We start from the raw sequence: 72,089 nt of genomic DNA, 5'->3' as shown, positions 1-72,089 counted from the left end.
TCAGTCAATATTGGGCTCAACAATGAGTTAGAACACAAATCTAACAAATTGTTCATTCACCTTTAGATTGAGTTAAACTAAAGTAAAAGATATTAATGTTCAGTCCTCTTAGAGCAGTTAATGGACACCAGCAGAATGGCCTCTGACAGTTCTAAATGAGACATCAACAATTTACAACAGAAGTGTTTACAGTGGAAAAATGGCCCAATTTTAGGACAAAGCACCATGGAGTCTAATGCGCTTTGCATTCAATAACCCATTGCTTGGTTGCAATATAAGCCTTACCTACTTTACCCAAAGAGTGGTGAGAATGTGGAACTTGCTACTAAAGGCCTGCTACCCGACCTGAACCCAACGGGACCCGAAGACATGTGTTGGGTTCGGGTCGCTCTTCCGGGTCCGGCTTTCGGGCCCGTATCAGGTCGGGCCGGGTCCGGATCGGGTCGGGTCCGGTTCGGACACACACAGTAAGTATTACATTTTGCTCTGCTGGGAAGTTGAGTTTAGTAAAGTTGTCAAAAGTTGAAAAGCCTACCTGATCTGACAGTCCAGGACATCAAGAAGGGAAACTGAGTCTGCGCAGTGAGCGAGTGAGCGTCTCTATGACATCATCATGCTCATGCTATAGCTTCCTGAAGATTCGGAAATGGGAGGTAGATAAAGTGAAAATTCCGGTGGTTGGGTCGGGCTCGGTTTGGCTTTGGCGCGGGAAAAAAATGGAGGGACTCGGGCTGGGTCGAGCTCGGGTCCGATGTGGTTCTGTTGGGTTCGGGTCAGGTTTTTTTTCCCCGACCTGAGCAGGCCTTTACTTGCTACCACAGGGAGTGGTTGAAGTGAATAGTATAGGTGCATTTAAGAGGAAGCTGGACAAGCATATAAGGGAAGAAGGAAAGATGGGAGGAGGCTTGAGTGGAGCATAAACGCCAGCATTGGCTGGTTGGGCCGAATGGCCTGTTTCTATGTCATATATCCTATGCAATCCTATGTATATTTCTTGATAGTACATTTTAGTTACAGATTGCAAAGTTTACTCACAACTGCACAAGTGTGATATTTCAATTTTTATGCCCTTTCTATCTTGCTAGTTCTTAATTCTTAAAGGTACCACTTTGATGTCAATGAATACAAAGTTCAGGGGAATGATTTGTTACATGCCAATTAGGAGCTGAATTGATATTCAGACTTACAGGTGAAAGGGCAGTATTTCAAAATGACACCCCAAGTCCAATTATGACTTGAGTTCTAATAAGTTTAATTAAATGTCACAATTTGCTGTGTACTAATTGATCATTACAGTCAGCTGAACTGATGCCCAAGTTGATTGTTTTTCTGTTTTAAAACAAGTCTCCTATTTCTTTAAATATAAACATTCAGAAAAGTTATGTAATTAACTCCAGCAAAATTGGCTAGCTTTTAAAGTATGATTTCAGTATGCACTAATCTCAAACAATTGCAAATTGCTTCATCATCAAATCCATGCAGCTACTATAAAGTTAACTTTCAATGGAATCCAGTGAACGTTTAACACCAAATATCAATAACTGAATTAGACTTTTGTTTCCAGGCAAATAATGTTAACAATGATGTAGAGCTGCTCTGGAATTTCCTCGGAGAAACTTTTGTTCCACTGGTTTGAATTGTGGTGGAAATTCCGTTTTCAAATTATATTATTATCTTACTAATGCCCCCACCCCCAAAACTTATCCATTTTCTATCTTGTTACATGCAGAGAGAAAATAAGTGATTTTGGTCTCCACAGGCCCAGTCTGCTCAGATTAGTAACACACTTGCTTCTACTGCTGTTATAACAGATTATCACCTGAGATCTTAGTTTTGGATGAAGGGTTCAAACCAGGGGTTAAAAACTGAGCACAATAAAATCCTTGTGTGATTCATCTCACTGCAACATGATCAATAATGTCTTCTTTTATAGAACATCTGTTTTATTACAAATAACTGATTTGTGATTTTGCTTTGCATGAATTTTACTTTCTGTTTGTATCCTTCAGGCCACTTCACTTCTGTTCCTCGTAGTTGAGGAGATTCTCCTGTGGCTTTTTTTTTTGCCCATTTGAATACAAAGAGAGTTTGAGGGTTTCCAAGCAAATATAATTCTAACAGGACATAATGAATTCCCCTGCATTTACAGCTTGCTTTACAATATTATTGTTTTACAATATTAGTGATAGGCCAATAATTTGCCACCATTTTAGAAAAAACACAGTTTTCAAATATTACTTATTGTAAAGCATGACCGTGTTAGTATATGGCTGTCTTTAACAACAGACACACATGCTTCTGTATCATCTGTCATGACCCTTCTATCACAGAAACAGAACGCAGTGTTAAGGAAAGGAGAAGGTGGATCCTGTTGGATGGTTCCCCGAGCAGACCATCAAAGTCATTTGGCGGAATGCCTCATCACCAGAACTTTCAAACAAGCACCAAGATGTAGCTTGGCTGGTGGTGAGAAGGGCCCTCCCCGTCAGATCCTTCATGCACACCCGAAGTCTCGCCCTCTCCGCACAATGCCCCCGCGGTGGCTGTGGTGGGGAAGAGACGGTTGCCCACCTCCTCCTGGAATGTGTCTTTGCAAAGCAGGTGTGGAAAGAGATGCAGTGGTTTTTGTCGAGGTTCATCCCAAGCAGCTCTGTAACACAGGAGTCTGTGCTCTACGGGCTGTTCCCAGGGACGCACACCGAGACAAACATCAACTGCTGCTGGAGGACTATCAATTCGGTGAAAGACGCCCTTTGGTCTGCCCGAAACTTGCTGGTCTTCCAGCGCAAAGCGTTGTCCACCACCGAATGTTGCAGACTGGCACATTCCAAGGTCCAGGACTACGTGCTGAGGGACGCAATAAAGCTTGGGGCAGCCGCAGCAAAGGCTCAATGGGGAAAGACTACAGTGTAAGGTCCCCCCACCAAGCTGAACTGAGGGGCTGGATCCATGGGAAACCCCTCGAACTGTATCGGAGAAATTTTGTGTGCTGTAAATGTAAAAATGTATATGGCATGACAATGAAATGGAAGGGTTGTGAGGCAACTCATGATTGTATAGAAGGTAACTGATCACCTTTGCACTGTTTGTATTTTTTGACTTGATGCTGTTTTAAACTGTTTGGGAATGTAATTTTTACAGATTTTTATGAATAAAGTATATTTTGGAAATAAAAAAAAAGTTAAGGGTCCAGAAGGGCGGCACAGTGGCGCAGTGGTTAGCACCGCAGCCTCACAGCTCCAGGGACCCGGGTTCGATTCTGGGTACTGCCTGTGCGGAGTTTGCAAGTTCTCCCTGTGTCTGCGTGGGTTTCCTCCGGGTGCTCCGGTTTCCTCCCACATGCCAAAGACTTGCAGGTTGATAGGTTAATTGGCCATTATAAATTGCCCCTAGTATAGATAGGTGGTAGGGAAATATATAGGGACAGGTTAAAAAAAAAAGGTGGGGATGTGGTAGGAATATGGGATTAGTGTAGGATTAGTATAAATGGGTGGCTGATGGTCGGCACAGACTCGGTGGGCCGAAGGGCCTGTTTCAGTGCTGTATCTCTAAACTAAACTAAACTAAACTAAAAGTAAGACTTCTAAAATGCAGCCTCCAGCCATCTAGACAAGGGAACAAATATTTCAACCACAATGACATTTAATTCATTGAAAAAAGAAACATAAACACAAAAAAACAGTGTAAACAAAAGCAAAGGAAGGAAATGCAACTCAAATTGGAGGCATTTTAGAATGTGTAGATATTAGAGACACCTCTGCCTCAAGATCCCGATAGCATCCTGAATCTATAGGAACTTTGCTTACTGTTAAAAAGTTGAATGAATACATTATTTTCTCATATGTCAATCACAGTAAACTGGGAGACATCTTCGAAGAACAGTCTGAAGACAATCTGTGGGCCCGAATTTTTAGGTCATTAGTTTTCAATGCAGATAATCACATATTAGCCTTCGCTGAAACTCAAACTTTACAACAAGAGTTTTTATTTTTGCAGCTAGTTGCTGTGAGGCAAATCTAAATATACTGCATTTGATTCTGTTAATAATTTCATTCCAGACTATTTGCACTGTACAGTTAACATAAGGTACTGAGTACTGAAATTTATTAAATAAAAATGAATGTGATCTTGGCCAAACTCATCTGTTCTTAAGCCCTGGGATTGAATGTCTGATTGATTCTGTTGTTTGCTGAGCTTTGCACAGCAGTCGATTGCACACTCAATCAACTTCTTAAAAGATTACTTATGTATGGAATGAAATCCTATTAATAGACGGTTAATTCCTATTGACAGCAATTTCAATGTACCAAAAGAAACTTTATTTTACTTTCATGATTATCATTATCAATTGACCTTATTTTTCTCACTCAGATTTGGCTGATAACAATACACTGCTTACATTTTCATGTAGGGAGATATAGGGAGACTTTTACAAATATACTGTCAGATCTCCTATTGCAGTTTTCATGGTGAGTCAGGGGTTGCACTATTGCAATAGGATGTGGGAATGGGGTAGGAACATAGGAACAGGGGTAGACCATTCAGCCCATCGAGCCTGCTCCGCCATTCAATACAATCATGGCTGATCATCCACTTCAATACTTTTTTCCCACACTATCCCCATATCCCTTTATGTCATTGGGTAAAGGTACACATGGCCACTGAAAGGATTTGGAAATAAATTGGAGAGATTTGTTCGGAGACAGGGTAGCTAGTGATTTTTGATTGGTTCCTATAAAAATAAATAAATAAAGTTTGCAGTTTGTACCAGCTCCAGATAGGTGAATGAAATGAAAGGAAAAGAATGTACAGCAGAGTAAGGATGTTTTGGCTTTGGAGATGATACAAGTTTAGTTTTCTTCATTCATTCATTCACAGGACGTGGACAACACTGGCAAGACCATCATTTATTGTCCATCCCTAATTGCCCTTGAGATGATGGTGCTGAGCTGCTTCCTTGAATACAATTGAATGGTTTGCTGGACCATTTCAGAGGACAGTTAAGAATCAACCACATTGTTGTGGGTTTGCAATCACTTATAGCCCACACTGGGTAAGAACTGCATATTTCCTCCCCTAAAGGACATTGATGAACCTGTTGGGTTTTTATTTTTTTTTAAAAAAGCTTTATGGTCACCACTACTGAAACTGGCTTTTTATTCCATGTTTATTTAATTAGTTGATTTTAAATTCCCTGGCTATCACAGTGGGATTTGAACTTATATCACCAGATCATTAGTCCAGCCCTCAGAACTAATAGTCCAGTAGCATAACCACTGTGCTACCATAACCCTACTAGAGATATTTTAGCTACAAGGAGATGCTACGGATATTGAGAATGTTTGCATTTGCGAGAGAAAGACCAGGGAAATGTTGTTGAAATGTTTAAGATCCTAAGACATATACAAACTGATCCCGAGTCATATGTTTGGTACAGACCTTCAAGCTCAAAAAAGGACAGGCAGCTTAGATTTAATTACATCTGAATCAGAAGATGGTGGTTTCAAGTCCCAGTCCAGAAACTTGAGCACGTAAACCAGACTGACACTTCTGTGAGGGAGTGCTGCACTGTCAGAGTTGCTGTCTTTTGGATGAGATGTTAAACTATGCCCTGTCTGTGCTTTCAGGTAGATGTAAAACATCCCATGGCACTATTTAGAAGAGCAGGGCAGTTCTTCTTGGTGCCCTGCCCAACATCCTTTATCATTCAATCAACAGGTGATCTGGTCATTACCTTTTGGGATCTTGCTGTGTGTAAATTGGCTGCCTATATTACAACAGTGACTAAGCTACAAAATGTTTGGTTAGTCTAGCTAGGAGAGATTACTGAATCCTCAGCAAGTTTTTAAGCAATAACTAGTTTATTACATATTAAGGAACTATATACAGCTTTACATAAGTATGTCTAACTCCATTGATGCCATGCTACTTCTCCTTCTTCAAGTCTCCCTCTCACATCATCATATTGGCAGATATTACTCATATTGTCCCAAATATTAACCCTTTCAAACTCTTATACTACAAAAGCACTTCATTGGCTGTAAAACGCTTTGGGACATTCTGAGGTTGTGAAAGGCACCATATAAGTGCAAGTCTTTCTTTTTTCACTATGGGTGAGGCAAGAATAGAATGGATGGAATGAAGGGAGGCACTTGGATTGTTCTCCATGAGTACCTCACAGTGGCATCAGAGAATTGGGGAACCCTGGACAATGCCATGTCATTGCTGCTTCAATAACTCACTCGCCAGTAACCACTTTTGGAAAGTATATTTCACCTTTAAGGGCTGCAGGCTGTCTTTATGTGGCAGCTGCCTCACCATTATTCCCATCCACCCAATAGGCAGGCTTCTTATAAGGGGTGTGATTAGTACTTTGAATATTTTAATGAGGCTCAACCATGAAAGTTGATCAACATCATCAGGTGGGGGGAGCGAAAGGCTCCCACTCACTAATCGCTACACAGTTAAATCAAACCCATGGTGCTACATAGATAAAATAAATAATTAGCACTTCCAAGTTTTATATCATAGGATAAATGGCACAGCCAGTCCATGCCAGCCTCCTTGAGCTTCCTCCCATCTTTCCTCATCTAAATCTATCATTGGAACCCTCTATTCCCTTCTCCCTCTTATGCTCGTCTAACTCTCCTTAAATGCATCTATACTATTGGCTTCAACCACTCCCTGTGGTAGTGAGTTCCATATTCTCACCACTCTTTGGGTAAAGAAGTTTCTTCTGAATTCCCTATTGGATTTCTTGGTGACTATTTTATATTGATGGTCTTTAGTTATGCTCCTACCCACAAATGGAAACAATCTCTGTATATCCACTCTATCAAAACCTTTCATAATTTTAAAGACCTCTATTAGGTCACCCCTCTTCTCAGGGATAACCCGCAGGTGTGACCACTTAAACTTTTTTGGCTTTCAATCTGGAGCAATGTTGGAGCAGGTAACTCTTATTATTAATTATTCTATTATTCTGTGGGATTATAGAAACCAAGAGACAAATTCTCTAACAGGAGCCTTAACTGTTCAAGTGAGAATGATTAATGTTTCCATAACACAGAAAGAAAATCCACTTCAGTAATACATGAAAATGTTAGAAACAGCCACATAAAGCAAAAGGTTTGTGTTTGCATCAAATACTGCTGCGGTCGGGAGGGAGGTGGGCTAGAAGTCCAGAGTAGAGGAGGCTGTAACCTTTCTTGTGGGACCTCGTGCTCCTCTTGGCCCACAAAGGAAAGATCTTCACTTATTTGGTCCTATAGACGTGATATGATCCCGATTAGCATTTATGCACAAGGCCTAAGTCTGGTGGGGGCCTTGTCCTCTGCTAAAACCCACAGCATTAATATCGGAGAATGGCAGAAGCGGATTGGGAAATGGAGCTTCTCTACTTTAACTGTTCGCCTGTTCTGTTCCCGAGTTAAAATTCCCCATCCATTTATTTGTTTAAAAGCAGGAGGAATATCTGTACTCTCGAGAAAGCTTTAAAGCAAAAGTGATTAAACCCTCTTTTTAGTTTAACAGAAAGATAGAATTCTGGCTGATTGGAAGTGAGTAGTGCGATTATAATTTAATTAAATTACAGCCTTTACTTTCTATTGTAATATTTTATAAATTGTCTTGGCATTTCTAAGCAATCAGGATAACAATTTGTTGAGTTCAACAGAGATGCCTGGGAAGTGTGCTGTTCACCAGAGTCTTCAGTTGTCACTGGATTCTAGTGTTGGAAAAAATGTTTTTAGAAAGTTTGGGCCTGATATTAATAGGGAGGCAGGGAGGGTGCAGGCGAGGCCAATATATGTCAAAGAACTCAGCAAGGGCGGGGAGGTAGAGGGCCTGGCAATCTTAACAGCAGGATCTCATTAGCATATTACAGGGTCACCTCTCATCCAGCAGCCAGTTGTATGGCTGGGGGGCAAGAAGGAACACTAGCAATTGGGAGGGTCGGGGGGAGACTGGAGATCGGGAGAGCTGGGGCAGCTCGAAGGCTTCCTTGAGGGCCTCCAAGGATTCTGGAGATCAGGAGGGCTGGGAGATTTGAGATTGAGGCAGGGGAAATCCAAATCTTCCTTGAGGGGTCTTGGGGGAAGCATTCCTCCTCCTCCAGGTCCACAAGGAGTGTTAAAGTCGCCACTGACTTTGCGAACCATCAACCCCCGCCTCAGGTCAGCTGCCAGGAATTCCACAGATCGGGCGTATAATTAAATTTAAGTTGTAGCATCAATGATGTAATCTGGCTGCGACTTTTGCCACCTCTTGCCTTTTGGAGGAGTCTTGTCCAAGGCTTGATTTCTGCACTTTCAAATTTAGGCAGGAATGGTGTTGGGTTGCCTAATTCTGATATTTTAACACCCCCCTCCCCACCTCATTCCGGGGGTGATTGGGGGTGGGTGATTGGGGCATCTGCTAAAATCTAGGCTGTTATTACTTGAATGCATATTTCAATTACAAAATCTTTGGTCTGGATTTTCCACTCAGTGGTGCTGTTTTTTTCCAGCATAATTCAGCCAAAATAGGCGTAACCGGTGCAAATGTTTGTGGCATTTTGAGCATAACTTGCATTTAGTGCAACTCGTTTTAAAAATATTGTGCTCGAAGCAGGCCTGCCTACAAAACTGACAGAGTAAATGAACCACCATTGGGAGTTTCTACCAACTGAGCTCGTTTGCAAGCCTTTGAAGAGGATCTAAAAATTAAACTAGATATTTTGTGTGCAAGGATGCTAACAGGTACATTTTGGAAGCTTTTGATTGCATTTTTAAAAATTTACTAAGGAACTGACTGCTGTATCCCAGCATAACTAGAAAATAGTTTTGTCTATTTTTTTAGAAGTCATTTTCAGTCATTTGAAATCAGGTTAGTCGCAGGTGGTGGATTGACACTGTGATTGGAACTGCTTATTTTGGTGATAAACCCATATTCAGCTGTATTAATCAAACTGCACCATGTTAACCAGTTTATATTTTTAAAGGACAATTTTTTCTTTAGATTACGTTTTAAAATGCTGCCTAATTGTGCTGGCTCATGGCAGATTTTGTGTTTGGTGATATGCAAATCCGTTTGAGTGGAAACCCAAAGGATTTTCAAAAATGGTTGCAATTTTGGATCCATTTTGTAGCCTTTTCAGCGATTGCGCCCAAAGAAGAAACTTTACCCCATTGTTTTTAAAGTGAGATTTTATGAACATATGAACATATAGTTGAAGCCCATACCCATCCCGCCCAATACACTGTAGATTGATTTCTGGCCCATAATCCGCCCCAATACGAAGAAAATAAATGGCCACCCTATTTCCGCCACCCACTTACATTTATTATCTGACTTTCCACCCCCACCCCCCACCCAACCCCCAACCGACAACTACAAAAGTGCAGAGGTCATCCCTGCCCCCTCCCCACACTAGAAATGCAGAGTTGACCCCCCCACTTCACTAAAGATCCTAAGAACCACCCCCCTTCCCCATCTCAGTGGCACCAGCGTTCCCTGGACAGGGAAGTGAAGAACTTGAACACTGACCGTGGCACAGAAGATAGCAGGCAGCCAGCAAGATTGGAGGGTATGGTATGTAATTGTATGCCTTTCCTTTATTTAAATATTTAATGTTGGGTCCCGTTGCCGTATGGCAGTAAGGTAACCACGGAGCCTCGCCTCTGTCGGGAAGATTGGGCTTGGCAATTTCGGCATCGGGCTCCATGGTGGGCTGCTACCGGTGTGATCTTCTGGCCCCGCCCCCTGCCACAGAGCCTAACATCAGGAGCTCAACAAAATTCAGCCCAACAATGTGTACAGCAAGTTCCCACAAACAGCAATGAGATATATGACCAGAAAATCTGGTTTTGATGATGTTGTTTGAGTGATGATTGTTCAGCAGGACACCAGAAAAACTCTCTGTTTTTCTTCCAAAAAAACCCATGAGATATTTTACATGCACCACAGGCTGGTGGGCCTCGCTTTAACATCTCATTTGATTAATGGCAACTCGAATGCAGCACTCCCTCAGTACTGCAGTGAACTGTCAGCCTAGGTCATAAAATAAGTTCTCAAGTGGGCCTTGAACTCAATAATTTCTGACTCCAGGACAAGAGGGCTGCCACTAAGGCAAGTTGATACATGGTAATGCATAGTTGTCAAAAAAATTAAAAATACATTAAGTTATGTTAAAAATACATTAACATGTTAAAAGAAACATTAAAATGTGGCTTTGATATCTTGAAGTGAATTAAGAGCTAAATGATAGTTCATCAATAACTGCACAATATGTTTATCGCGTTCTCCCCACATACAACAATATGCCGCAGAGACCTATATATACTGGACAAAACAGGAATTGTGTGAACAGCAGGAGGGAGAAAGGACCAGGAAGGAGTGAAAGCATAGACAAATAGTAATGCCTTACAGAGCCTTTTGACTAGGAACTAACAAGGCAGGGGCGTCATGGGACGAGCTCCAAAGTGTTGGGTTACAGTGCTGAAGGCATGGCAGCTCATGACAGCGTAGAGAAAGCAAGTGAAGAGGAGTAAGTCAGTGTCAGAGGAGCTGAATTGTGCAAAGGAACATACAGATGGACCAGCTGACTGTGGTAAGATGGGATAAGGTTATGGAGAGAGCTAGAGATAAGGACAAAGATCTAAAATTGATTCACTGGGGCACAGGGAGCCAGTGGAGCTTGACATGTGATTGAGGCATAGGACTTGGTGTGGGGTGGGACATGGCCTGTTGCATTCTGGATAGGATGTAGTTCGTGGAAGATGGATTGGGAATGCTGGCAAGGCAGCCATGAAACATTCTGGTTCTGGAGGTGATAAAGCTGCACTGAACTTCTTTCCACTGGATAAACTGTGGCAAGGTCTTTTTAATTTAAGTCAGTTTAGGTTGGATAACTAAAAGCCAAGATCACAGTAAAAACTCTCAATAGAAAAGAGAAACCTGATCTCTCACTGATCATGCACATGGGAAGAAAGCAATTGTAGTTTTGCAAATATTCCATTGGTTGAGGTATGAACGAATCAAAATGTATTGGAAGTGCCAGTGACCATTTTCATTCTAATTTGTAGCAAAGTCAATAATTTTCATTTCAGAAAGGTCAGGCCAGTTTTTTTTTGAAAAGGCTGCATAAATTAAAAAATAATTAAATTAGTTCATCTGCTTTGCCCAGATAACCGGTCTCAATGTTATAGAGCCATAGAGACCTCTGCTGGTGGTTGTTAGTCCTTACCCATCTTTGATTATGTTACAGTTAGCTGGATTAACATCTTGTAATACTTCACCAATGTTGTAAACAGATGTGTAACACGATATCCTGTAAAGCAGCGGTTTATGTAAACCATCAAATGACTTATGGCGGCTGCAGCAGGAGTGCTTTATTTGGTTTAGCCACCTGCTCCCTGATGATGTTTATACAGTATTTGGAATGGTATTTATTTAACCTAGAGACTTCACTATTGTGTGCTTAACCTGTCAGCTAAAACATATAAATGTGTTTGGTTAAAAAACACCTGTTGTGTTTGTAAAGAATAACTGATGATAAGTACTGTGAGAGGTCAAAATCACAGATCAAAACAGTCCGGTTGTCATATTATAAGAAGGATATAGAGTCACTGGAGAAGGTGCAGAAAAGATTTACAAGGATAGTAACAGAAATATGAGGATATACCTATGAGGAAAGGATAAATAGGCTGGGTCTCTTCTCTAGAAATGGAGAACTTTAAAATTATGAAAGATTTTGATACAGGTGACATAGCAAGAGTTTTTTCGCTTGTGGGGTAGTGCAATACTAGAGCCATCAATATAAGAGAGTCACCAAGGAATCAAATAGGGATTTCAGTAGAAACCTATTTACCTAGTGAGTGGCAAGAATATGGAACTTGCTACCGTAGGGAGTGATCAACCTTCAAATATGCCGTAGGATACTAAAGTACAAAAGTTTAATGTGGTGAAAGTACTTCCTGTGCTTCTTAATGGAGGCTTTAATCCATTCAAAATAGCAGATAAGGGATTTTCACATGCATTCATGAAATAGGTTGTTGTTAGAAAGATTCCTTAAATAAATTTGCAACCTAACATCTTACCATTCGATGTGACCATAAATATTTTTCGTGGAAGGGAAAACAATTGTGTTCCATTGCTGTTGTGTGAATTTGCATAATATGAAAATTATTTTATTGCAAAGGTACTGCAGTTCACAGCATATAAAGTAGGAGCAAGCTAACTGTTTCTTTGGCCTTTAGTTCAAATCAATGCACATCCCATTCAAATTGCTATTTTCTATTCCAGCTGCATGTCTAAGTGAAACCTAGAGCTCAGCTCCAAACTTCCCTTTAGCAACTGATTCTCAAAGAATTTATAGACAAGAGGTCCTATTCAAAAACAGCAACTTGCATTTACGTAGCATCTTTAATGTAACAGAAAATCCCAAGGGACTTCACAGGAGTGATTACCAAATAAAATTTGACACCATTCCGGTAAACATGGGTTTGTTTACTCTTTACCATCCTGACAAGTCTCAAACTAGAATAGAATTACACTCCACCATCATATAAAAATATATTTTTCAGAAGTACCTAGTGACAAACAAATTATTTTTATTGGGTGTTATCAGCATTTGAAACTATCTTGATTTTAATCAACCTGTGCTTTGTCCTGTGAGTTTAAAAAATCTCCCTTCCTCACCTGCATGCTAACATGCACCCTCTGCAGGAGTCACAGGGGAGAAATCACAACAGGAACAGTGACTAGTCTAATGACCAACAACCAGTGGCATACTTCTGAGTTCCAGTCTTTATGAATTGCAAACACAACAGCCAGTTTGCGCACAGCAAAGTCTCACAAACACCAAAGGGATAAATGATTAGATGATTTTGTTTTGGTGCTGTTGGTTGAGAATGAAAGTTAACCAGGACACTCAAATAACTCTTTGACCAAAAGTGCCATGGAATTGTTTACATCCATCTGAGTAGGTGGGGCAAAAACAAGAAATGCTGGATTCACTCAGCAGGTCTGGCAGCATCTGTGGAAAGAGATTCTCTTTCCACAGATGCTGCCAGACCTGCTGAGTGAATCCAGCATTTCTTGTTTTTGTTTCAGATTTCCAGCATCCACAGTATTTTGCTTTTATATGAGTAGGTGGGGCCTTGGTCTAACATCCCATTTTAAAAAAACAACTTTCTGGCAGTGTAGCACTCTCTCAGTACTTTGCTGAAGTGTGGATATAGATTATACATTCAAGTCCATAGTGGGGTTCAAACAGAACCTTCTTCCTTAAAAGGTTATCAGCTAAACCAAAATGGCATTTAGTATCCCAACGGTTGGTCTGGCTAAGAGCACTACTGTCTGAGGTAGTAGTTGTGCTTCATCCTTTTGTGCAGCTGGTCGTTGTGATCTGAAATGCACTGCCTGATGGAGGAGGTAGATTCAGTAGTAACTTTCAAAAGAGAGTTGAACAAATACTTTAAGGGAAATAAATTTAAAGGGCTTTGGAAAAAGAGGAGTAGGACTAATTGTATAACTCTACCAAAGAGCTAGCACAGGCACAATTGGTCAAACCACCTCCTTTTGTGCTATATAATTCTATGATTCTAAGTCGGCACCTCTGATAGTTCTGCACTGTCTCTGGAGTGGGGCTGCAACCCTTGAACTCCTGACTCAAGAGTTCTACCACTGAGCCACAGCTGATGCCAGATGTGTAACACAAGATGGTGTCTTTCTAAACCAAAATTAGTAGGTATGAATCCAAATGAGATTTGTTAAAACCCACAACTAGAGTATTGTGTTTGGACACTATGCTTTGAGAAGGCGATGAAGGCTTCAGAGAGGGTGCAGAAAAGATATACGAGAATTTGTAAAATTATAATTTCATGGGCTGCGGGTGTTACTGGCAAGGCCAGCATTTGTTACTTATCCCTAATTGCCCTTGAGAAGGTGGTGGTGAGCTTCCTTCTTGAAGCGCTGCAGTCCATCTGGTGTGGATACACCCAGATTGCTGTAAGGGAGGGCGTTCCAGGATTTTAATCCACCAACAGTGAAGGAACGGTGATGTAGTTCCAAGTCAGGATGGTGTGTGACTTGGAGGAAAACTTGCAGGTGATGGTGTTCCCATGCTTCTGCTGCCCTTGTCCTTCTAGGTGAAAGAGATCGCGGGTTTGGCAGGTGCTGTTGAAGGAGGCGTGGCGCGTTGCTGCAGTGCATCTTGTGATGGTCCACACTGCTGCCACTGTGCATTGGTGGTGGAGGGAGTAAACGTTGAAGGTTAACATCAGTGCAGTACGGAGAGAATGCTGCACTTTTGGAAGTGCTGCCTTTTGGAAGAAACGTTAAAACAAGGCTCCAATTTGTTTAAATGAAAGCAAAGTACTCTGGATGCTGGAAATCTGAAGTAAAAACAGAAAGTGCTGGAAATACTCAGCAGGTCTGGCAGCATCTGTGGAAAAAGAAGTACAGTTAATGTTTCAGGTCAGTGACCTTTCATCAGAACTGGCAAAGGTTAGAAATGTAATAGGTTTTAAACAAAAAAAGCAGGGGTGGGAAAAAAGAGAACAAAAGGGAAGGTGTGTGATTGGACAGAGGGCCAGAGAAATTAACTGACAAGGAGGTCATGGCTCAAAGGCAAAGAGAGTGTGCTATGGTGTGGTGAAAGACAAAGCATAAAGGCATTCTCATAATTTCTCCATCTCTGACGCATCTGCTCCTATGATGCAACCTTCCACAACAGCGCTTCAGGTGTGTCTTCCTTTTCCTCAACTGAGGATTTCCCCCCACTGTGGTTGACAGGGCCCTCAACCGTATCCGACCCATTTCCTGCACATCTACCCTCACCCCTTCCCCTCCCTCCCAGAACCGTGACAGGTGTCCCCTTGTCCTCACTTTCCACCCCACCAACCTACACATCCAAAGGATCATCCTCTGCCATTTCCGCCACCTCCAGCATGATGTGACCACCAAACGCATCTCCCCATACCTTCCCTGTCAGCATTCTGAAGGGATCATTCCCTCCGCGACACCCTGGTCCACTCTCAACATCTCGTCCCCCTTCCCAGGGCACCTTCCCATGCAATCGCAGGAGGTGTTATACCTGCCCTTTTACCTCCTCTCTCCTCACTATCCAAGGCCCCAATCATTCCTTTCAGGTGAAGCAGCGATTTACTTGTACTTCTTTCAATTTAGTAAATGTGGTCTCCTCTACATTGGGGAGACGAAACGCAGATTGGGTGACTGCTTTGCGGAACACCTCCGCTCAGTACGAAAACATGATCCCTAGCATCCGATCACTTGCCATTCCAACACCCCCCCCTGCTCGTATGCCCATATCTCTGTCCTGGGCCTGCTGCAGTGTTCCAATGAAAAACAGCGCAAGCTCGAGGAACAGCAGCTCATTTTCCAATTAGGCATGCCTTCCAATCAGCCTTCCGGACTGAACATTGAGTTCAATAATTTCAGAGCATGACTGGCCCTTTTTTATTTTATCTTATTTTGTTTCTTTTTTTTTTTACCATGTACCTGCCCACTTTTATTTTCATGTTTGTGCTTTTGACTAGGACTGTTCATTCTTCTTCTTCTTCTTCGGCCTCCTTGTCTCGGGAGACAATGGGTAAGCGCCTGAAGGTGGTCAGTGGTTTGTGGAGCAGCGCCTGGAGTGGCTATAAAGGCCAATTCTAGAGTGACAGAGTCTTCCACAGGTGCTGCAGAAAAAATTGGTTGTCGGGGCTGTTACACAGTTGGCTCTCCCCTTGCGCTTCTGTCTTTTTTCCTGCCAACTGCTAAGTCTCTTCGACTCGCCACACTAGCCCCGCCTTTATGGCTACCCGCCAGCTCTGGCGATCGCTGGCAACTGACTCCCACGACTTGTGATCAATGTTACAGGACTTCATGTCGCGTTTGCAGACGTCTTTAAAGCGGAGACATGGACGGTCGGTAGGTCTGATACCAGTGGCGAGCTCGCTGTACAATGTGTCCTTGGGGATCCTGCCATCTTCCATGCGGCTCACATGGCCAAGCCATCTCAAGCGCTGCTGACTCAGTAGTGTGTATAAGCTGGGGATGTTGGCCACCTCGAGGACTACTGTGTTGGAGATGCGGTCATGCCACCTGATGCCAAGGATTCTCCGGAGGCAGCGAAGATGGAATGAATTGAGACGTCGCTCTTGGCTGACATACGTTGTCCAGGCCTCGCTGCCGTAGAGCAAGGTACTGAGGACACAGGCTTGATACAATCGGACTTTTGTGTTCCGTGTCAGTGTGCCATTTTCCCACACTCTCTTGGCCAGTCTGGACATAGCAGTGGAAGCCTTTCACATGCGCTTGCTGATTTCTGCATCTAGAGACAGGTTACTGGTGATAGTTGAGCCTAGATAGGTGAACTCTTGAACCACTTCCAGAGCGTGGTCGCCGATATTGATGGATGGAGCATTTCTGATGTCCTGTCCCATGTTGTTCGTTTTCTTGAGGCTGATGGTTAGGCCAAATTTGTTGCAGGCAGCTGCAAACCTGTCGATGAGACTCTGCAGACACTCTTCAGTGTGAGATGTTAATGCAGCATTGTCAGCAAAGAGCAGTTCCCTGATGAGGACTTTCCGTACTTTGGTCTTCGCTCTTAGGCGGGCAAGGTTGAACAACCTGCCACCTGATCTTGTATGGAGGAAAATTCCTTCTTCTGAAGACTTGAACGCATGTGAGAGCAGCAGGGAGAAGAAGATCCCAAACAGTGTAGGTGTGAGAACACATCCCTGTTTCACGCCACTCAGGATAGGAAAGGGGTCTGATGAGGCGCCGCTATGCTGAATTGTGCCTTTCATATTGTCATGGAATGAGGTGGACATCCAATCTTTTCTAGTAGGCTGAAGAGACCACGTCCGCTGATGAGGTCAAAGGCTTTGGTGAGATCAATGAAAGCAACATCGAGGGGCATCTGTTGTTCGCGGCATTTCTCCTGTAGCTGACGAAGGGAGAACAGCATGTCAATGGTCGATCTCTCTGCTCGAAAGCCACACTGTGCCTCAGGGTAGACACGCTCGGCCAGCTTCTGGAGCTTGTTTAAAGCGACTCGAGCGAAGACTTCCCCCACTATGCTGAGCAGGGAGATTCCACGGTAGTTGTTGCCGTCACCGCGGTCACCTTTGTTTTTATAGAGGGTGATGATATTGGCATCGCGCGTGTCCTGTGGTACTGCTCCCTCGTCCCAGCACAGGCAAAGCAGTTTGTAGAGTGCCGAGAGTATGGCAGGCTTAGCACTCTTGATTATTTCAGGGGTAATGCTGTCCTTCCCAGGGGTTTTTCCGCTGGCTAGAGAATCAATGGCATCACTGAGTTCCGATTTTTTTTGGCTATACGTCCAGCTCATCCATGACTGGCAGAGACTGGGCTGCATTGAGGGCCGTCTCAGTGACAACATTCTCCCTGGATTACAGTTCTAGGTAGTGCTCAACCCAGCGGTCCATTTGCTTGCATTGGTCAGTGATTGTGTCCCCTGATCTAGATTTGGCCCAAAAGCTCTCTTAATGCCATCATACATTCCTCTGATGTTTCCGGTACACCTATTCAGTATCTATGCTCCAACACTCTGCTCCCCACCTGAAGATAAAGACCAGTTCTACGAGAAACTCCATAATACCATTAGTAGCATCCCCAATACCGAACATCTGTTCCTGCTGGGGGACTTTAATGCCAGGGTTGGGGCCGACCATGACTCATCGCTCTCCTGCCTTGGGCGCTATGGTATTGGAAGGATGAATGAGAATGGACAGAGACTGCTTGAGTTGTGTACCTATCATAACCTCTGCATCACCAACTCGTTCTTTCACACTAAACCCTGTCACCAGGTTTCTTGGAGACACCCAAGATCACGTCGTTGGCACCAGCTGGACCTCATCGTCACAAGGCGAGCCTCCTTAAACTGTGTTCAAATCACACGCAGCTTCCACAGTGCGGACTGTGACACCGACCACTCCCTGGTGTGCAGCAAGGTTAGACTCAAACCAAAGAAGCTGCATCACTCCAAGCAGAAGGGCCACCCGCGCATCAACACGAGCAGAATTTCTTATCCACGGCTGTTACAAAAATGTCTAAATTCACTTGAAAAAGCCCTTCAAAACACTCCCACAGGGGATGCAGAGACCAAGTGGGCCCACATCAGAGACGCCATCTATGAGTCAGCCATGACCACCTATGGCAAACGTGTGAAGCGGAATGCAGACTGGTTTCAATCTCATTTTGAAGAGCTGGAACCTGTCATAGCCGTTAAGCGCATTGCACTGCTGAACTACAAAAAAGCCCCCAGCGAGTTAACATCTGTAGCACTTAAAACAGCCAGAAGCGCTGCGCAAAGAACAGCCAGGCGCTGCTCAAATGACTACTGGCAACGCCTATGCAGTCATATTCAACTGTTCATTATTCTGTCATTAACAGTCACTCTGCCTTAATGCTTTGTCTTTCACCACACCATTATAACCCTCTCTTTGTCTTTGCCCCATGATCTTCTTGTCAGTTAATTTCTCCGGCCTTCTGTCCAATCACACATCTTCCCTTTTGTTCTCTTTTCTCTCCACCCTCACTTTATTTGCTTAAAACCTATTACATTTCTAACATTTGCCAGTTCTGATGAAAGGTCATTGACTGAAATGCTAACTCTGCTTCTCTCTCCACAGATGCTGCCAGACTTGCTGAGTATTTCCAGCATTTTTTCTTTTTTATTTCAGATTTCCAGAGACCAGCATGCCTCAGTGCGTGCCTGCGCACGCGCAGATTGCCGGGCCGGTGGGAGGCGGGGCATCGGCCGCGGGGCAGGCTGGGTAGTTGCTTGTCCTTGCTCGAGCTGCGGGCGCGGGTCTGATTGTGAGGAGAAAAAACTCGGGATGTTCGCAGCCCGGATCCACGCTATGCTCCGGCCCTGTACCTTGCACCTGGCCCGGGCAGCTCTGGCCAGGGGCTACGCTGAAGTGGCACCGTCGTCTTCCTCGGCTGTTAAGATGTCTTTTACATTCGTCTCTCCCACCGAGGTAAGGCCGAGGCCTGACCCTGGCCTTAGCGCCGGGGACCCAGCCAGGGAAATCCAAGGCTTCTGTGAGGGAATGCACAGAGTATGAACTTTCCTTTATTTGCCTGTTTTTATAGTTTCCGATTATTACTGGGTTCGGATGGTTTTCTTCCCGAGGGAGGCAAGTTGCAATGCATTCTCACCCATGATATTTCCAGCAGAGGTAGGTCAGCTCGGTTAAACATGGCAAAAAGAATTGTAATTGTAAAGGCCTCTGTCAGGTCACCTCTTGGCTAAAGAACAGAGCCCAGCCTGTTTACCCTTTCCCCATTAGTATATCCTCTCTGTTCTGGTATCCTTGTGATTTATTTTTAGATATAGCTTTTCATGTATTGGGGTATTTCTGCTTTTGCTTAATTGCATCAGGTACTTTTTTTGTGCTGCATTCATTTGAAGCCTCGATACCGTGTACTTCCAAGTGTACACCACAGAAAATAGGCCATGCTCCACACGGGGCTCTCCTCAGGCTACTTTACCCTTATCACTAGGGCCCTACCAAGTTCACAGTCAAATTTTACAAACTTTATGGTCATGACATTTTAAGAATAGTGAATTTCATTATTTCACACAATTGAATTTCACGATGTCACAAACTATGAAAATGATCTATTTAAAACAAGAAAGTAAAGACAAGGGAGGTTTCTGGTTTCAAATGGCATTTTTTGTATACTCAAATGATTGTAAAAAGCTGACTATAAACAGGTCACGTTCTTTACTCACTGAAGTCGGTACGCCACCATCAGCATGTAGAATTTGGCTTTCAAATTCTTTGACTTGTGCTGCAGTAATGGTTGTGGCCATTTTTGATTTGCTAATTCTGGCATTCTCACTTGTCTGCTAATACTTGAGACTGCTTCTCTCAAAATTACACTAGAAGCCCTCCCTTATCTACCAATCAGCAAGTTGGGCTTTGTCAATCACTAAAACGTGTGAAGTTTGCAACATGCCCAGCAATCAGCAACTTCAGGCCATTACCTCTTGAGGCGTAACAAAGTTTTTCCCTGCATCCCTCCCTATATCTCCTGTCCAAAACTTGAAATCTGTGTCCCTTAGACCTTGCTCTTATCAAAACCTGCCATAATCTTATACACCTCTATAAAATCTCTCCGGGGCGGCGCAGTGGTTAGCACCGCAGCCTCACAGCTCCAGTGACCCGGGTTCAATTCTGGGTACTGCCTGTGTGGAGTTTGCAAGTTCTCCCTGTGTCTGCGTGGATTTCCTCCGGGTGCTCCGGTTTCCTCCCACAAACCAAAAGACTTGCAGGTTGGTAGGTAGATTGGCCATTATAAATTGCCACTAGTATAGGTAGGTGGTAGGGAAATATAGGGACAGGTGGGGATGTTTGGTAGGAATATGGGATTAGTGTTGGATTAGAATAATTGGGTGGTTGATGGTCGGCACAGACTCGGTGGGCCGAAGGGCCTGTTTCAATGCTGTATCTCTAAACCTCCTTTGCTCCAAGGAGAACAACCCCGTCTGGTTCACTAATGTCTGTTAGGGAAGGAAATCTGCTGTCCTTAACTGGTCTGGCCTACATGTGATTCCAGACCCACAATAATGTTGTTGACTCTTAACTGCCCTCTGAAATGGCCTAGCAAGCCACTCTGTTTTCAAGGGCAATTGGGGATGGGCAACAAATGCTGATCTTGCCAGCTATGCTAATATCCCTTGAAAGAAAAAAAAGCAGCTTCTCCAACCTACCCTTGTCGCTAAAATCCCTCATTCCTGGAACCATTCTGGTAAATCTCATTTGCACCCTCTCAAAGACCCTTACATCCTTCCTAAAGCATGGTGACCAGAAGTGGATGCAATATTCTAGTTGTGGCCTAATCAGAGCTTTATAAAAGTTCAGCATAACATCCCTTTCGTATTCAGTACCTCTATTTATGGAGCTGGACAACAGTGCAGAGCTGTTGGAGGAGCCTGGTGTGGTCAACCATACCAAAGTGCTACAGGCAGGTCAAGAAGGATGAGGAGGGAAAGTTTACCTTTGTCGCTGTTACATAGGATATCATTTGTGACTTTGATAAATCATTAATGTAAATTGTGAACAATGCCGGTTCCAGCACCAATCCCTCTGGAACACCACTTCATACCTTTTGCTAGTCTGAGTAGCTATCTTTAACCCACTCTTTTGTTTTGTAGCCAGCATTCTGCTTCCAGTCAGAGGATGGGTCTAGTGGAGGTGGAAGTGGGAATAGCAGAATCATTACCAATAGCTGCTGTCTGGAAAAAAATGGGGGCTGGGTTATGATCTGAAATTGTTGAATGCAGTTGTTGAGTCCAGCAGACTGTAAAGTGCTTAATTGAAAGATGAGGTGCTGTTCCTTGACTTTATGTTGAGCTTCATTGAAACTTTGTAGGAGGCAGAGGTTGGAGTAGAGTGGCGAATTAAAATGACAAGTGACCAGAAACTGATGGATACCAATGCCCCTCCAGATCCTTCTTTACTTTCACTTTTCTTTAACTCCATTTCTTCTAATCTCACCCCTTGCCACCTTTTCACTATCCCCTCTCTGACCCCAAATGATTAGTCCTCAGCAAAGGCGTCAGCTTCGTCCCCTTACGCCCCCATCTTAATGAATTTTGAGCATGGCACGATGCTCTGCTCTTTCTTTGCCTCCATGCCCACCTTTGGAAAGGTGTCTTCCCCCTGTACAGTGGACCCTTTCCCTCATCTTTATGATTCTCATTTCACCTGCAGCACTCTGGCCTCTATCCTCCTGTAGATATTTTCATTGGGAACGGCTGGCATGTCATCAGCCATCTAAATTTCTTGCTCCCTCACTCACTCTAACCTACCTCCCTCTGAACTTGCAGTGCTCCGTTCTCACAGGTCCAACTCCAGCATCGTTATTAAACCTGCTGCTGTTGTCTGGCGAATTGACTTCTACCTTGTGGAGTCTGAACACCAACTCTCTGACACTTCTTCCTACCTCCCCTGGACCATGACCCCACCACCGAACAGCAAGCCATTGTTTCCAAGACTGTCACTGACCTCATCTCTGGAGATCGTCCCTTCACGACCTCCAATCTCATAGTCCCCTAACCCTGCACAACCTGCTTCTACCTCTTTCCCAAGATCCACAAATGGAATTGTCTAGGAGACCCATTGTTTCAGCCTGTTTTTGCCCCATGGAGCTCATTTCTTCCTATCTCGATCATATGTTTCCTCTCCTTGTCCTACACCTACGCCACTTTAACAGTTTCCTGGCCCTAACCATCTCCTTTTCACCATGGATGTCCAACCCCTCTACACCTCCATCCCTCACCAGACAGCCTGAGGGTGCTCTGCTTCTTTCTTAGGAGAGGCCTAACTAGTCCACATTTACCATCCTCCTCCTCTGTCTGGCTGAACTTGTGTTCTCATGAATAGCTTCTCCTTTGACTCTTCTCATTTCCTCCAAGTAAAAGGAGTGACTATCGGAACCCATATGTTTCCTTGATATGCCTGCCTTTTTGTGGAATTATGTAGAACATTCTTTGTTTCAGTCCTACACAGGTTCCCCCTGACCTCTTTTTTGTTTCCCCAGTACGTTGATAACTCTGGTACCGTTTCCTGCTCTTGCTCCGAACTGGGTAGGTTCATCAACTTTTCTTCCAGTTTCCACCCTTTCGTCGTCTTCATGTGGTCCATCTCCCATTCCTCAACTTCACAGCCTATCCCCAGAAATGGAGGCAATCGACCAATATCCACTCGAAGACCACTAACTCCCACATTTACTTTGATTACACTTTCTCCCATCCTGCTTCCTGTAAGGAAACTTCCATTCTCCCAGTTTCTTGATCTTCGTTGAATCTGTTCTGACAGTCACCTTCTACACAAGTGCTTCTGATATGTCTTTTTCCTCAACTGAGATTCCCCTACACAATGGTTGACAGGGCCCTTGACACTTTCCATTCTGTTTCCCATACTTCTGCTCTCATCCCTTCCCCTCCCTCCTGGAACTATGATAGGGTTCCCCTTCTCTTCACCTTCCACCCCACCAGTCTCCACATTCAACGGATCATCCTCTACTTTTCAGATCAAATGCTGGTGGACCTGCTGTTTTTTCCAGTACTTAGTTTTTACTCAGTATGTACTTAAATCATACGCCCACACCGAGATTAAGGAATTAAAACTATAACCACCTCCTGCATGTCTGTTGGCTTTGCTTGTTAAAAAGACTGAGTATAGTGACTTTTGGCACAAAATTCACTTATGCAAATGGCTGCCAGCATCAGAATACCATTTCTTTCTTTTGGGCCTCCTTATCTCGAGAGACAATGGATATGCGCCTGGAGGTGGTCAGTGGTTTGTGAAGCAGCGCCTGGAGTGGCTATAAAGGCCAATTCTGGAGTGACAGGCTCTTCCACAGGTGCTGCAGAGAAATTTGTTTGTCGGGGCTGTTGCACAGTTGGCTCTCCCCTTGCGCCTCTGTCTTTTTTCCTGCCAACTACTAAGTCTCTTCGACTCGCCACAATTTAGCCCTGTCTTTATGGCTGCCCGCCAGCTCTGGCGAATGCTGGCAACTGACTCCCACGACTTGTGATCAATGTCACACGATTTCATGTCGCGTTTGCAGACGTCTTTATTGCGGAGACATGGACGGCCGGTGGGTCTGATACCAGTGGCGAGCTCGCTGTACAATGTGTCTTTGGGGATCCTGCCATCTTCCATGCGGCTCACATGGCCAAGCCATCTCAAGCGCCGCTGACTCAGTAGTGTGTATAAGCTGGGGGTGTTGGCCGCTTCAAGGACTTCTGTGTTGGAGATATAGTCCTGCCACCTGATGCCAAGTATTCTCCGAAGGCAGCGAAGATGGAATGAATTGAGGCGTCGCTCTTGGCTGGCATACGTTGTCCAGGCCTCGCTGTCGTAGAGCAAGGTACTGAGGACACAGGCCTGATACACTCGGACTTTTGTGTTCCGTGTCAGTGCGCCATTTTCCCACACTCTCTTGGCCAGTCTGGACATAGCAGTGGAAGCCTTACCCATGCGCTTGTTGATTTCTGCATCTAGAGACAGGTTACTGGTGATAGTTGAGCCTAGGTAGGTGAACTCTTGAACCACTTCCAGAGTGTGGTTGCCAATATTGATGGATGGAGCATTTCTGACGTCCTGCCCCATGATGTTCGTTTTCTTGAGGCTGATGGTTAGGCCAAATTCATTGCAGGCAGACGCAAACCTGTCGATGAGACTCTGCAGGCACTCTTCAGTGTGAGATGTTAAAGCAGCATCGTCAGCAAAGAGGAGTTCTCTGATGAGGACTTTCCGTACTTTGGACTTCGCTCTTAGACGGGCAAGGTTGAACAACTGCCCCCTGATCTCGTGTGGAGGAAAATTCCTTCTTCAGAGGATTTGAACGCATGTGAAAGCAGCAGGGAGAAGAAAATCCCAAAAAGTGTGGTTGCGAGAACACAGCCCTGTTTCACACCACTCAGGATAGGAAAGGGCACTGATGAGGAGCCACCATGTTGAATTGTGCCTTTCATATTGTCATGGAATGAGGTGATGATACTTAGTAGCTTTGGTGGGCATCCGATCTTTTCTAGTAGTCTGAAGAGACCACGTCTGCTGACGAGGTCAAAGGCTTTGGTGAGATCAATGAAAGCAATGTAGAGGGGCATCTGTTGTTCACGGCATTTCTCCTGTATCTGACGAAGGGAGAACAGCATGTCAATGGTCGATCTCTCTGCACGAAAGCCACACTGTGCCTCAGGGTAGATGCGCTCGGCCAGCTTCTGGAGCCTGTTCCGAGCGACTCGAGCAAAGACTTTCCCCACTATGCTGAGCAGGGAGATTCCACAGTAGTTGTTGCAGTCACCGCGGTCACCTTTGTTTTTATAGAGGGTGATGATGTTGGCATCGCGCATGTCCTGGGGTACTGCTCCCTCGTCCCAGCACAGGCATAGCAGTTCATGTAGTGCTGAGAGTATAGCAGGCTTGGCACTCTTGATTATTTCAGGGGTAATGCTGTCCTTCCCAGGGGCTTTTCCGCTGGCTCGAGAATCAATGGCATCACTGAGTTCCGATTTGGTTGGCTGTATGTCCAGCTCATCCATGACTGGTAGAGGCTGGGCTGCATTGAGGGCCGTCTCAGTGACAGCATTCTCCCTGGAGTACAGTTCTAGGTAGTGCTCAACCCAGCGGTCCATCTGTTTGCGTTGGTCAGTGATTATGTCCCCCGATTTAGATTTGAGGGGGGCGATCTTCTTGATGGTTGGCCCAAGAGCTCTCTTCATGCCATCATACATTCCTCTGATGTTTCCGGTGTCTGAGGCCAGCTGAATATGACTGCATAGGTGTTGCCAGTAGTCGTTTGCGCAACGCCTAGCTGTTCTTTGTGCAGTACTTCTGGCTGCTTTAAGTGCTGCGGATGTTAAATCGCTGGGGGCTTTCTTGTAGTTCAACAGTGCAATGCGCTTAGCGACTATGACAGGTTCCAGCTCTTCATTATGAGATTGAAACCAGTCTGCATTTCTCTTCGCACTTTTGCCGTAGGTGGTCAAAGCTGACTCATAGATGGCGTCTCTGATGTGGGCCCACTTGGTCTCAGCATCCCCTGTGGGAGTGTTTTGAAGGGCTGTTACAAGTGAATTTAGAAATTTTTGTAACAGCTGTGGGTGAGAAATTCTGCTCGTGTTGATGCGCGGGTGGCCCTTCTGCTTGGAATGATGCAACTTCTTTGGTCTGAGTCTAACCTTGCTGCACAGCAGGGAGTGGTCGGTGTCGCAGTCCGCACTGTGGAAGCTGCGTGTGATTTGAACACTGTTTAAGGCGGCTCGCCTTGTGACAATGAGGTCTAGCTGGTGCCAATGACGTGATTTTGGGTGCCTCCATGAAACCTGGTGACAGGGTTTAGTGTGAAAGAACGAGTTGGTGATGCAGAGGTTATGATAGGTACACAACTCAAGCAGTCTCTGTCCATTCTCATTCATCCTTCCAACGCCATAGCGCCCAAGGCAGGAGGGCCATGAGTCATGGTCGGCCCCAACCCTGGCATTAAAGTCCCCCAGCAGGAATAGGTGTTCGGTGTTGAGGATGCTGCTAATGTTATGGAGTTGTTCATAGAACTGGTCTTTAGCTTCAGGTGGGGAGCAGAGTGTTGGAGCATAGATGCTGAGTAGGTGTACTGGACCAGAGGTGGTGAGCAGTCGGATGGACAGTATGCGTTCCGAGCCATTTGAGGGAGGCTCTATCATGCTGAGCAAGGAGTTTCTGATGGCGAAGCCCACTCCATGCTGTCTTGGTTCTTCAGGATCCCTGCCCTGCCAGAAGAAGGTGCAGTCTTGCTCTGCTAGAGAGCCACTCGCGGGGAGGCGAGTCTCCTGAAGTGCTGCAATGTCCACATTGAATCTACTGAGCTCGTTGTTAATGATGGCGGTCTTCCGAGAATCGTTGATTTGTGTAATGTCTTCCGACAGGCCAGGGCACATAGTTCTGACGTTCCAGCTTGCAAAGCGAAGGGCTGGTACCTTCTTTCCTTTTTTCATGTTTGGTGCGGTGTATCAGTCCACCTTTCCGGTACTTAGTTTTTACTCAGTATGTACTTAAATCATACGCCCACACCGAGATTAAGGAATTAAAACTATAACCACCTCCTGCATGTCTGTTGGCTTTGCTTGTTAAAAAGACTGAGTATAGTGACTTTTGGCACAAAATTCATTTATGCAAATGGCTGCTAGCATCAGAATACCATTTACTAGCATTTAAATGTGATAATGGAAAATGATTACCTTGAATGAATTTGTATAAGTGCAATTTCTGTTCAAACACTGCCCTATAAAAGTAACAAATATGCAGTCACAAATTTACATCAATTTATTCATAACAATTCTCCATTCAATGATTTTTAAATGAAAATTGTGCTGGAGATGCTGAGCAAGTCAGGCAGCATCTGAGAGAGAGAGAGAGACAGTTAAAGTTAAAGATGGTTTCAAGCAAGTATAAAGGCAGGGAAAGGGGAGTGGTGGGAGAACAATGGGAATATCTAAGGCAGGAGAGATTATATGACAATAGGGATGATGGTGCAAGGCAAAAGGAGATGATAATGGGACAAGTAAAGAAGCAAAAGATGGGTCTAGAGGAGGTGTAAGTGGGAAATAGAATCTTCAACAGCTGCTGTCTGAAAAAATCCAAATCGGAACTTGAGCGATGAGGTGCTAAGCCTGGAGTTTAGTTTAGTTTAGAGATACAGCACTGAAACAGGCCCTTCGGCCCACCGAGTCTGTGCCGACCATCAACCACCCATTAATACTAATCCTACGCTAATTCCATATTCCTACCACATCCCCACCTGTCCCTATATTTCCCTACCACCTACCTATACTAAGGCCAATTTATAATGGCCAATTAACCTATCAACCTGCAAGTCTTTGGCATGTGGGGGGGAAACCGGAGCACCCGGAGGAAACCCACGCAGACACAGGGAGAACTTGCAAACTCCACACAGGCAGTACCCAGAATTGAACCCGGGTCGCTGGAGCTGTGAGGCTGCGGTGTTAACCACTGCGCCATTGTGCCGCATTGAGCACCATTGGAGGCTGAGGACAGGGAGGTCACAGTGGAGGTGAGGCAGAGAATTAAAATGATAGACAACCAGAAGCTCGGATCACACTTGCAGACTGAACCTAGCTGTTCCGCAAAGTGGTCACCCGCTCTTGTCTCCCCGATGTAGAGGAGGTTGCATCATGAGCAATGAATACAGTATACTAAGTTGAAAAAAGTATAAGTAAATTGCTGTTTTGCCTGGAAGGAGTACTTTGGGGCCTTGGATGGTTGGAAGGGTGGAGGTAAAAAGGGCAAATGTTGGATTTCCTGCCTTGCACGGGAAGTGCTGTGAGAAGGGGGTGTGTTGGGGGTCGTTGAGTGTGGACTGGTTGTCATGGAGGAAACGGTTCCTTTGGAATGCTGAAATGTTGGGGGGGGAATGTGTTTGGTGTCATGCTGGAGATGGCGTAAATAGCAGAGGGTGATCTGTTGAATGTGGAGGTTAGTAAGGACAAGGGGAACCCTATTGTGCATATTGGGAGATATTTATTCATTTTACTTGCCATTGTCAACAAGGCCCTTACCTGCGTCTTTCCTATTGCCCACACCTTCACTCATGACAGCAGCGCCCTGCTTGTCCCCCTCAATCCACTAGCTGAGGCACCTATCATTTGCAATACGATGCTAGCATGAAGTACAATTTCTGTTATCCAGCCGGCTTTTCAGAACAAATGTTGCCTCTGGCACACTTAATCACTGTTAGCTGGCTGCTCTTCCAGAGGCAAAGCAGCTGCAGTACCTGTCCATTCCCCCCCTCATTGTCCAGCAATTTGTTCTGCTTCTGATCAAATGTACGTAGGGGGAAAACTCAAATACAGATTCAGCAACACAAAAGGTCTCTGCACAAAATGATAAACTATGTATTTTTTTTATTCATTCATTGGATGTGAGCTTTGCTGGCAAGGTGGTGATAAGCCACTTTCTTGAACTGCTGTAGACCATTTAGTGAAAGTGCTCTCACAGTGCTGTTGAGAGGGATTGTGTCACTGACAATGAAGGAATGGTGACTTGGCATATTTACAAATTAGGATGGTGTGTCACCTGGAGGGGTACTTGGTGATGGTGTTCCTATGCCTATGCTGCCCTTGTCCTTCTAAGCGGTGGGAGGTTCCTGCAATGAAACCTTGGCGAGTTGCAGTTTTTTTTGTAGATGGTATGCACTGCAGCTGCGGTGTGCTGCTGGTGGAGGGAGCGATTATTTAAGGGGGTGGATGGGGTCCCAGTCAAGCGGGCTGCTTTGCCCTGGATGGTGTTAGAGCTGCACTCATCCAGGCAAATGGGGAGTATTCCATCACGCTCCAGATTTGTGCCTTTGTGGATGGCGGAAGCTTTTGGAGAGTCAGGAGGTGAATCACTCTGCAGAATGCCCAGCCTCTAAGGTGCTGTTGTAGCCACAGTATTTATGTAGCTGCTTCAGTTAAGTCTCTGGTCAATATTGACCCCCAGGATGTTGATGGTGCGAGATTTGGTGATTGTAATGCCATTGAATGACAAGAGGAGATGGTTAGATTCGCTCTTGTTGGCGATGGTCATTACCTGGCACTTGTGTAGTGTGAATGTTACTTGCTACATATTAGCCTGGTATGGTGCAGGTCTCACTGCATGTGGGCATGGACTACTTTGTTACCTGAGGAATTGTGAATGGAATTGAACACTGAAATCATCAATATAACATCTCGTTTGACCTCATGATGGAGGGAAGGTCATTGAAGCAGCTGGGGATGGTTGGGCCCAGATCACTGCAGTGCAGCGGTATCTTGGAGCTGAAGATGATTGGCCTCCAACTTACACAACCAACAACCTTTGTGCTAGGTATGACTCCAAACACAGGATTTATTGATGATGCTACTCCTGGTTTTTGAGAAATCAAATACTCACAGCTCAGGGAGAGCATAGGTTAGCAGCAGTGTAAAGATCTGAATATTCTCCTCAACCAAAAAAGTGATGTTTCTGTGACAGGGAAATTATGGACTGCATTTTTTTTAAAGTTTCTGCTATTTCCTGAAATGTGTTGACCCCTTGCTGGAGTATAGACACAATGACACTGCTTGTATTCTTGTATCTTCACAAGTGGTCGTTCTTCATGTTAGAGCTTATGGTGAATGTCTGCAGACCAGTTGACCCCTGGAGGCATCACATCTAATTCAGTCTCAATCTTGCCCTTTTGATATCCATGCACAAATTTCCAGTAATGCTCTGGGAGCAAAGTTAGGGACAGACATGATGGCTCGAATGGCCTCCTTTTCTGTAAATTTCCTGTGTTTCTGTATTTACCCTGAATTTTGGGTAATGTGGTCAGTGGTAGCATTTCTACTTTTTCGCCAGAGATTAACTCAGCATAGACTGAAGATAGAACTTATGTCCTTTCTAGCATGTGGCTGATGGAAAACTTACATTTCAGTTCACAATTTTTTTGTGGTGGCTGTAATTCTAGTGATGCAAGTTGTTTTTCAAAGTTACTAGCCTGTATGTAAATGTTAAATTTGTAACACTGACCTACAATATTACAAGTGTTTTAACTATGGGGGGATAAAATGAGGGGTGCTGAGACTTGTGCCGCAGTTTTCTTGACAGTTAATTTGTTTGTTATCAGGTGTTTTATAATGAAGCCAGCGTGAAGCAAGTAGATGTTCCAACACTGACTGGAAACTTTGGCATTCTCCCGGCTCATGTACCCACGCTGCAGGTGCTAAAACCTGGAGTTGTAACGGTGTTTGATGAAGAGGGTGCACAGACCAAGTATTTTGGTATGTAATTTACTGTATTTACAGTAGGAGTAATTTAAAGATGGAATTTCATAATTGAGAAACTTTCAATATAACTGCAATGCCATTTTCTACTGTCAATTGCACAAAATATAGGTAATTAACACTGATGTTTTTACACCAGATGAGCGTCAGTATAATAAAGGATTTTTGTTGCTAAGTACTTTCATCTAATAGTAAATTGAGTGCTAAAAATGTCGATAATCCTTGTACAGCTTTTTGCATTGATACCTTTTTGTAGTCTTAACAATGCTAGCACTTTTACAGGCTCTTATACAGCATGCAGTTTGATTACAAGCTGTGGTGACTCATTCACTGGCAGAAAAGCCTTTGTAGGCTACCTCCAAATATAAAGGATGAGTGATTATTATCCAATACTGATGCTGTTAATGAATAAGAATCAAATGGAACGCATATACATCTTTTTCAAATATGTAACTGGTTTGAAAATTATTGGAAAGTAAAATGGAAATGCTAAGTTCAGAAAATAAAAATGAAGTAGAATTATGGAACAGCTGTTTCCAAAAATACTTCAGAAAGTAGGACTCTAGTTTAAAATATAGAAGCAACGGGCATTGCTAAGGACCTGTGTACTTGGAACTATGCATTTATATTTCTGAATGTTGCACTGATTTTGAAAGTTAGCCAGCTGTGCTTTTCAGTACTAAAACATAATGGAAGAATGGTGTTAATATGATTCTCTTTTTTTTTTATAGGATCATAGCAATCACAGCACAGATTGAGGTCCTTTGACAGTCACACCTGTGCTGATAGTTATTTATCTGAAGCTGTCTATGCTAAAACTATCCCTTCCCTTCCTTCCTTGTATCTTTATGTATTTTTTTCAAATATTTATACACTTCCCTTTTAAACAATGCAGTAGTCTCTGCTTTAATAGTCATTTGTCGCTATGAAATCCCAAAGAAGTAAATAACTGTCATAGCTCCTTTGTAGGAGGATCTGATAATTACTGCAGTGCAGGGTCTCAGTTTGCGTGTCCTCTTTCAGCATGCAGCTGTAGAATTCGTAGCAATGCTGTTTCAGCATTTGACAGTTTACAGCTCGTTGCAAATAGCTCTAAGTGTATAGTAATACACTATTTTTAAAAGTGCAAGTATATTTTAATTCTGGTAATTTTCTATGATTGCAAATGATTTGTCTTTAGGTAGTGAGTTGAGTTTTCAAAATTCGTATTACAGTTGTAATATCCATCGTGGTACTGGGAAAGACAGGTTTTTTTCTGTAATTTTTATTTTTCTAAATTTGTGAAACCTAATGTTTCCATAAAAGTTTCTAAATTTTTATTGTCAAATCAGTTTTTAATTGAATAACCAGATCTGATCACATAATGTTGCCTGCAGTAACTAGGAGTATATCAATCCTTTATATACAAATAGTTTTGAAGAGGGCATCTAGTGGCAGGAAAATAGAATAACAATATAGAAAATAAATGACCAGCATTCTCCATTTTTGTCCATGTTTACTCTTTTGTTTCTTCACTGTCTAGTTTTCATTTAACCCCAAACTGTAAAACAAACATCTAAATAGAATTTTAGTTAACTTTTTACTCTGGTTTTGGGATCTGGAATACTCTACTATAAAAGATGGTGAAAGCTAATTCTGTACATAATTTTAAAAGGGAGTTGGGTAGGTGAGGAACTTGGAGTTCCAGACAAAATATGGGGATGTGGGACTAAGCACGACCGCTCTTTGAAAGAGTGTAATGGGCCGAATGGCCTCCTGTGCTGTAAGTTTCCATGATTCTAATTGATGAAAAATTGTAAAGGTTTCAATTCTGACTGGTTGTTTTCTTTCCCATTCTCCCAATGACCAATTTTTTCTATCTATTTTTAGTAACTTTTTTAAAAATGATTTTTAAGCTGCAGCTGGCCCCTATTTTAGGGATGGGAGTAACTTAATGGAATTTTGATTAGCCGTAAACGGAATCAAAAGCAGTATTTCTTCAAAATTTGATCAAAAGCCAGAATACCAAATGATGCTGTTGCACGTGATGTGATTGTCAATTTCTCCTGTGGTTTTTGTGCATCAGCTAGAATGTGGTAGCTGCAGATAAGCTAACTTGTCAATGAAGCATAGGCAATAGAGTACTTGATTGAATAATTTCAGATGTAGCATATTAAGAACTAAATGTGCTAAAATGTGCCTTCAGTACTCTTGGTGAGGTAAATCAGCAAGATTCTCCTTTCTATCTAATGATTCCTACTGAAAGTGCACAGTTGTGAACATGGGTAAGGAAAGGATTGTGCTGTTTGGTGATGTTCTGCATGGGTAAATAGCTGGATGTCCATGTGCTGTTTAGACTCCGACATAGCAAATGAAAGCCAGCATCCTCTTGCTGTACCCCAGCATGAAATGGTGCCTCTGGGGAGCAGGTGGTAAAATAGGAATTGGTAAATAAAATTCTAACCTTTTTCATATTGGGTTTGAGATATATTCATGTATTGTTGTCTTGGGTTTTGACAATTTATTTGACCTTATTCGTTAGGCTAGTCAACTGTTGGTTTTGTCGCAAGTTTTTTTAAACTAAGAGGTCTGTGTGCTGTTAAAACTGAGAAAAAGGATTTTCTCTGAACAATGATGGCTGAGACCTGGTGTTTGAATTGCAGGCTGTACAACTTGTATACAAGCAACGAGAAAGATTTTATGACTGTCTTGTGACTAGGTTATTAAAAGTTTTTAGTTTTGCTTTTGGGCTGAGAAGCCAGTTGCAATTGGAGACCTGGGTTTGCAGACCAGAAAAAGAACTCTCCCTGGAAGGAATGCTTGTCTCTCTTGTAAAATAGGAATTTTACATTTGGGTTGGGGCTGTGCTCTCCCTGGAGAGAGAGAAAAGATCCCTGGAGTGAGAAAGAGACTCCTGGAGAGGAAAAGACCCAGAGAAAGAGGAGTTGATGCTCTCTGTGGGGAAAGATTCCTCTGCTGAGAGGAAGCCAGTATTGTTAAAGGTAGCAAAATTCCTATTGTTTCCAGTCTCTGGAAAATCTCTGCCCCAAAAGTGAGTTCTGTTGCCGTTTGTGTTTTTGGAAGTTCCTGAAATCTCAAGTAAGTTTCTACTGTTGGATTGCTACTTCAGAATTTAAGTAGACCTGTTGCTACAGCCTTTTGCTGAAAGATCTGTGTGACGCCTACTGCAGACAAATTGCCTTGAACGCCTGCCCATCAGACTGTTATCAAACCTGACTGGAGAGACTTCGAGTGGCATCTGACTATTCAACTCTGGGACACCTCATCAATCTGGAAATATCCTACCAGGCTGTGACAATAAATTGTTTTTTGATTCTTAAGAAACCGCTCGAACTTAAAACAACCTTTTGAAACCGATTAACCATTGGTTTTTGAATGTATGTGTGCCTGAAGGTTAGGTAGATTAAGGAGTTATAAAATATTTTCATAAATATAGATTTATCTCATTATAGTTTAAAACTTGAATTAATAAATAGTTAATTTTGTTGTTTAAAGAAATCTGGTTTGGTGTGCTTTATTCTGGGTGATAAATAAAGTGTTTAATTTGACTAATTGCCGGTAGGTGGGAACCCCTACCAATATGCTGTAACCTGTGGAGTAGCTGGACTGAATTAACATTACATTACACCTACCTTGGTCATAACAGTTGACTAAAATAAATAATATAACAGTTTTTCCTCATGCTGTAAAAAGCATGGCCAATAAGTAAAGGAAGACTCTGTTTTACAGTAAAATCATATGATTTTAAGATTTTACAATAAAGGCATATTTCTGAATGTTTTCTATCTACCTTTATCACATCACAGGCAGTTGAGCTATACTGGCACTTAAATGAATGGAATTTTTATTTTAATCCATACTCTGTCTTTGCTGCAAAGGCAACCATGTATCAATATGGTAAGAATGGAGATTAATAATGCTTGATTTGGTGAGCTGGGCAATGCTTATCTATTAACTGAACAGGGGAAAATGGCTTTAGCTTTCCTTGTGGCTAAACAGTGAGACTGGCCAACCTTCATTTCTAAAATGATGTGCTGGTGTACTTGGCTGTCTGAGGAATTGCAAAATGTTGAAAATATTAACTCTTGCCCCCACTTCCATACACGTATTTTATAGCTTGCAGATGTATTCTTGGTAGTTGCTGAAAATTGTAGAATGCAAATACAATACAGATGGCAATCTTTAGTGTAGTTACTTTTCATCAATAAAATCAAATATTTAATTGTAAAGTGCAGCTTGGCTTCTAATTTGAATATGTTAATTGAACTTGCACTCACTTGTGCTCTTTCCTGATTGTGAAATTCAAGTCGTCCCACTTGAACCGTACAGTTCCGTGCACTGAATATTGATCAATTATTGATTTACTTAGTCTCATTGTCTGATCTTTTCAAATACTAATTTGATTTTTTAAAGCACTTTTTAATCACTTTTTTTGTGCTCATGGTCATGTGCCATGCTGAGACTTGCCGGTTAATTAACAGTGGCCAAATTTATACAAAAAAGCTTTTAAAACCTGTAGTCCACAGGTTAATTTTGAAAAATTATGGGAAATAGAGGGTACGCGTCATGTCTCACAGGAAAAAAAGAGGTCTTGTGAGTGATGTTAGTGATTTCTATTGCCCAATAATGCTTTTCATATTTACTGTAAGTGTTTTATTGCCATTTTCAGGGACATTTACCTTTCTGATGTGGTTGGTTTTGTCTTTATGGTATTAGTTTGTGGTGCAGTTGTTAAAGCCAGTGAACTCTCAGCAGTGTAAACTGCTGTTCTAAATGGCATGCATTATATATATATTAAGAATAATTGTCAGTGATGTGTTTAAGAATGTATGCCATTCTGGGCTGAAAAAATTAATGGGAACATGCTAATGACCAGAGCTGCAGGTTGGAAAATAGGTGAAAGATGCTAGAAATTATCGATCAAACTCAAAGATTAGAGCTTTTACACTATTGAAATATGTTTGTTTCTTTCTAGTGAGCAGTGGTTCTGTGACAGTGAATGCAGACTCATCAGTTCAGCTTTTGGTTGAAGAGGCAGCAGCTCTAGATGAATTAGACATCACTGTAAGTACAAACCTACATAAGTGCCAATTACAGTTGAAAATGTTACCTGATCCAGTCAGATGTTAAGATTGTACTATATACACTGCTTGGGTCTTGAGCCTTTACTGTGTGATTCAGGATTGCTATGAGAATTTGGTAACTTCTAATGAGTGCTGCTGACCTGACTGCACATGTGAAGTGATTTGAGGCATTTCTCAAAAGTGACCAGGTGCAATTAAGTGTAAGACTTTTTTTTAGTGCATGAGCTACTTGTTTTGTTTCTCTTGGGTTATTTTTTTCTTGTCTCTTGTACTGCCTCTGCAAGTTGAGTCGGCTTGTTCCTGAATAGAAGCCTAGCTCACCTGTAATATTCAGCAATTGTGAAACTTTTGTTAACCTACATTTGTTTTGTACTAATAGAGGTAGCTTGCCTAACATTAAAAGTGCTTTTGTGCTGCAGGATTGCAACCAACTATAAATTGTAGTTTTCCTGCGATGATTGAATTTCTAAATGTAAGCAATAGGAGTTTCGAGGAGTTAGACCCCTTGCATTTGCAGTTTGACTGGATTGTGATACCAGAAATCGTTGCACATCTGCTTTAAGAACATAAGAAATAGGAGCAGGAGTTGACCATACAGCCCATTGCGCCTGCTTCTCCATTTAATAAGATCATAGTTGAACTTGTACATCAACTCCACTTTTATATCCTGTTCTCACTTACCTTGATTCCCTTATTATCCAAAAATCTATTGATCTTGGTCTTGAATACACTTGACAGCCACAGCACTCTGAGGTAGAGAATTCCAAAGGATCACAATGGATGTGTCTGTCATTCACACTTCCTCTCGACATATCTTTTGTTTTGATGAAAGGTCACAGACCTGACCGTTAACTCTGTTTCTCTCTCCACAGATGTTGCCTGACTTTAATATTTCCTGTTTTTATTTCAATTTCTGAACAATTTTGCTAGCTGCTAATAGTTAGGGCAGCATTTGGGGTGCAACAGTTTGTCACCACCTCTGGGCTAGGGAGGGGAAAAATCAACCCGAGTTGCTCCTTTTTTGTTATCCACTGATTTCCTGATGGAAAGTGTGAATGGGTAGATTTTAGGTGAGGACAAGATTAGACAAGGTTGCAAAATTCTGCATTGTTAAGTAGCTTGTTACAAGCTACCTTGGCTCTCACATAATAACCACCTTGATGAGGTACTAGTATTTGTACCCAGGCAAAATCAGTGCCCTCAGAAGAGAGAATGAAGTGAAGTGGGCTATTGTAGGAGAGATGATGCTGTACCATAGTCTTGGAACATTCATTGTTTGCAGGTTGTTCCCATTTGATCAGTTATAAACGTCAGATAAATGTCCAGCTGAGTAGGCATACTTTCCTTGCAGGAAAATCTTAAATGTGCCGTATCTTGGATGTCTTCAAGTGGTTATTTAGTATGAGAGGCTTGACAGAAGTTTCTCACCCGCCTTCTTGGATGATTTGTTTTGGGTCTTATTGTGCTGCTGCATTCTGAAAATCTGTTGGACTCCATGTAATTTGACCTGTTATGTTTTAGAAGTCAAAGATTTCAAAAGATTATCATAATACTATTTGGCCTCATTTTCTTAATGTGGAGTCCTTGTCACATGTTTTCTTGCATGGATCAGAATATAAGCACATCAGTGTATTTGCTTGAGATTAGGAAAGACTAGAATTCATTTGTATTAAGGGAATTTAATGTCTTTAACAGTTTCATATCTGAATAAACTAAATAAAAGCATCCTTGTATTAAAGCACTTTTTGTAACTATTGGGTTGGTACGTTTGAAGTTGATATAACATCCACAAACTCTAATCTATCTAGAGAAAGGCGTTGATACTGCTGTAATGATGCTGCAATTTTTCAGCGCATGTTATCATACAAAAGATTTTTAAAACCCTTGAGTCATGCAGTTTTGTAAAAGCATTCAATGCACTATGTAATGTTTCACCAACGATTTAGCTGAGGTAGCCATTTATATTAAATCTAACTTGTATAATACAAAATCTTGTCTTGGGAGATACGCTTATAAGCTAATTTTTTATTTCATGTGATGTGTGCATTGCTGGAAGGCCCAGCATTTGTTGTCCATCTCTAATTGCCTTGATAACTGAGTTGTCCTCAAAGGACTTTAGTGAGTCAGATGGGTTTTATTATGACTATCTATCGTTCTATCAATAGTTTCATGGCACAGTTACTGAGCTTTCAATTCAATTCTAGATTTTTATTAATCAGTTGAATTAATTAATTGAATTTAAATTCCACCGGCTGTCATGGTGGGATTTGAACCCATGTCCCCAGGGCATTAGTCTTGGCTGCTGGATTACTGGATCAGTGACATTACCACTACGCCACTGTTTCCCCATAATATTGCTGTGTCTGACTTTTATTGGGAGTTGCAAATTTATTCTCACTCTTTGACAAACAAGTGCCACGTGATAAGGGAACCCTGGCTGATTTTCACCTCATAACCTTGGGACCAATCAGACCAGATATAGCACTCCTACTGGTGGAATCAGTTAAGTCTGTGTCTTAGCTGCTCACTGCATAAAATATCAGAGCCTCATTTTTCTGATTCAAACATACCAACAAATGTCTCAGGTCCTCTGCAAATTTTACTCAACACTTTGTATTTGTGTTTTAAAATACCTTGCTCTGCAATGAGTTTTTCTCAGATGTATGATTTGTGGCTTGGAATTGTGCCACAATATCTTGTGTAACGTGCCCAACCTGCTACATTTCTTCATTAGACAATCTATTGTACTGTTTAACTCAAGGCTACCCAATCATTTTACTATTGGAGGAAAATATCGCATTAAAGGCTGTTGTTATGATCAGGTGAGGAGGGTCATAAGGCCTCTTGTCCTTCTTGTTTGACCACAACAGGTTTATCCTTTCTTAAAAATGGTGGATATGCTTACCACTTGAGAGAGTGTTTTACCTTTTACCTTTGTGATCGTAAAGAACCAATTGGACAGGTTTTCTTGAGGTTAAACTAGAAAGAGGTGAGTTTATTGTACTTAACAAAAATCTAAACCCGATCTGAATAAAATAATAAAATTTTGCTACATTTTCATTCTCGCACAAGAATCTGAGTACAGAGTGATCAGAAATAGTTTGGTTTGGATTAGAGTCCATAACAAGTAAAAAGTTGATACACAGTCTGTGGGGTCAGTTAATTCTGTTGTCTTTTGGCTGAAGTTGTGATCTTGAAGTCTTTGGCTGATAGAAGTGGACTTTGTGGCTAGCCCTGGTTTTCTCGGAGACAAAATTGTAGGTGGCTTTCTTCTCCTGGGGTGTGTCTCAGTAGCAATCTGTAGGCTTGGATGGTCCACAGTCGCAGATGGTTTACAAACTTGTGATATCTGGAGAGAGAGAGATACATACGCTGCCCCACTGGGGTTCTGCCTGGTTAGCACATGAAACCTGTCTATTTCAAAGTCCCAGGAGCTTGTCTGCTGTGTTTAACAAAACTCCCAGTTTTACGCAGCCTGGGAGATTGTCACGTGGTTCTCTCAATCCCCTTTGTTTTTAATGAGGTCCAAAGTCTAAAACCCAAATCTGTCTGGTGGTGGTGTCAGTGTTTACCCCCTGGAGAGATGTCTCTCTACTCATGAATGCCTCAAGATGACTTTGAATGTTCTGCTAACGAGGGTAATATGGAAAATCTGTTGGCCAAAGCATTGTCCTGGATGGGATTTTTGTTGAACATGTTTCTCCAATTTGATGTTTTGGAATGTGAGGTATTTCAGATGCAAATTGTGATGACCATCTTGGCTGATGGCTTTTTAAAAGTTGCCTGTAGGATCCCAGCTCCTTTTTTTTTTCCCCTAAAATTTAATGTAGGTTTCCAACAAATGAATTAAAAATCTTCATTTGGTATAACATGTTTTCTTGACACTGTGCTGATATAAAGCAATTGCATATTTTGATTAACTGAGGTAGCTGTGCCATTGAGCAAGTATAGGTGTGATTAACTTTTATACAACTGACACATTTGTGTAAGCACTGATCTTTTAGCTTAGAAGTATTTGACAAATGAAATTTTATAGAGCTGGGATTCTTTGTATTGTATGGAACTGTTGACCTTTTAAGTTTAGTTCTAAGCATCACGTGCTTTAAGATTTCCAATTCCAAAGGAATCTATAGGCCTGCTTATTAATTTATTTGACTGGATAATCTGTGTACAGAATTGCAAAGATGGTGCCAAATAAGGCTTTTAATAAAGGATTGGAAACTTTCAGGTGGGTCTTTCGCCAACGGGAGGGACCACTGCCACAATGTAAAATTCTGGCCACTGTTTTTCTTAGTGTCGTCTCTGGTTCCTTTGCCAATCACCTTTTTAAGCTTGTGCCCTCTGGTTATCGATCAGTTAGCCATTGGAAGCAGTTTCTCTTTCTTTACTTTATTTAAACCCTTCAGGATTTTAAGCACCTCTAGCCAATCTTCTCTTAGCATTCTCTACTGGAAGAACAACCCCAATATTTCCGGTCTATCCACATAACTCTAATCCCTCGTCCCTGGAACCATTCTGGTAAATCTCTTCTGTACCCCCTCCAAAGCCTTCACGTGCTTCCTAAAGTGCAGTTTCCATGATTGGGCACAATACTACATCTGGAGCCAAATTAGTATTTTGTATAGGTTTAGCATACGTTCCTGGCTTTTCTACTCTTTGCTTCAATTTATAAATCTCAGGATCCCATATGATTTATTAACTGTTTTGTTAACTGTCACCTTAAGAATTTGTGTACAAGCAACTCCAGATCCCTCTCTCTTCTATCCCTTTAGCATTGTACCATTATATTGTCTTTCCTCATCCTACAAAAATGCACCACATCACAATTTCATTTGCCATGTGTCCACCCATTCTGCCAGCCTATGTCCTCTTGAAGTCTATTACTATCATCCTCAATGTTGACTGCACTTCCAAATTTTGTATCATCTGAAAATTTTGAAATTGTGCCCTGTACCCCCAAATCCAAGTCATTAATATAGATTAAAAACAGCAGTGGCCCCAGTACTGAACCTCGGCGAACTCCACTGTATATCCCCCTCCACCCTAAAAATGTCATTCGTTGCAACTCTCTAGGGCGGCACAGTGGCGCAGTGGTTAGCACTGCAGCCTCACAGCTCCAGGGACCCGGGTTCGATTCTGGGTACTGCCTGTGTGGAGTTTGCAAGTTCTCCCTGTGTCTGCGTGGGTTTTCTCCGGGTGCTCCGGTTTCCTCCCACAAGCCAAAAGACTTGCAGGTTGATAGGTAAATTGACCATTATAAATTGTCACTAGTATAGATAGGAGATATAGTCCTGCCACCTGATGCCAAGTATTCTCCGAAGGCAGCGAAGATGGAATGAATTGAGACGTCGCTCTTGGCTGGCATACGTTGTCCAGGCCTCGCTGCCGTAGAGCAAGGTTTTTTTTTAGAACATTACAGCGCAGTACAGGCCCTTCGGCCCTCGATGTTGCACCGACCTGTGAAACCATCTGACCTACACTATTCCATTTTCATCCATATGTCCATCCAATGACCACTTAAATGCCCTTAAAGTTGGCGAGTCTACTACTGTTGCAGGCAGGGCGTTCCACGCCCCTACTACTACTCTGAGTAAAGAAACTACCTCTAACATCTGTCCTATATCTATCACCCCTCAACTTAAAGCTATGTCCCCTCATGTTTGCCATCACCATCCGAGGAAATAGACTCTCACTATCCACCCTATCTAACCCTCTGATTATCTTATATGTCTCTATTAAGTCACCTCTCCTCCTCCTTCTTTCCAACGAAAACAACCCCAAGTCCCTCAGCCTTTCCTCGTAAGACCTTCCCTCCATACCAGGCAACATCCTAGTAAATCTCCTCTGCACCCTTTCCAAAGCTTCCACATCCTTCCTATAATGCGGTGACCAGAACTGCACGCAATACTCCAGGTGCGGTCTCACCAGAGTTTTGTACAGCTGCAGCATGACCTCGTGGCTCCGAAACTCGATCCCCCTACTAATAAAAGCTAACACACCATATGCCTTCTTAACAGCCCTATTAACCTGGGTAGCAACTTTCAGGGATTTATGTACCTGGACACCAAGATCTCTCTGTTCATCTACACTACCAAGAATCTTCCCATTAGCCCAGTACTCTGCATTCCTGTTACTCCTTCCAAAGTGAATCACCTCACACTTTTCCGCATTAAACTCCATTTGCCATCTTTCAGCCCAGCTCTGCAGCCTATCTATGTCCCTCTGTACCCTACAATATCCTTCGGCACTATCCACAACTCCACCGACCTTCGTGTCATCCGCAAATTTACTAACCCACCCTTCTACACCCTCTTCCAGGTCATTTATAAAAATGACAAACAGCAGTGGCCCCAAAACAAATCGTTGCGGTACACCACTGGTAACTGAACTCCAGGATGAACATTTGCCATCAACCACCACCCTCTGTCTTCTTTCAGCTAGCCAATTTCTGATCCAAAGCTCTAAATCACCTTCAACCCCATACTTCCGTATTTTCTGCAATAGCCTACCGTGGGGAACCTTATCAAACGCCTTACTGAAATCCATATACACCGCATCCACTGCTTTACCCTCATCCACCTGTTTGGTCACCTTCTCGAAAAACTCAATAAGGTTCTAATGGCAATCAGGTAGTTTTATGGTCACCATAATTGGTGCTCGATTTTTTTAATTACAGCTTTATTTAATTATAATTATTTGATATAAATGCCCCAGTTGGCATAATGGGAGTTGAACTGTTGGCTCCAGATCACTAGTCCAGTGATATAACCACTATGCTATGATGTTCAATGGCAAAGTGATGTATTTGTATCACATCATTTAAAAATATTTTTAACTTTTTCATGCCACACCATTCATGGTGCCCTGTACTACTTTTTGTTGATGAGGTGCACTTTTGTTCCTTGGAGAAAATGGTCTCAGGCACCCAGACGTAACAACCCACTGGAAACATATTTAAATAGGTTGATAAATATTTCTTCTACACTGAATTAAACTGGTCAAACAGTGCCTCACGGTATGGTGTGCGGGTGCTGATGTTCTATTCTCTTTTTCCAAGTACTGAGGACACAGGCCTGATACACTCGGACTTTTGTGTTCCGTCTCCTTGAAGCGGCCAACACCCCCAGCTTATACACACTACTGAGTCAGCAGCGCTTGAGATGGCTTGGCCATGTGAGCCGCATGGAAGATGGCAGGATCCCCAAAGATACATTGTACAGCGAGCTCGCCACTGGTATCAGACCCACCGGCCGTCCATGTCTCCGCTATAAAGACGTCTGCAAACGCGACATGAAATCGTGTGACATTGATCACAAGTCGTGGGAGTCAGTTGCCAGCATTCGCCAGAGCTGGCGGGCAGCCATAAAGGCGGGGCTAAATTGTGGCGAGTCGAAGAGACTTAGTAGTTGGCAGGAAAAAAGACAGAGGCGCAAGGGGAGAGCCAACTGTGCAATAGCCCCGACAAACAAATTTCTCTGCAGCACCTGTGGAAGAGCCTGTCACTCCAGAATTGGCCTTTATAGCCACTCCAGGCGCTGCTTCACAAACCACTGACCACCTCCAGGCGCGTATCCATTGTCTCTCGAGATAAGGAGGCCCAAAAGAAGTATAGGTAGGTGGTAGGGAAGTATAGGGACAGGTGGGGATGTTTGGTAGGAATATGGGATTAGTGTAGGATTAGTATAAATGGGGGGTTGATGGTCAGCACAGACTCGGTGGGCCGAAGGGCCTGTTTCAGTGCTGTATCTCTAATCTAATCATTAAAAAAAACCAAAGTGCTGGTTGAGGGTCAGGTGGGTCCTGTGTTAATGACATTGCATTAAGGTCACAGAATATCTTGTGCATAATTTCATATCAATCTGGTAGATATTGAAGTTATATTTCAAAGTTGACCATAGAGCACTAAATTGTGTTTTTTTTTGTGTGCATGTGCTAGATTATTGTGCCTTTAGCTTATTTATTGCTCCCTTCTGTCCTTCGGGGGCTGATGACACTAACGGTATAAAAGCAATGCCTGAGTCTTAGTGCCACAAATTCCCAATCTCAGCCATGCTATTGCTGGACATCAAATTGAGGCACATTTCACAAGCAGGGAAAACTGAACAGAGTTAAACTAGATGTTTTTTGTAACCTAGCCAGTGGTTTCTTTGCCATTGGAGACCTAGTGGATATTATTTGGATGCCAGTTGAGAAATGGCTTGCTGAGACTTGGAAAAGCAACATCATGCTTTTTTTGTTTAAAGTTTTACTCTAACATCCTATTATCAAATGATACCTGGACTACAGGGGCTAAGTTACGAGGAGAGATTACATAAATTAGGCCTGTTTTCGCTAGAATTTAGAAGGTTAAGGGGTGATTTGATTGAAGTCTTCAAAATATTAACAGGAAAAGACAGGCTAGATAAAGATAAACTATTTCCACTGGTTGGAAATTCTAAAACTAGGGGGCATAGTCTAAAAATTAGGACCAGACCATTCAGGAGAGATGTTAGGAAGCACTTCATGCAAAGGGTGGTAGAGGTTTGGAACTTTCTCCCACAAACAGCAGTTGAAGCTGGAACAGTTGTTAATTTTAAATCTGAGATAGATTTTTGTTAAGCAAAGATATTAAGGGATATGAGCCAAAGGCAGGTATATGGAGTTAGGCTGCGGATCAGCCATGATCTCATTGAATGGTGGGACAGGCTTGAGGGACTGAATGGCCTACTGCTCTTCCTATGCTGGGATTTTGTATTGTAAGTGGATTTAGTAGTGCTGTTATAATACCACTGATGCTTAGTGGTTTCATGGATGTTTTATTTTGTGTGCTGATGTCAAAAGAGGCACAAACTACAATTTTAAAATTTGTTTTTTATATGACAAATAGGCCAGAATCCAGACTGCTCATGATTCATTTCAGACTTGGTGTCCTGCACTTTATACCCTATCCACTTTATCTTGTGCTCTCAATTCAGAAAAATATGTACAGTACTACCTTTGGCTGAGACGGGGTATACATTGAGCTGGGCCCTAGTTGAGTTCCAGTTATGGATCATATTCTTTGTTGTAATTAGCTATAGGTTTTATAGTTTTAATCTTTCATGGAATGTGGGTGCCATTGGCAAAGCCAGAATTCGTTACCTGTCCCTAATTTTTTGACAACTGAGTGGCTTGCTAGGCCACTTCGGAGGGCAGTTAAAAGTCAACCACATTGCTGTGGATCTGGAGTCACATGCAGGCCATACCAGGTAAGGGCAGCAGATTTCCTTCCTGAAAGGACATTAGTGAACCCGGTGTTTTTTTTTACAGAAATTGATAGTTTCATGGCACTGTTTCTGAGACTGGCTTTCAATTTCAGATTTTTTTCATCAATTTAATTAAATTTAAATTCCACTGGCTGCTGTGGTGTGACTTGAACCCATGTGCCCAAGGCATTAGACGGCACCTCTAGATTACTAGCTCAGTGACGTTACCACTACACCACTGCCTCCCCACAAAATTGTTAGCCTAGTAAATCAATGCTATATTGAAGAAATGGCATCACTTTTCTTTATCAAGGTGTTAATGTAAAGCCTATGTTAAACCTCTGGAAGGTCAAAGTAAATTTTCACCTTGATGGGGGATGTGTGGTTGTCATGTATAGGAATGGTATAAATTGGATTGAATAAGGATTCCCACAAATGCACAGCTGCTTGTGCAAAATAATGAAAATTGCTTGAATGTTTTCCTTTCTACTGTTGCTATTAAATTGTGTACTTGTAATGCTGTGCAAAAATTTAATTCAGTGCCTTCCTTTTGGATGGCCCACCTAAATGGGTTGTTGGGCATATTTTAAGATTAGAGTGATAAATGTAGCCAATATTGTTTAAAATCTGCCTGAATTTAAAGCAGTTTTGCATTATTTTCTGAAGGAGGTAAAAGTTAAATGGAACTATACTCCCATTTTCATGAAAAAGGCACACAAGATGTTTTGCTACTGAGTTAATGTTTTGAATTTTTGTTGTAGGCTGCAAAGGCTAACCTGGACAAGGCCACCGCAGAGCTATCATCTGCCTCTGGAGAGGTAGAACGGGCAGAGGCCTTAATTAGCATAGAAGCTAATGAAGCAATCATAAAAGCACTGGAGTAGCTTATCTATCGGGTAACAGCTTTTTTGAACTGAGCAATTTTTTTGTGGTTGTGTTGTTGGTTCTGACGTGCTGGACAAATTTTTGATTTAGATTGTATTTTTTAAAAAACTGAATTACTACACACCTAGCAGATGAGTTGCAGTAATTGAAATGTGGCATGTACCAATAGAAATAAGCTCAGCATAATTTCTAAATACATAACCAAGAATGAATCTACTGCTGTCTGCATTTTGACTTTTCCATATTTTAAAAATATCAACTCCATGTTTCACAGTTGTGCAAGTTAGTGGTCCACTTGTTTTATTGCTATCTTCAGAGAAAACCCTATAAATAGTCAACCTTTGGACTCTGGCTTTTATTGAAGCAGGACTTATTTTGGTTCAAAAATAAGATGAGCCTCATTACTGAGAACTTTATAACACCTTAAGCTTTTGCACTTCGAGGCACATGCACTGCATCATTTATAATTGTGTACTTTTAATTTCCAGAGCTCTACTTTTTATAATCCTGGGAGGATTTGCCAAACACTGGATACAGTGACTCAAACCATGTTGAAATGTATCATTAATATTTAAAGAAGTATTACACAGTTTACAACAAATATACATTCCTTTAAGACACAAAAACCCAACAGGAAAGGTGAATCAACTGTGGTTAACAAAAGAAGTTAAAGAATGCATTTGGTCAAAGGAAGTGACTTTTAATGTCGCCAGAAAAAGTGGTAAACCCAAAGATTGGGAACAATTTAGAGTCTAACAAAGGAGGACCAAGCAACTGATAAAGGGAAAAGAGATTATGAATGCAAACTAGCTAGAAATATAAAGGCAGACTATGAAAGCTTCTTTAGATATGTGAAAAGGAAACGATTAGCAAGAATGAATGTAGGTCCATTGCAGGTGGAAACAGGAGAATTTTTGGTGGAGAATGAAGAAATGGCAGAGAGACAGACAATTACTTTGTGTCTGTCTTCACGGAGGAAGGCACAGAAAATCGCCCAGAAATACTAGGGAACCAAGGGACTTGTAAGAATGAGGAACTGAAAGTAATTAGTATTAATAAAGAGGTAGTACACAAAAAACTAATTGGATAGAAAGTTAAGTCCCCTGGACCAGATGAGCTACATCCCAGCGTATTGAAGGGGGTGGCTATAGAGATAGTGGATGCATTGGTGGTTATCATTCAAAATTCTATAGATTTTGGAAGGGTTCCTGCAGACTGGAAATTAGCAAATATAACCCCACTATTTAAGAAAGGAGCAAGAGAGAAAATGGAGAACTACAGATCTGTTGGTTTGACATCATTAGTACGGAAAATTTTGAAATCTGTTATAAAGGATGAGATAATTGGACACTTGGAAAATAATATGATTGGGCAGAGTCAACATGAATTTGTGAAAGGGAAATCATGTTTGACAAACCTGTTGGAGTTTTTTCAGAAGGCTTTTGATAAGGTCCCATACAGGAGGTTAGTAAAACAAAAGTAGAGCACATGGGATTGGGGTGGTAATATACTGCAATGGATTGAGAATTGGTAAGCAGACAGTAGGAATAAATGGGTCATTCTCAGGATGGCAGGCTGTTTATTAGTGGTGTATCGCAAGGATCAGTGCTTGGGCCACACCTGTTCACAATGTATATAAATGATTTGGATATGGGGACCAATTGTAATATTTACAAATTTGCTGATGACAAAACTAGGTGGGAATGTAGGTTGTGAGGAGGATGGAAGGAGACTTGGAGGATTTGGACAGGCTAAGTGAATGGGCAAGAACTTGGCAGGCTGGAACATAATGTGAATAAGTGTGAAGTGATCCACTTTGGTAGAGAAAAAAAACAGCATTTCTTAAATGGTGAGAGTTTGGGCCTGGCTGTCCTTGTTCAGGAATCGCTAAAGGCTAGTATGCAATGCAGTGAGCAATTAAGAAGGCAAATGTTATGTTGGCCTTCGTTGTAGGGGATTTGAGTACAGGAGTAAAGATGTATTGCTGCAGTTGTATAAAGCCTTGGTGAGACCACACCTGGAATATTATGTACAGTTTTGGCCATCTTATCTAAGGAAGGATGTAGTTACCATAGAGGGAGTGCAAAGGAAGTGTACCGGACTAATCCCTGGGATGGTGGGATTGTCTTATGAGGAGAGGTTGCAGAAACTGGGCCTGTATTCTCGAGTTTTGAAGAATGAGAGGTGATGTCATTGAATCTTACAAAATTCTTACAGGGCATGACAGGGTAGATGTGGGTAGGATGTTTCCTCTGGCTAGTGAGTCTAGAACCAGGGACGCAGTCTCAGAATAAGGGGTAGGCCATTTAAGACTGAGATGAGGAATTTCTTGACTCGGGGTGGTGAATCTGTGGCATTCTCTACCCCAGAGGGCTGTTGAAGCTCAATCATTGAGCATGTTCAAGACAGAAACCGATAGATTTCTGGGTACTAATGACATCAAGGGATATGGGGATAGTGGGGAAAAATGGCAGAGGTAGATGATCTGTTTGAATGGCAGGGCAGGCTTCACGGGTCGAATGGCTTACTCCTCCTATTTCCTATGATAGTGCTACAGAAATAGTGCACTCTTCTCCCTCCACTATCCTAAGAAGTGTGATTTCTAACAAGGTTTTGATATTCATTCGTCAGGTTCAAAGCTTTGTTATTAGCTCCAGTTGCTACTTTCCCAGCTTTGATCACTCCTGTTCTGCTGAATACTCCCTTTGGTTCCAATTGTATTCATGCCATCCATTGGGCTCCTTTTTTGTGATTTGGGCTAATATTTTTCGTGCCACAAGAATAGTTTGATACAGTATCATCTGCTTCAGTAGTATTTTTCAGTTTTAGTCTTTGTTTCTGAACAATCACATTGGAATGTAGTGTATTTATATTTTAGGAGTTTAGCTTTTCATGTCCCTTGACATAAGATACTCCATCTGGTTATCTGCCTTAAACATTTTGAGCCTTTTCTTGTGTCTATGAAGAATTAAGTGTTTCTTTGAACATGAGTTTCAGTCATCCAACTTCAAGTGCATCTTTTCAGCAAAGATGTGATGATTTTAAAACTAATGCAGATGGTATTGGAAGAGTTGTAGATAGCATGATATCAGAATGCATTCAAGTTTGTACACAAGTTTTAACTGTGATATGGTGGAGATATAAAATTTCTAATGGTGGCGGGGAGGGTGGTGTCACTGGACAGTGATCAGAAGTGGACATCTTGGGTGCTTACTGGCCCAGATACAGCTATTAAGACCAAGATCAACTAACTTGACATCACCCAGCAATTGCATTTGAATATTTCTCACCTTCATAGCTTACACACTATACACACTGGTTTTCACCAGTTGAGCCATAGGGGACACTTGTATAATTAATTTTGATGTGCATTTGCAAGTTTTAGCTACTGTTGCTTGGTTTTGATGTAGTTGTACTGCTAATGTCCTACCACTAGATGACACATTTTGTAAATTCTTTATTATATAGTGCAGTGTCTCCGTGGTATCTTAGTTTCTCTTTCGTGGAGGATACATTATTTGTAGCTGATATTTTGTTTTCCTTGCAACATGCAAAAAAGCTGCACTTGGATTTTTTTTTTCCGTGTGTGTCTGTATCAACGAAGTATAATCTTTTTTAGTCTGTGCTGATTTCAACTGAGCAGCATTGGCCTCTGCAGTATTGAACTAAGGGGCAGATGGAAGTCAGCCAGGCTTCCTTATCCTAACAGTTATGTTACAGCTACTATTGAAAATTCGTTTAGATGGATGGGATTGGGCTCAGTTGTGATGACCACATCTGTTGAACAGCCCAGAGCTGCTCATTGTCAATTTTCGCACATTGGAAAAGGATGCTTGTTTGGAGACATGCAATTATCGTCAACAGCGGGAAGAGGCTTAGTAATTTTGTTGACCTGGGCTTTATTCATGCAAATAGATCTTAAATTTGCAGGGATGGGGTGTGGGGTAGAAAGAAGAATTTTTTTTTTAAGAAAAAAAATTCAAAACTGCTCTATCGCCCATAATTGTAGCATGGCTTTATTGTTGAACAGCTTTGGCTGTGCACTCATTAGTATGAAACTGGTAGTCCTTCAATTCATAAGGGTAGAAGGAAGATTAAGTGAACAAAAGCCATCCAGACACATAAGAGTATTAAAAGGGAAAAATTGCAGTAATGTGATAATTGTATTGATATTACTAAATGCCAGATCTGATGTATTAAATTATAATCAATTTATTTTCCCAAGAAAGATGTATTTAAGTCTTGTGTACCTGGGAACAAAATGGTGGGAGGAATAAATTAAGAAAAATTTCCAGTAATCCTAGGAATTCAAACCTTTACTTTGGATTTGTGTTGTGTAATTAATGTGCAAATTGTTTTTTTTTTTAAAAACACATCCCACTTTTAGTTATACTACTTGGATTGGGAAAAGTTCATTGTTTTTGGATAAATTTGCTGGGACCTCCAAAGAGCATCACTTACAAATATGTTTAATGTACAGAACCTACAAAAAAGCAGTACTGTAAGAGGCTGACACCTGATCTGATCGAGCACAGCTACCCGATCTTTTTTTTTAACGCCAGTACTTTTTTTTAAAAACCCTGCAAAATGAGGGTTTCCTTTACATCTGCTAAACATGCAGATCAGAAATGTGACTACCTTTTGGGTTTCTCTAAAACCTTTCAATTAAGGAGCTGGTCTGATTAGTAAGTTTGCAGACGACACAAAGGTTGGTGGAGTTGTGGACAGTGATGAGGATTGTCAGAGGATACAGCAGGATATAGATCGGTTGGAGACTTGGGCGGAGAAATGGCAGATGGAGTTTAATCCGGACAAATGTGAGGTAATGCATTTTGGAAGGTCTATTGCAGGTGGGAAATGTACAGTAAATGGCAGAACCCTTGGGAGTATTGACAGGCAGAGAGATCTGGGCGTACAGGTCCACAGGTCACTGAAAGTGGCAACGCAGGTGGATAAGGTAGTCAAGAAGGCATGAGGCGTGCTTGCCTTCATCGGTCGGGGCATAGAGTATAAAAATTGGCAAGTCATGCTGCAGCTGTACAGAACTTTAGTTCGGCCACACTTAGAATATTGCGTGCAATTCTGGTCGCCACGCTACCAGAAGGACGTGGAGGCTTTGGAGAGGGTGCAGAAGAGGTTTACCAGGATGTTGCCTGGTCTGGAGGGCATTAGTTATGAGGAGAGGTTGGATAAACTCGGATTGTTTTCACTGGAACGACGGAGGTGGAGGGGTGACATGATAGAGGTTTACAAAGTTTTATAAGCGGCATGGACAGAGTGCATAGTCAGAAGCTTTTTCCCAGGGTGGAAGAGTCAGTTACTAGGGGACATAGGTTTAAGGTGAGAGGGGCAAAGTTTAGAGGGGATGTGTGAGGCAAATTCTTTACACAGAGGGTGGTGAGTGCCTGGAACTTGTTGCCGGGGGAGGTGGTGGAAGCAGGTACCATAGAGACGTTTAAGAGGCATCTTGACAAATACATGAATAGGATGGGAATAGAGGGATACGGACCCCAGAAGTGTAGAAGGTTTTAGTTTAGGCAGGCATCAAGATCAGCGCAGGCTTGGAGGGCAGAATGTGCTGTATTGTTCTTTGAGCTTACAGGAAGATGTGTGTTTACTTTGCATATTATCATGTCTGAAAGATCTGAACACACTTCTCAAGCAGTAAGTTAGTGTAGGCAGTCACAACAGCTGTCGTGAGCACACCAAGATCTCGGTGAGGTGAATAACAAGTTGATCTGTTTTTGGTAGTGTTAATTGAGGGAGGAATGGTGGCCAGAATTCTTTGCTTTTTGATCAGTGCTGTGGGAAATAACACCATCTGAATGGCCAGCACTGGTGCACTGCTTTCATCCAAGAGTAGATTACAAACTGGCCTTTCTTCATGCATAAGGGAATATTGATACTTTTGTATCTTTCCTTAAAACCTGGAAGTTTGCATTTAGTCCCTAGCTATTTTCTACAGTTTTATGGGTTCTAGTTTTTTGAAATATATCGTTTTCCTGACTTGAGACTTCAAGAAAAATATATTGCCACCTACTCTCTTCTACTTGGATAATTTGCCAAACTCCTGTACTTTGCTGCAGTAGTTGTGGGAAAGTATTCCAATTAAACACCGAGCAGGTTGTGTCAGGTTTCTTGGTTCTCACTGTCTCATTGTTTTGTAAGTTTCTGTGGGTAAAGCAGTATTTTGTAAGTACTGTATGCATTATGGGAAATAGGTGTTCATTAGTGATTTGAAAAAGGTGTCATAAAGTACAAGATTAGTTCTAGAATTGTGGTCTGAAATCTAAAATGTTTCCAGGTTCTTTTTTGGGAGCTTTTTCAGAGAATGAAATTCCTTTATTTTCTCCCAGCTCATTAGGTAACAACTGTGCCCAAAAGGTCTATTGAGTAGCCCTGCAACATTATTTTTCTTCCTTGTTTTGTTCTTGGTATCTCTCTCAGTATATTGGGGATAATTAGTCTGTTTCATAATGCCATTTACAACAGTCTAAACTTTCAGTTGGAAAAATTGAGGATATTTTACCCAAATGCACTGTATTTTCTACCTAATGTGCTGCTTAATTACCTGATTATGGTATTGTGTAATTTATTTGATTACCGTGCCATAAAATAAATTACATTGGCTTAATCTCTGACTTTGTGGCAGTGTAATTTGTACATGCGTATCAGAGTTGTCAGGTTAACGGTTAGAAGTGACACTTGTCATCAGGACTGAGGAAACCTATTTAAACATAAGGAGCTGTGTTTACTTTTCAGAGTGACATATATCTAAGTAGGTTACATTTTCAATCTGAAATGAGTCCATGTCAATCCTTTATAATTGACCCATGGCAAGTCAGGTGTGGGAATCCGTATTTGAGATGGGATTCTGATAATTTCTGTTGTCATCTTCAGATCTCCAGGTGGTTCCCAGGTCTTGTAGAATTGATAAATACAGGAAATAGCTAACAGTCTTGATAAAATAATTTTAACCATTATGCAATATATTATATTTTCACATACATTAAATGTTTATGAACTGAGAAATAAACCCACCGGGAAAATCCTAGGGCAAGTAAATGTGGTCATTAACCTTTGGGACTCAGCTTTTAGAGTTATTAATTTTGTTTTCAAATTTTGTCATTTGTTGAACCAGTGGGTTTTTCTGTCATTTTCTAATCCGTATTCTCTAAATTATTTTTAAAAGCAAAAACAGTACCTTGGAAGAATCCTTTCCCCTGGAAACACTATTTTAGAAAGTGTTTGATCTATATCTGGGACAAGGTAGTTGCCATTTTTAGTTAGACAGTGGTTATCAGGGATCTCCAAATGGGGATAGGCCATTGGGAGACTTGTGCCAGGTCATTCTTCAGCCATTCCTGAGAGTGGATATTAGCATCTTCCCATTACTGGATGTCAGTCTTCGTGTTAAGATGAAAATATCCAAGTTCAGTACCAGTCAGTACTTTGCCCAGGGAACTTATTGCATTGTCTGCATTTGCTTCCCAACCCTGGGATTGCTTTATGATGTCACAGAGCTCAAGTAGAAAATTGTTACATTTGCTGCACTGATATCTTACAACTTTGAGTGCCAACATTCAACACAAAAAAACAAGCATGGGCACATTGTTTATATCAAGGTATGGCATTGATCAGCCTTGATGCTTTGTGTAGGAATTGCATTTGTTCTTACCACCTTCATGTTTTTAAAAATATTTTCTTACAGCTGTCTCTTTGTGTTGGCAGGACGAGCTATATGTCATGAAGCTGACTGGTCGCCCTTCATTTGGGAAGAAGACAACACTTTGTACAGTTAAAAAGGTTGAATTTATGCAAATAAATATATAACGACCAATCTGTCTGACTTTTTTAATTCTCCTGAAAAAGTATTAATCTTTCAACTTTCTCCCATCCATTGCTAGGCTATTGTTCCATAGGTGTAAAATAGCTTGTTCAAATGATCATTATTCATGCGTGGGCATTCAGATGCTATCCTTCGTCAATGCAGAGATGAATTTTTATTGCATTAACGAAGAATTAAATCGTGGTAGTAATTGATCTGTATGGCTCAGCTGCCCGATAGATAAACTTTAAGCATCAGGAAAGCCTGGAATCTGAATTTTAACTAATCTTTTTCCTTTAAAAAAAAAATGAATTAGTAGCATTTGCAAAAACTGATCAGTTTGTACAATCTAGAAAACTCTCATATTGCTGATGTACTTGGGTTCTAATTAGTTGGATTTAAGGGTCTTGTGTGATGCTACTGGGAACTCTTGATTCTGTGGTCATCTTTTGAACTCTGCTTTATTATTTCAAATTAGTTTTGGCAAGTGTGAGCCTAGCATCATAAAATACATTGGGCTGGATTTTATGGTGGGCGACAGGAGCTGGCCACTGACGTAAAAGTCAGTGGCGAACCCGCTTCTGCCTAGCCTGGCGAGCCATCCTGCATTTTATGGATTCCTAGGCTTTAATTGTTCCAAGGTGGGACTTGCACCTGCTTGAGGGAGGAAGTCCCGCCTCATTGAGCTGCCGACCAATCAGCGGGCTGGCAGCTCTTAGTCCCAGCAGCGCCACTGGGAGCGCTAGCTAGTGCTGGGACTGCTGCCCAGCCAAGGACATGTAGTCAGGAGTCCAGGAAAGTTTGGGTTGCCTCATTGCGGTTCATTGGTCGCGCCCCGGTGAGGCAAAGGTGGTCGTTTGGGGGAAGGGGGGGTGGGCGTCTTGGGTCCTGGGGGTGGTTGAGGAAAAGGGGACGGCCCTCAATTGGGAACCCTGTACCCGATTGTAAAGGCCCATCCTTGGGGCATAGAGAGGCCAACAACTTTTCCTGGGTGGCCTCTCCTGGCTCCAGGTGCCATGCTTGCCATGTGTAAAATCAGCGTGGAGGCAGGCAAATGCTCTTAAGTGGCAGTTAATTGGCAACTTAAGGACCTTGATTAGCCTGGGCCGGGCAGCCCGTTCTCTCTCCTCCACCCCCCCCACCCGCCCTATGTAAAGTGGGGCGGAGGCGGGAGCGGGGGTCGGGAAGGTTTTAAATTGGCAACCACGTTTCCTATGTTCTGTTTGAAATGTTACAGGATATGAAGGGAAAACTGGTTTTGTATGGTGACTTCATAACTATCGAGATGTCAAACTTGAGACTTTTGAATGAATTTATAATGTAAACTTGTTCCATTAATACATATTGTGAAAATCTTTGATTCCCAATAATATGTTTTCCCTTGCTCCCTCATGGACTTGATTGGTAATTGCACCACATGTTCTAGGGAAAGTCTCATTGATTCCTGTACTATTCTAATCTAATCTAAGTTAGGACACTATTTTATTCAGCAATATTTGGCTAGGAAGGTGAAAAATCAGATGGGATCCATTGTTGTTTACAGTCTGTTGGTCCCTTTGAGCCTGACTGCAGGGGAAGGCTAATTTGATGTACTCCCTTTAGTCAGGCTTAACTCCAAGCCAGTTTTAGCTGATTTTACTGTTGACTCAGTTTTCAAACATACAGTACAAGAGATAGGAAATTTGTAAATTGTATTTGAAACAATAATAGATTGAGCTTGAGATCTGATGTGGAGCTAACATCTTCCAGGAAAATGTTACTGGCAAAGCATGCAAAGTAGAACTAGTCGAATGTTTCCCCGAATCCAGATTGGCTTCCAGGCTGTTCAACACTGAAGCTGCTTTTACAATGACTCTTGTTTAGTTCGGATTCCAGTGTACCGGTGTCTGTGAGCATGTTACTGATATATATATTTTACTGAATCCATCTCTCATCCTAGTAGCAGAATTGGTTCCGTTTTTTTGTGTAAGAGTGGCTACATTTGTTGCTTTAGTGTTAACTTTTAATTTTTGAATCTTGTCTGCTCGGAAATAAGTATGTTTTCTCACAAAGGTAATTGTGTTTCTAATAAAGTTCTGCTTGACCTATGCTTTTTAAGGTGCACTTCCAAAAGAACAGCTGGGATGAGGGGGAAATAAATAGTGCAGTATTTTATTCTGTTGTCTAATCTGTTTTTGAATGCAGTGTTTTGTTGCTTTAACTCCTGTCATGGTTCATACATTGTAAATAGAATATCCCACATTTGACAGTTGGACATGAAAAATGTATGTCTGTTGCCAGATCATGGCACCAATAACTATCACATGTCTCTGGTTCTGTAAATGTATTCAGAAGGACGGGGTTTATTAAGTGAGATAAAGTAGAAGAAAACAAAGTGCACAGGAAAACAGGTGGTCTGAAGAAAAGAGGGGCTCTGATTTGGATGGTTTTCACATCAAATTCTTGCTAGCTATTGCCTCCACCTCGTTAGGAACTGAGAAACAATTGTGTGGCCAGGCAGGCGGACCAAAGCAGTACTGATCCAAACCTGCAACAGGCTTAAGACTGGGATTGCATTATGTAATGCAATTTCATCAGAATATAAATAGGCGCAAGTGTAGGCCATTTGGTCCCTTTGAGCTTGCTCCGCCATTCAAAAGATCATGTCTGATCTGATTGTGGCCTTAACTCCACTTTCCTGTCAGCCCCCCATAAGTGATGGGCACCAGAGATTTATAAGCGCTGGTTGTCTTATATCTCAAAAGGTTATTTTTCTGAACCTGGGATCCAGACTCTGCTCTGTAGGCTTCTCTGGAGCTATCACAAATTGAATGTAATAGTAGATGTAACAATCACTCACTGGAGTTGGATTTCTGGACATCTCCAACTGCATAATCCATACAGAGACTGTGGCAGTTGTCAGCACCACAAACCCTTGGAGTCTAAGGAATCATGATTTTTTTCCTGGCTGAGAAAAAGTATGATTAGTCTTTTACTCCTGCATTTGCAACATGCATGAAAGTTTTCACCTCATACACTCAACTATCCTGATCATTGGCCTCTTAATTAGTGACAATCTGTTCCACAAATCTTCATGTGCAGAGCTCTTCTGGGTTCCCAATCATGACCCTTTTCACCCAAGGGACTGATGCCTAAATTTAAAAATTGATTTAATGGATAATGTGTTCATACTCTGGATCCATCTCGATAAACCCCACAGCAATGCGACCATCTTGCCCTAGATAGGAGCTATTAAAGAATACCTCTGAGATGAGAAATTTCTACTGAGATGAGAAATTTCTTCAGCCGGAGAGTCGTGAGCCTGTGGAATTCACTACCACAGAAAGCAGTTGAGGCCAAAACATTGAATGTTTTGAAAAAGGAGTTAGATATGGCTCTTGGGTCTAAAAGGATCAAAGGGTATGGGGCGAAAGCCAGAACATGCTACTGAATTGGATGATCAGCCATGATAATGAGTGGTGGAGTGGGCTCGAAGGGCCAAATGGCCTACTCCTGCTCCTATTTTCTGTGTTTCTATGTTTAACAGCTCCCACTGAATGGACAATTTACAGGACCAGAAGAGAAAAGTTGAGAATTTGGCAACGCAAGATTAATGAGAATAAAATCTAAATATATGAAAACCTTTTACTATATGGGTTGTCGAGTCCTTGGCCTGTCAATGTCAGCCACCCTTCCCTGAATTTCTCAGACCCTAATCTAACTTTTTTTCTGCCTTCATATACCTGCTTCCCTCTGAGATGCAGTTGGAAAGGATTAGATAACAAGACAGCAGATGTCCTTTGATCATCCATTCCCTTGGTAGAATTTCAACTCGTTGATCCAGTGGTTCTGCAAGTCTCAGAAATATATCTATTCATCTCCCTGTCTGGAACGATAGGCTTCTATGTTAGTCCCCAGGACGAAGGCTGTAAGCACTATTTTTCCAATGCCACAATTAATTCAGAAGGCCTATGGTGAGGGATCACAAGGCGTCATTAACCCGTTAATGGCCCAATAAGCTGCAGTTTTTTTTTGACCTGGCCAGTGATGCTCTTCCACTGTCCTAAAGGAGAAATCCAATTTCATCTGGAAAAAAATGATTATTGCCTCATTATTTTGTCTACCTTAATGAAGAACCATGTCCATTGTATAAATTTCCTTATGCCAATTTTTGTTACATGGATTGACTTGTTTTTGTCTTGGTGAGGTGGGGGTGGGGGGTGCCGTGGTGACTGTGGATTGGGTCAGTCTTGTACACGGCAGAGAATGGTTTTATCTGAGAAGACCCTACCAAGATAGGAATGTATCTCAGTATTACTTGTAAGCACTTTCTTCCATCAGGCAATGGATTTGTTAAAAGTCTCAATTACATTTTTGTATGATTATTAACTTTGACGGTTAGGTTCAATTTGTACATTGCAGAATATTTTTTTAAATGAATCAGTAACAAACATTCTTTACACTTAAGAATTGGTTCTCACATCTTATATTTTGGAAATCAGATTCTTCCTGTTTATAGTGGTTTGTGATTTATAATGCCCATTGTGATTTTTTTTCATAATTTACTTCATTTTATGGTTGATTTTAGTGACTTTACGTTTCTATTAATATAAAAGGTTCCCTCTTTGTCATGAATAAACCCGAGTGTCCATGCTTTGCATATTTATTTTTGTAGCTGTTTACAGATTTCTTGCTCTGACTTGTGGCCAATTAGAGTTTCTGCTTTGGTGATAATTACAAAGTAAATACATCCCAAAAACATGACGCAAGTGTTGTACATAACCTTTACGTCAGTACACCCCCAGTGTTCCAGGTTTATGTTTGTCTTTAGCAGTTATCTAAATGTCTTTCTACAAACAATATTCACCACACCTTAGGGAAGTGCGGTTCATTAAGATTTAGAGATCTCTACTTGTGCAAGTTATAAGATATATTTTTCTTTTAAAATAAACTTCGTTTTTTAATCAGATTGATTCCTCTTTTACTCAATTGTATTATATAATTATTGACCCATACTGCGGGAAGTAGTGTGACAATATTGTCCAGAGCACCACATCAGGTTAATATGTAGAATAATGTATGCTTGCAAAAATCATGCAGCCATTTTAATTTCAGGGTCTGGGATTTATTTTTCCTTATGCCATCTGGAACCTAAAATGACAACATTCATTCATTCAATTCACTTTTAAGAACATAGATTATTTGCAAATTCTTTTACCCTGTTGTCCTACGGTATTTGTAATTTTATAGTGCTTACATACATAGCCTATATTATATTCGTAATAGTAGCCCCACTCCCAACAACCATCATTACCATTGATTTCCTGATCTCAACAAGGTCACACAGAAGCCAGGCACATTTGATAGGAAGAGTGGGAGAGAGCTTTCGGCTACATACCTTTCCAGTGATTGATTTTAACGTTTTCCCCCCCACCCCTCCACAGTGCATTCCCATTTCATTGTTGGGAAATGTTATACAGAGAGGGGGCACCTTGATCTGGTTTCCCACAACTCCTAGAAACTAGTTAGTGATATTGGTGGAGAACTGGGATTAGATAAATTATTCGAACTCTTCTTGGCTAAAGGGAGTCAACAGGAAAATAGAAAAAGATGCCTTTCTTTGGAGGCTTACTGAAAATGTGATCTTTAAATCACTTATTGACGTGCTTTATTTGGTGCTCTCTCTTGTTCTATATCTAACCTTTGTAGTCATGTTATCAGTGACAATCATGTATGTTTGCATTTTAGTAAGACATGCTCTAGTTTAAGGCAATCACTAATGACCTTAACACATCACACTGAACACTTTAAGTACTTAACAGCAGTTTTGGTGTGCTTAACCATATGGTGCTTGTGTTTATTTGGCAGTCTTGATAGTTTAATTTATTCATAATCAAAATCTACTAATCTGTCCTTCAAGGGAGCCTAACCATCAGGAATACTGGTCCAATTCCCACTGTTGGATTCAGAGGTTCTGCACAGAAGACTGGGAAGCTGGTATTGGAAGACGTGAATCATTGTTAACTCCTAAAATTCACTTTTATATTCATTAGATTAGTCGTCATACTTTTCTGAGGATGATCTCAATTTCTCAGTACTACCATTGGGTAATGTTGCTGAGTGATGTTTTGACCTGTTTTTCTTTGGCCTTGGTTATATGTGGAAACTATCTTTTTATTAGTGTTAAATAATGTCATCTTCAGGCGTTCCTAACATTAAGAAAGCACTACCCTTTAAGTACAGATATCGAGGAAGAAACTTTTTTTTAAACTGGCACTCCAGAAGAAACCAGTTCCCTTCCTGCATTTGTTCCACTCTGACACTAAATACTAACACTAAAACCTAATATCACCACTAACTTGAAGGTGAGAACCTTTTATTACAATTCAAGTAAGATTCAAAATGGTAGGCTTTAATTTTCTCTAGTAATCCGTTGCTTAAAGGATTTGTGTGCAGTTGCTGATTTAAATAAGTTCTTTTTTTCACTAATACAATTGTTTAAGAAGAATGTACTAACAGTATGATACCAAAAGAAATTAGAGCCGTTCTGGTCAGTTTGGCTGAACGGTAATGCTCGTATCTGAGTTATAGGGTTGTGGATTCAATCTACAACAACTACGCACCCCCCTCCCCGCCCCACCTTTTCCAGGACTTCATCTCATCTAGACATACGCTTCAGTCTGTTGTTGCAGGTGCTTTTTTTTTTGGATGAGACATTAAGCCAAGTCCCTGACTGCCTGTTCAGGTGGATACAGCAAATCTCTTGGCCCTGTTCAAAGTGCAGAGGAGTTATTCTGATCTCCTGGCTAACATTTATCCCTTAACGTCAGGCTTTGAGGGAAATTGTGTCAATTTTTACAGATAGAAAAACTTTGTGTTTGATCCCAGGAGCCATGCTCTAGTCATTTTTTGTTTAATCCTATTACAACTGAAGTGCAGTGAAGAGCCAAATTAAGCTACGGACCTCATGAATGGAACTGCCAAACTGCAGGAACCAACAGGCACTCTGATGCAGGTCAGGGCTTGATGAATTCCAGCCAATTGTAATGTTGAGCTGGCCCACGGGTGTGTCCTAGGGAAATGAAAACCAAGAGAGGTGAGTACTGAAGTAGTAGAGGTACTGAAGTCCCCATTTTTAATTCCTGCTCGCTTAATGTTCAGGCACAATATGGATGTTCTGAGTTGAATTTCTCCTCATTTTCTCAGTGGCCTTGTGGTCCCTTTAAGGACTGCTGTTTAGGCTGCTCAATGCCTGAAAAATACTGGGACTGCCATGCATTTTGAATCCTCTACCTATTACTCCATAAACATTGTATCGTGTCCTGATTGCATATTTAACAGCCTTCTGCCTGTTTTGTGGATGGTGGGGTGCTTAAGGGTATGTAGTAATGCTGCCATGTTCCATGATATAAAATTGCTGTATGACCATTATATGATGGGCAACCAATATTGTTCTTTGCTTCTGTTTGAGTCATGGCCTTGTTTTTCTGATCTCTGAAATATTTCTGTCTGAACTCAGACAATAAATAGAACTCCTTGTTGCCACTAACACAACGAACTTGAGTATTTGGTTAACGCCCTTCTTTTGGTCTATGTCTCAGGGTATCTGCAGTCATGCTTGAGCAATGCAGCCTTCTGCCCATTTGAATTGTTATAATCAAATGCTACAATTTTAGCTGTCCTAAGTGAATGCTTTGTTTCCCTTTGCCAGCTTTCTCCCCTCATTGGAAAGCAATTGACACCTTGCAACAAAAGCTTCACAGTCACCAGACAGTCTCCTGTACCTCACCCAAGTGACCATTGTTTATTATTCACGTGGGCACAAAATCTAGGCTGATACTCCAGTGCAGTACTGAGAGAGTGGCCTTTCGGATGAGATGTTACTGCATTGCTGTTTGTGAGAGCTTGCTCTGCGCAAATTGGTGGCTGTGTATTCTGCTTTACAACAGGGTCTTCAAAAGTACTTAATTGGTTGTAAAGTGCTTTCGGACATCTTGAGGCCATGAAAGGCAATACATAAATGTAAGCCTGTCTTTTCATGTGTGAGCCTTGACAGTGAGGGTCAACGGGTTATTCAACTGCAGGCGACATCAAAGTCAAGCTTCATCCTATCCTCACCCACCATCCACACAGGCACATTCAGAAGTAATTGCCAGAGCTCTGGCTGTTTGTCTTGCATACAAACATTATTAAGAGCAGGAGTAGGCCACTCGGTCCCTCGAGTCTGCTCTGCCATTTAACAAGATCATGGCTGATTTGATTGTAAACTCAACTCCACATTCCCATCTACCCCCAATAACCTTTCACCCACTCGCTTACCAAGAATTGGGCGGTGCAGTAGTTAGCACTGCAGCCTCACAGCTCCAGCGACCCGGGTTCAATTCTGGGTCCTGCCTGTGTGGAGTTTGCAAGTTGTCCCTGTGTCTGTGTGGGTTTTCTCCGGGTGCTCCGGTTTCCTCCCACAAGCCAAAAGACTTGCAGGTTGGTAGGTAAATTGGCCATTATAAATTGTATAGGTAGGTGGTAGGGAAATATAGGGACAGGTGGGGATGTGGTAGGAATATGGGATTAGTGTAGGATTAGTATAAATGGATGGTTGATGGTCGGCACAGACTCGGTGGGCCAAAGGGCCTGTTTCAGTGCTGTATCTCTAAACTAATCTATCTACCTCTGCATTAAAAATATTCAAAGACTCTGCTTCCACTGTCCTATGAGCAAGAGAGTGCCAAAGACGCACGAACCTCATGAAAATTTCTCATCTGTCAAAAATGGGCGACTCCTTATTTTTAAACAGTGACCCCTAGTTCTAGATTCTCCCACAAGAGGAAACATCCTTTCCACATCCACCCTTTCAAGACCCCTCAGAATCTTATATATTTCAATCAACCCTAACCCAGGGGCGTCCAGGTCAATTTTAGCATCCTGGCTGAGATAAACTAACCGCACCAAGGATTGAACTGGGATCTTCTTTATCTGTATGGCTCAGCCATTCCTCGCACAGACTAGGTGAGCCATCGGGGAGCCTGCATAGTTTCCTTTATAGCATTCAGTTTAGAATGTGAGCTAATAGCATAGATGCATTTAAGAGGAAACTAGATAAACATATCAGGGAGAAATGAATATAAGGATGTGCTGATAAAATTAGATGAAAAGGAATGGGAGGAGGCTCAGGTGGAACACCAGTATAGAGCAGTTGGGCTGAGTGGCCTGTTTCTCAGCTGTTGATTCTATATAATATATTTTCTGTACTTAGACTCGAAATTACAAATCCGCCTCTTATTTATGATGAATTGCACGACTGCAGTCATTTCAAGAATCTACCAAATAATAACCTTATGAATCATTTCACATTTTGGAATGAACATTCTGTGCAGTTATCGTCTACAGAAAAATAGAGGGCAAAGTACCTTGCGCACATTAAAGGATTGTAATTGTGTTTGCTTTCTTTTCTCTTTCTCTCTTCCCACCACTTTCTCTTATGAATACACTGATTCTAACTGCACATTCTCCAGTTGCTTCATTCTAGTTGCTATTCTTTGCGTATGAATCTAGACAGTGACTGTCAGCCAGCAATGCAATCAGGTTTGATGAGTTCAGGCATATCAGGGGCAATTCGTGGCTTTGAAAGTGGTTTGCAAGTGCGATTTCTTTGCTTGGGAAGGGTCGATGACATGTTTTCCCCAGAAAATTGTGATTTTTGGCATTTCCGAGCAGGCTTTTTGTAGATCTGTATATTTATGATATCTATATATTCTTGTATTCGTACCAAAATGGATGTGCTTGATTAATAATCAACTTTCCTTGTTTTCTACTAGTGACTAAAATGACTTTTAAAGAATATCCATGAACATGACATAGGGGGTTTTCATTGTCTAATGACCAGACGGATCCCTCCCATCAGCCACCAATGAAACATGGCCTACTTGGCTGTGTCTCAGCCGCCTCAGGACTGGTGTCGGCCACTGCAAAGCCCTTATGCAGAAGTGGAAATATGGCCAAACAAATTCTATTGACGGTGACTGTGGAGAGGCATCCCAAACAATGAAACATCTAGAATGCCCTCTATTACCAGAGCCATGCAGCGTTGAAGGTCTTCAACTCTCCAGCCAGAGTCTGCATGGAATAGTGGTGAGGGAATGTGCAGCACCATGACAAGAAAGAGATGACTCCAATTAAAAGCTGTAGCAGGCCACTTTATAATGTCCTCCATTTTTAGCTGCAGTGGCAATCTAAGAGGCAAATAATTGAGGATGATTTACCAACTTTGCCCTTCAGACAGGGAATCTTGCACAACAAAAAGGGTATATTGCAAACTCAGGCATACGCAATGCACCATTTTCCAATCAAATGGCCAGAAAATCATGCAGCATGATCTGCTTTCTGAAATGCGCTCCCGGTGGGCATAGCTCCTCTTCAACAACAACTTGTATTTTTATAGCGCCTATAATGTAGTAAAATATTCCAAGGCGCTTCGCGGGAGCATTGTCACTGAGCCACATGAGATATTAGGAGAGGTGACCAAAAGCTTGGTCAAAGGGGTAGATTTTAGGAGCATCTTTAAAGAGAGATAGAGGTGGAGAGTTTTAGAGAAGGAATTCCAGCGCTTAGGGCTTTAGCAGCTGTAAGCATGCTCGCTAATAGTTCAAATAATTCAAATTGGAAATGCACAAGAGACCAAAATTGCAGGAGCACTGAGATCTCAGAGTTGTGGGGCTGTGCATTCTCATCCCTGCTGCCAGCACAGAATGGGTCATATCTTTTCTCCTCATGGACGTGGTTAGGTTCTCGGCAAAGTGTTGGATTAAAATAGAATATGCTAGTCTGCAGATAACTTGTGTTCAGGTAATACTCCAGTGGAAAATCATGTTTTCTCTTGACATCTGAAATTGGTCTGTTAGAGTTTATAGGACATGTTGAGCACTTTTAATTAGCTAGAGGCCCATCTTACATTTTAGGCAGGATTTTGTGGTCAGCGGTGAAGCAACAGTGCTCACCACTGTCCCGCAAAGATCTAGCAATCTCTGTAGCATGGTTTTCCCCTTTCCTGATAGTTTAAATTTGGTAGCGTCAAGGCCAGACACATTGAAATATTCTCAGAGAGCCAACCACGAAGTTAAAAGCGTTGAATTCCTTCACTTTAAATTTCAATATTTCAGATGGCGAAATAAATTTTGGACTAAGAAGCTAAAATATCTTCTGGAAGAGTGTAGACTCACTGACAGCAACTTCCGGATTTGCACACTATTCCGTGCTGTCAGTTTCTGTGGAGCAACGCTGATAGTTTCGCTGTCATTACTGCTGCAAAATCTGGGCCATCTATTTTGGGAATCAAGTGCATAATTTCTGTAGATTGACCACATGAATGTAGTCCCTATAAATAAACCTGTACAGTTTGGATATGCTGGGGGCTGATTTTCAATTGTTCCACGCCTGAAAAAAAGCAGGCGCCTGTGTTGGAAAAGTGGGTGGGTGAGGAGGGAGACCCTCAGCGATTCCCATGGATTTCCAAGACCCACCTAATCCAATTTTCAGGTGGGCTGGTAGATGGGCGAGCAGTTGAGGCTGCTTACACATGTAAATCAGGGTCCTATGTTGGATTGCAATTTTCAGGTACAAATGGATGGAGTGACCATGGCACATGCACCGTTGTTTGTCCAACGCAATGCCGGAATCCACTTTATAGCCTTTTTGAAGGTAATTATTTGTAAATGTATGGGGTTTTTGCATCTGTGTGGAATTGAAGGTATGTTTTTATTGAATCCAGTGAGAACTGGCATCTGAAATATGTTTGGACAGAAACATTGTTCCCAAATGAAATCACATTCGCTGTGTCTCACCAAGCTGGCTTAGAGTGAATGTGAACTGACAGATTCTGTTGCTACATGTATTGCCACATTCTCACATGCTGCTCGTAAAAAAGACAAGACAGGGAGGTGAGAGTGAATGCCCTTGACATCAAGGCAGCATTTGACCGAGTGTGGTGTCAAAGAGCCCTGGCAAAATTGAAGTCAATGGGAATTGGGGGGGGGGAAACTCTGCACTGGTTGGAGTCATACCTAGCACAAAGGAAGATGGCTGTGGTTTTTGCAGGCCAATTATCTCAGTCCCAGAACACCACTGCAGGAATTCCACAGGGTAGTGTCCTAGGCCCAACGATTTTCAGCTGCTTCATCAATGACCTTCCCTCTATCATAAGGTCAGAAGTGGGGATGTTCACTGATGATTGCACAATGTTCAGTATCATTCGCGACTCCTCGGATACTGAAGCAGTCAGTGTCCATATGCAGTGAGACCTGGACAACATTCAGGCTTGGCTGATAAGTGGCAAGTAACATTTGTGCCACACAAGCGCTGGGCAATGACTATCTCTAATAAGAGAGAATCTAACCATCACCACTTGACATTCAATGGCATTACCATCGCTGAATTCCCCCACTATCAACATCCTGGGGGTTACCATTGACCAGAAACTAAACTGGACCAGCCATATAAATAGCATAGCTACAAGAGCAGGTTAGAGACTGGGAGTTCTGAGGTGAGTAACTCACCTTCTGAACTCCCCAAAGCCTGTCCACCATCTGCAAAGCACAAGTCAGGAATGTGATAGAATACTCTCCGCTTGCCTGGATGAGTGCAGCTCCAACAACACTCAGGAAGCTTGACACCATCCAGGACAAAGCAGTCCGCTTGACTGGAACCCCCTCCGCCAACTGAAATACACACTCCCTCCACCATCGCTGCACAGTTGCAGCAGTGCGTACCTTATACAAGATTCACTGCTGCAACTCACCAAGCCTCCTTCAATAGTACCTTCCAAGCCTGCGGCCTCTACCACCTAGAATGACAAGGGCAGCAAGACACATGGGAACACCACCATCTGCAAATTTCCCACCAAGCCACACATCATCCTGACTTGGAACGATATTGCCCTTCCTTCACTGTTGCTGAATCAAAGTCCTGGAAGTCCCTCCCTAACAGCACTGTGGGTGTACCTACACCTGCTGGACTGCAGAGACTCTTGGAAGCAGCTCACCACAACCTTCTGAAGGGCAATTAGGGATGAGCAACTAATGCTGGCATTGCTAGTGACGCCCACATCCCATGAAAGAATTTTTAAAAACCTGCATGAGCCATGTACATGCAAATGCTGTGATATTTAAGAGCTACCTTCTGATTTTACGGACTATGCTTGGCAGGAAATGACTCCTGCCCTGAAGAATTGCTGAGGTTATGGCCCAAGGCTGTTTTTTCACAGGCAGCGTGCCACGTAAAAACCTCTTTGTGACAAACCCGGAGCACAGTTCAGAGGAAGTTAGTTGACCGGCCCCTCTTACTGGGAGGCCAAAAAGCAATGGTTTATTGCAAGCTGCTCCAGTAAGTAACTGAGTGTTAAAGACCAGGAAGGACCGATGTTCAATCATAAGTTCGATCCCACCTGTGTCAACCTAGCCTATTTCAGCCAGATTGACAGTTTGCCTCAGCAGTTGTGGGTTGAGCAAATGAAAATTGGCAATGTCTCCCACTTCTGATTACCAGTTTCCACACAAATGTTTGGACAGCAAAGACATTGGGATCAGCCGTGATGCCCAAGTGGTTCAACAGCCATCTCATTGTCAAGGCTTCCCCTTGAATAATGGTTCCTTGGGTGAGGTAGAAGAGGATAACTAGGGTCAAAAGAGAACCTAATCCCATCAGGACTGAATGAAGACACTAATTCAGCAAAGTTTGTGTACTTTCTTAGGTTATGATCCATACGTTTATATGGTATTGACAGAATATACATCAAACAGCTTGTATGTTCTGTACATTTTGGTTAAAGGATGACTGAATCAGGGTTTTCTAATCAAAATCGCTACAAAAAGGTAGTTAGGACCAAAAATGAATATTTTGTCCAACCTCTTCATTGTTGGCATTAATTCAGAACACATTTTTCTTCTGGCATTTTCACATTTTATTTTGTAAAAACTATGTCAAGCCACAGTACTAGATTAGTCCCTTGTTCAAGATCAATTCATGACCAGTATCTGAAGTACTTCTATAAAAGTGTTTGGCCTAGTGGAACATGTAGAAGCAGAAGTGTTCAGAACCCACTTGCCATGTAAGACTGAACAAAATTTGTTCACTGCTGTATGCTTAGCTTAGAATAAAGTGCTAGGGCCTTTGGATGCCCATAATTTAAAATACCGAAACATCACTTCAATTTTGTAATACCTTCTTCTGTCAACAGGTGTCACTAGGGGAACTGCTTTAAAGATTATTAAATACAAGAAGTAGTCATTGTTTATGAAGTACTTTTGATTTGGTTCATATATTTATTTAGCATTCAAAGATAATTAAGATTCTGTTTGGTTATTTGCTGATCCTGCCACTCCTCTCCCTCCTCACATTTTGTTTTATGTGGGATGATGTTATGATACACTGTTCACTCTGTGATTGTGTAAGGGTCATTGTTAGAGTTATACAGAAACAATACAGATCTCCATTCCATTCCTATATTGTCATTATTGCATGATTGCATCAAAAAGTCCAACTGGTACTGTTCAAGGAAAAGAAAATAAGGGCAATTGCTTTCTATTCAAACAACTTCCCCATTATTGCTTGAAAATATGTCTTCACGAAAATGGTGCTTGTCAGTAATTCAATATCCTTAATTTTGCCATCTGATTGAAACATGCTGATAGTGTAAATTGCCACAACAGGAAGCTCCCGATCGGCTACCAACCTCATTCATAGTTGGCAACCTCTTCCATCTTTGAAGCAAATAGAGCCATACCAAGTTGGAGGCAGCCCACCCCTCTGTATTTAGTCACAGAAGCAGATCCAAAATGGCAGGTTATTGAGGCAGCAAAATCAAGAAAATTTAAATACTGGTAAAATATTGTTATAATTTATTCCAGAGAGCGCTTTCACTTGAAAGTATTTCCCCTTTAATTGAAAGCTTTATATATACAGGAAGACAGATTGGGGGAGGGTTCCCTTAGCTTGCCATTTAAAGTAAAAATCATGTGATTGTGTTCAGGAGGTGGAAACGGTTCACATTGACATTCTCAACACATATAGTTCATGGGTCAATTGTGACCTTAGGAGCCCAAGAGGAAGTTTACAACAGCCTGCACGGGAAAGATGGTAAGCTTTGACCTGATATATTTACATATGTATATGAAAGAAAGCATTTGAGAAATTTAAATAGTCATTCATTTGGTTTGTGTATTACTTAACCCAGAATAACGTAAGTATGTCCGGTACCATCTATAAATGACACAGTTCATATTGTTTGTACAGAGGGTTAAGTTCAGGTGGGGCAGTCTGATTAGAATTACCAACCCTCCTGAATTGTCGTGGATTCTCCAGGAATTCAAGATTAATCTCCAGGACATTACTGCAAGAAACCCAAGAGAAAAATCATAGGAGCATTAATAAAAGTTATGTGCATTTTTCATTATTGTTTATTAATTATAAAAATATTGGTGAAGGATCAAAAAGGCTGCTGGAGGTGGGAGGTCATGTAAAACCTCCAGGAATATGTCCAAACAGAGTTGGCAACCCTAGGACTGATACACGACCAGTTCTTGCCTGGCTGGATAGTTTTTTTAAGTTGCTGGGTCTCAAGATAACAGAAATGCTTTTATGTGCCTGGGCATCTCCTTCCTCACGCTGAGTCCATTTCATTATGAGCACAGGTAGGGAATATCTTCTGAGCCAACTTGCCTTTCCTGCCTCTCCCAGCAGTCAATGCTTACTTTTGCTCTTCCATGACACGCTTGGCCTTAGCAAACTAAAGTTCACGTTTTGTGTGCTCCACTTCAATTTGATCGTGCACTTAGATGTTGGCAAGGAGTTCAATTAGCAGTTGCTTATACGTGTGCAAAGAGAATGTAATAACTGTGATGCTAAGTTGCTGATCCACAGAATAATCCATCCAGGGACTGAGATTTGTGTTTCAAACCCCAGTACAGGTGCCCGACCTTCAGCTCATGTGCCTGCCTGTGCTATATATAAAATAAGAACTCTTTCCACATGCGTATCGTGGATTCTGCTTACAAAGACTAGATATGGTCAAGAAACTAACATTTCAAGCACTGGCTGTGGAATAGAGTCACAGAATGAGGTATTATTAAAGGCCAAACTAAAGGGAATCACTGAAGATTTCAATGGATATTTATGATATTCATTTTATTTCACAATAATTGATATTTGTAAGAGTCTTATTGTTAATTACTATTAGTCATCATGCCACCATACTACAAGGGGAAAGCTGTTATTTTTCCCCAATTTAACTCCTTCCTTGAAAGTGCTGACTCATGCTGAGTTACGGTTCTGTCTGCACCAATCACCTTCCAGTAGCGAATGAGTCTGGACAGGAGGTGTCCGTATGCTATTCGCCTGCAGGAGCATCAAGACTGAATTTCATTTCTTCCTTTTCTGGGTCTTGAAAACTGGAAACGGCAAGAAACTTGCAACTCGGATATAACTGTCACAATATCGACATTGTTATAAGGGGTGGGGAGAAGACCTAGGGCTGGGGACATCTGTATGACAGAAGTTCCTGTGCTACATGCCTTCACTGGGATCAACACTCCCTCTAAACTGCACAGCTGTGTGGCTGCGCTGCAATCGGGAATACAGAAACAGGAGCAGTAGTAGGCCATTCGGCCCCTCGAGCCTACTTTGCCATTCAACTAGATCTGGCTGATCTACCTCAATGCCATTTTCCTGCACTATCCCCATATCCCTTGATATTTTTAATATCAATAAATCTATTGATCTCTGTCTTGAATAGACTCAATAACTGAGCCTCCACAGCTCTCTGGGGTAGAGAATTCCACAGATTCACCATGATTCATCATGAAGAAATTCCTTCTCATCTCAGTCTTAAAAGGCCTACCCCTTATTCTGAGACTGTGGCCCCTGGTTCTAGACCCCCCAGCCAGGGGGAACATCCTTCCTGCATTTACCGTGTTGAGCTCTGGAAGAATTTTGTATGCTTTAATGAGATCACCTCTCATTCTTCTAAACTCTAGAGAATACAGGCCGTCTCCTCAATCTCTTGTCATAGGACAATCCCGCCATCCCAGGGATCAGTCTGGTGAACCTTTGTTGCACTCCCCCTATGGCAAGTATCCTTCTTATCCTTGGATAAGAAGACCAAAACTGGTCCAGGTGTGGTCTCTATACAATTTATTTTTTTATTTAGAGATACAGCACTGAAACAGGCCCTTCGGCCCACCGAGTCTGTGCCGACCAAGAACCACCCATTTATACTAATCCTACAGTAATCCCATATTCCCTACCACCTACCTACACTAGGGGCAATTTACAATGGCCAATTTACCTATCACCTGCAAGTTTTTTAGATTTAGAGATACAGCACTGAAACAGGCCCTTCGGCCCACCGAGTCTGTGCCGACCATTAACCACCCATTTATACTAATCCTACAGTAATCCCATATTCCCTACCACCTACCTACACTAGGGGCAATTTACAATGGCCAATTTACCTATCACCTGCAAGTTTTTTAGATTTAGAGATACAGCACTGAAACAGGCCCTTCGGCCCACCGAGTCTGTGCCGACCATTAACCACCCATTTATACTAATCCTACACTGATCCCATATTCCTACCGCATCCTCACCTGTCCCTATATTCCCCTACCACCTACCTATACTAGGGGCAATTTATAATGGCCAATTCACCTATCAACCTGCAAGTCTTTTGGCTGTGGGAGGAAACCGGAGCACCTGGAGGAAACCCACGCAGACACAGGGAGAACTTGCAAACTCCACACAGGCAGTACCCAGTCTTTGGCAGTGGGAGGAAACCAGAGCACCCGGCGAAAACCCATGCGGTCACAGGGAGAACTTGCAAACTCCGCACAGGCAGTACCCAGAATTGAACCCGGGTCCCTGGAGCTGTGAGGCTGCGGTGCTAACCACTGTGCCGCCAGTATTGCAGCAAGACATCTTTACTCCTGTGCACAAATCCTCAGGCAGTAAAGGCCAACATACCATTTGCTTTCCTAATTGCTTGTTGTGCCTGCATGTTAGCTTTCAATGACTTGCACAAGCAATGTTTCCTTTAAGGTGTGTACAGGAACAACAAACAGAAATTAGAGGGAATCTTGATTAGGACCTGACTTGTGATTGATGAAGTTCCAATGAAGGGTCACTGACCCGAAACGTTAACTCTGCTTCTCTTTTCACAGATGCTGCCAGACCTGCTGAGTGGTTCCAGCATTTCTTGCTTTTATTTCATATTTCCAGCATCCGCAGTATTTTGCTTTTATTATTATGTGATTGGTGGAGGTTTGTCTGTTCAGTTCAAGCGTAACTTCCCAACTGTTGGCAACCTCTGGGGGCACCCTCAATTTGTTTCCATCAGGGATGGACCTGGGAACTTGTTCCTCTCTCCTCAGTCTTGTGACCTCTGCTGGACATTCTAGCTTTATGCCAATGGTGGGCACCCCAGATGTATGCCTTGTGTCACAGGTGCCTGTCATTGGCATGATAATTAAGGAACCTTTACCCCATTCGCAACCTCTGTAAGCCTGAGGCCTGCAGCCACTCCTCAGATACTGAAGCAGTCCGTGTCCATATGCAGCAAGACCTGGACAACATTCAGGCTTGGACTGATAGGTGGCAAGTAACATTCATGCCACACAAGTGCCAGGCAATGACGATCCCCAATAAGAGAGAATCTAACCATCACCCCTTGATATTCAATGGTAATACCATCGCTGAATTCCCCACGATCAACATCCTGGGAGTTATCATGA

At 42.1% G+C, this 72,089-nt stretch overlaps 1 protein-coding gene across 1 annotated transcript; it reads left to right on the top strand.

The window, feature by feature from the left end:
• The first annotated feature begins 18,760 nt into the window (after positions 1 to 18,760).
• atp5f1d (ATP synthase F1 subunit delta) lies at positions 18,761 to 53,351 on the top strand. The gene is made up of 5 exons (XM_068016253.1): positions 18,761 to 18,995; positions 30,160 to 30,313; positions 35,292 to 35,380; positions 45,386 to 45,520; positions 53,241 to 53,351. Exons 1-4 carry the CDS (start codon positions 18,852 to 18,854, stop codon positions 45,506 to 45,508), a joined length of 510 nt encoding a protein of 169 aa, XP_067872354.1. The 5' UTR covers positions 18,761 to 18,851; the 3' UTR covers positions 45,509 to 45,520; positions 53,241 to 53,351.
• Positions 53,352 to 72,089: the final 18,738 nt, after the last annotated feature.

Source organism: Heterodontus francisci, chromosome 36, assembly GCF_036365525.1.
Source record: "Heterodontus francisci isolate sHetFra1 chromosome 36, sHetFra1.hap1, whole genome shotgun sequence".
Classification (NCBI taxonomy): Eukaryota; Metazoa; Chordata; class Chondrichthyes; order Heterodontiformes; family Heterodontidae; genus Heterodontus; species Heterodontus francisci.
This window is presented reverse-complemented; position numbering and strand designations above follow the sequence as displayed.

What these genes read in the sequence shown, in the direction of transcription:
- atp5f1d (XM_068016253.1), top strand. Translation starts at nt 18,852, where the DNA reads ATGTTCGCAGCCCGGATCCACGCTATGCTCCGGCCCTGTACCTTGCAC. An exon ending in CATTCGTCTCTCCCACCGAG is followed by an intron (nt 18,996 to 30,159) that starts GTAAGGCCGAGG and finishes GTTTGTTATCAG; the next exon opens with GTGTTTTATAATGAAGCCAG. An exon ending in TGCACAGACCAAGTATTTTG is followed by an intron (nt 30,314 to 35,291) that starts GTATGTAATTTA and finishes GTTTCTTTCTAG; the next exon opens with TGAGCAGTGGTTCTGTGACA.